Source organism: Lactuca saligna, chromosome 4, assembly GCF_052625555.1.
Source record: "Lactuca saligna cultivar CGN05327 chromosome 4, ASM5262555v1, whole genome shotgun sequence".
Taxonomy (NCBI): domain Eukaryota; kingdom Viridiplantae; phylum Streptophyta; class Magnoliopsida; order Asterales; family Asteraceae; genus Lactuca; species Lactuca saligna.
Window position 1 is genome coordinate 126,152,425 of NC_136420.1, and position 72,089 is coordinate 126,224,513.

General features: G+C 39.7%; 1 protein-coding gene across 1 annotated transcript; it reads left to right on the forward strand.

Moving 5' to 3' along the window:
- The first annotated feature begins 26,327 nt into the window (after positions 1–26,327).
- Positions 26,328–29,143, forward strand: LOC145042772 (pectinesterase-like). Its single transcript, XM_078991245.1, has 2 exons — positions 26,328–27,480; positions 28,238–29,143. Exons 1-2 carry the CDS (start codon positions 26,412–26,414, stop codon positions 28,927–28,929), a joined length of 1,761 nt encoding a protein of 586 aa, XP_078847371.1. The 5' UTR covers positions 26,328–26,411; the 3' UTR covers positions 28,930–29,143.
- Positions 29,144–72,089: the final 42,946 nt, after the last annotated feature.

Below are 72,089 nucleotides of genomic sequence, written 5' to 3' on the forward strand. Positions count from 1 at the left end.
CCAAACTAGACCACATCAAGATTTGGGGTTGCGAGGCTTTCGTGAGACGCGAAACTCATGATAAGCTCGAACCTCAAAGCGAGAGGTGTATTTTCATCGGCTACCCATAGCAATCCTTTGGTTACCTCTTCTACAGACCTAGTGATAATGTGGTCTTTGTAGCAAGAAGAGGAGTCTTTCGAGAAAGAGAGTTTATAAGCCATGGAGGTAGTGGGAGGCAAATTGATCTTGAAGAAGTTCAAGAGTCAAGTGGTGAAGGAACTTCAAACTCTAGCCCTCAACTTGAGGAGGAAACTCCTGTTGAGCCAATTGACGAATCTGTACCTCTGAGGCGTTCCATGAGAGTTAGGAGTGCACCTGAGCATTACTATGGATTCCATATTACTACAGAAGGTGAGACACTTATTAGTGATGGGACACTAGTAAGTCAAGATGACCCTAACAGCTACGAGGAAGCCATGGCAGGCCCCGAGTCTGCTAAATGGAAAGAGGCTATGGATAGCGAGATACAATCCACGTATGACAATCAAGTTTGGAACATGGTTAAGAATGTACCAGGTCGTAAGACTGTAGGGTGCAAATGGATCTTCTAGAATAAGACCAACATGGATGGTAATGTACACACTTATAAGGCTCGACTGGTCGCAAAGGGCTTCTCTCAAATTCCTGGAGTGGATTATGATGAGACCTTTTCTCCAGTAGCCAAGATTAAGTCTATTAGGGTTATGTTAGCCATAGCCGCATTTCATGACTATGAAATTTGGCAAATGGATGTAAAAACCACTTTCCTTAATGGAAAGTTGGCTGAAGATGTTTACATGAGTCAGCCAGAAGGTTTTGTCAGCAGTGAGTACCCTAATAGAGTGTGTAAGCTTGAGAAATCCATCTATGGATTAAAGCAAGCACCTCGCAGATGGAATCTTTGCTTTGATGAAAAGGTCAAGGAATTTGGCTTTTCTAGGTGTGAAGATGACTCTTGTGTGTATGTCAAGGCTAGTGGGAGTATAGTTAGCTTTTTGGTATTGTATGTGGATGACATACTACTCATAGGAAATGACATTCCAACTCTGCAGGAAGTAAAGTCCTGGCTTGGGAAGTGTTTCGCTATGAAGGACCTTGGTGAAGCTGCCTATATTTTAGGGATAAGGATCTTAAGAGATCGGAGTAAAAGGGTAATTGGACTTACTCAGAGTACTTACTTGGATAAGGTGCTGAAGAGATTCAGCATGCAGGACTCCAAGAAAGGAGAGTTACCCATCCAGAGTAACGCCAAATTGACTAAGACATAAAGACCTAGCAATAAGGCTGAGATAGCAGAAATGAGTCGAATACCTTATGCTTCGGCTGTAGGATCGAACATGTATGCTATGATGTGTACTCGACCTGATGTAGTCTTTGCCCTGAGCATGGTTAGCAGGTTTCAGGGGAACCCTGGCAAGGCACACTGGACTGCGATAAAGAATATTCTCAACTACCTACAAAGTACTAAGGACTGGGTCCTTACCCTCGGTGGGAGTGATGACTTGAGAGTTGTAGGGTATAGTGATGCTAGCTTCCAGACTGATAGGGATAATTTCCGCTCTCAGTCGGGCTGGGTCTTTACTCTAAACGAAGGAGCAATTTCTTGGAAGAGTTACAAGCAAGAGACAGTGGCTGATTCCACTTGCGAATCAGAGTATATTGCAGCGAGCGAGGCGGAAAAGGAGGCTATATGGCTAAAGAACTTCATCGGAGACCTTGGAGTTGTACCAGCTATTAAAGAGCCAATGGAAATTTTCTGAGATAGTGAAAGCATTGTTGCCTTAGCCAAGGAACCAAGGGATCACGGGAGATCTAGACACATCGACAGAAAATACCATTTTATTAGACATCGAATAGAAGAAGGACTCATCGTGGAAAAAAGGGTATCATCGGATGAGAACCCAGCATATCCCCTCACGAAGGGACTGACTCGGGTTAAGCATCTCCAGCATGCTCGGAGCGTAGGGCTGAAGGATGATATTAGATTTAGTAGTTAGATAACCTCGAAATTTGTAAAGTGTAATCGACATTAGATGATGAATAAAAGGTGTTTTATTTATGAGTCAAGTGTTGCTGTCTCTTGTCAATCGTTTACTATATTTCTTTTGCATGTTTTGACTTCCAGAATAATTTTGTTTGGTATAACATATTATTCAAACCTCCACAGTCGGTCATATCTCGGAAGTAGGTATGAATGAAGACTGTCATGATTGGTTGCAGAGGTCTAAGGTGTTAGACAAGGCTACAACAATCATGAGTGCTCATAAGCTCTGAGCATTGGACTCAACCCACGCTCACTGGAATCACTTCATGGAATTCTATCTCGAGTGATCGTGAGACGGTAATATCATATAAGTCTTCAAACCAAGAGATATGATTTGTTACTTACAAGTTGGTTATGCATTGATTGTACGAAAACGCATTGGTAACTTGATGTTATAAATTGTGCTCTTGTGTGTAATTCAATGAGTGGTAGAACAAACATATGAGTCGAAGTTTATTTGTTCCTTCTTGGATTAGAAGCTGATATCTGGCCCCTCGATGATTTTGTTTTGACCTATGTACCGGGCCCGGTCAGAACTAAGTTGATGTGTTCAATTAAGTTCTTTGTTAAAAAAATCGGGAATCGGGAAACAAACTGTTGGACAATAAGTAAGACATTGCTCCATGTATTTGTCCGACTAATATCTAGAACAGAGGATTATATGATCACTTATCTTAAATGGTGTACCATCATCTTCTCAGTTCCGAGAAACCTTGAAAATATCTCCGATTGCCGATCAGTTCCTGAAGTCATACTTGCAGTAATAGTTATTAGTCTTATCCAAGTGGGAGACTGTTTGATAAGGTGTCTAAGTCCATAACTATTTTTGGTATGTATTTGACCCGACCCGGCATGGTCCATTTGGGTTGCATGGCACCATGCAATTGGATAGACTAAATGAGAGAAATAACACTTGGAGATTATTAATATATTATAAGTTCTAATATATTAACAATATTATTTGATTAGTTTGATCAAGAATTAATTTAGAATTAATTAAGTGATCAAAAGAGAACTAATTAAATATATGGGTTGATTATGTAAATCATCCATATCTTGTATAGTGGGCTAAGAGGGTCCATGGATTATCAAGTTGGGTTCCACCCATAGGATGCTCCATGGGAGTTACAAACCCATGGGTCATGGAAATGAAGAGTCATGACACATTAGGGTTTACATGGTGTAACCCTAGATGTGTCAACACTATATAAGTATCATATTCTCCACGAAAATCGGCTACACTAAGGAAACAAGAGGGCTAGGCCGATTTCAAGAAGTGTGCATTCTCTCAAAAGTCTTTCCAAGAGAATTTGGTGTTGTATGAAGCATTTGAGGCATCACACTTGGGGCGCTAGGCTCATAATGTTTCAAGGAACATAAGCAACAACAAGGTAAGTTATTCTATCTATCATTCAAGTTAAAATTGTTCCCCATGTATGCTAGATAGGAATATAGCCTTGGAATTCAACTTTGCATGATAATTAGACAAACATAGATCCAAGGTTATTAGGGTTGCATGTACACTTAGGAAGTGTTAGAATGCTCAAAACCCAACAGTATCTTCGTTGATACTCCCAAATCCTTCATTTCAAAATCATTCTTCAGGGTGGCCTTCAAATCATTTATTCTAGACATGTCGTTGATTGCGATGAGCATATCATCAACATATAGCAACACATATTTATATGAATCTAGTGACAATTCCTTTAAGTAAACAAAAATTTCAAAATGGTTCCAAGTGTAGCCAATGCATTCAAGATCATGAATTAATCAAATCTCTTGTACCATTGTGTTGGAGAATGCTTCAAACCATGCAAGGATTTCTTCAGCAAACATATATGATCCCTCTTAGAATCAAGGAAGCCTTCTTGTTGGGATATATAAATCTTTTCTTCCAAATTTCCATAAAGAAATGCAATTTTCACATCAAGTTATTCAAGCTCCATATTGAATGCACTCACCATGGCTAAAAGAACCTGAATTGGATTGTGTTTCACGACCGGTGAGAACACCTCATGATAATCAACTCCTTATTTCTGAGAAAACCCTTTTCCTACAATTCTTGCCTTGAACCTAGCTGGTTCGACTCCTGGTATCCCTTCCTTCTTCTTAAAGGTTCATTTCCATCCCACTGACTTTGCTCCCTTTGGTAATGGAACAAGATCCCATGTATCATTCTTCTCTAAAGATTGCATTTCTTCATTCATGGCCATCAACCAGTCATTTGCTTCTTTACTCACCACAACCTCTTTATACGATTGAGGCTCCTCAGTGTGAATGTCTTCTCCAGTTGCTAAAGCAAAAGCAATGGAGTCAACTCATCTGAACTCACACATCCTATATATATATATATATATATATATCTATATATATATATATATATATATATATATATATATATATATATATATATATTAGATTGTTGAATGACCCTCCTTGATCTTCTCTTTGCTATTGATTCTGACACATCATCCTTCCTGGCATTAGCACCACTGGATGAAGATCCTATGGTTTGCTCTTGGGTTTCATCTTGTCTATGTTGGTCACTACCGCCATGCTCTTTGTCACTTATCACAACTCAGTCTGGAGTTTGAGTTGCAAACTCCAGCTTCTGGCTAGCAACCTAATCTTTGTTCCCTACTTGACTTGTATCACGTTCTCCCTGGTTACCCATGGAAGATTCATCAAAGGTCATATATCTACTCATGATAAATTTAGGAGTTCTTCCTTCTACTGTACACAAAATTCGATAACCTTTTACTCTTGTCACATATCCTAGAAATATCCACTTCATTGCCCTTGGCTCAAGTTTGGAGTCATTCACATGAGGATATGTGGGGCATCCAAATATATGTAAACTAGAATAGTCAGAGGGTTTCCCGGTCCATACCTCTTGAGGAGTCTTTAAGTCAATAACAGTTGATGGTGATCTATTCACCAGATAGCAAGTAGTATTCACTGCTTCCTCCTAAAATTTCTTGGATAAGTTAACAAATATTTTCATGCACCTTGCACACTGCATGAGTGTTTGGTTTATCTGTCCTGCCACTCCATTTTGCTATGGTGTGTGTCGTACATTGTGGTGCCTCAATATACGTTCTGCCTTGCAGAAATTGTCACATGGAGCATTGCAGAACTCCACATATTTTCACTCGTTAGAGTCTTGACCTGTTTTCCAATCCTTTTCTCAACCATGGTCTTCCACTCTATGAAATTCCAAAACACCTCATATTTGTGAACGGTTTTGAGCATTCTAACACTCCTAAAGTGTACATGCAACCCTAAATACCTTGGATCTATGTTTTCTCTATTATACATGCAAATATCAAATTTCCAAGGTATTGTTCTAACTAGCATAATCTGAAGTACATATAATATAAATTCTAGTAGAATTACATACCTCTATGTTGTAGCTTGATTCCATGGAGCTTAAGAGCCTAGTGCCTCAAATGTGACACCTAAAATGGTTCACATAACATCACCAACATCCTGGAATAACTTGAGAGAAAAGGTTCATATGCCTAAATCGGCTAGCCATGGGGTCCTTATATTTTGTGTAAACTAGTGCCCATTTCTTGAGCCATGGGGTCCTTATATTTTGTGTCTATTAGGGTTACAGCATATAACTCATGTCTTTCCGTATTCTTCATGCTCCATGGGTTAAAACCTCCATGGAGTATCCATGGGTTACTAGTGGGTTTTTAGCATTCTAACACTTCCTAAGTGTACATGAAACCCTAATAACCTTAGACCTATGTTTGTCCAATAATCATGCAAAGTTGAATTCCAAGGTTATATTCCTATCTAGCATACATGGGGAACAATTTTTTAACTTGAATGAGAGATAGAATAAAATACCTTGTTGTTGCTTATGATCCTTGAAACCTTGTGAGCCTAGCACCTAAAGTGTGATTCCTCAAATGCTTCACACAACACCAAATGCTTTTGGAATGACTTTTGAGAGAATAAACACTTTTAAAAATTGGCCTAGCCCTCTTGTTTCTTATGTGTAGCCGATTTTGGTGGAGAATATGTTCTTTATATAGTGTTGAAACATCTAGGGTTACACCATGTAAACCCTAATGTGTCATGACTCTTCATTTCCATGACTCATGGGTTTGTAACTCCCATAGAGCATCCATAAAGCATCCTGTGGGTGGAACCTAACTTGATTATCCATGGAGCCTCTTAGCCCACTATACAAGTTATGGATGATCTACATAATCAACCCATACATTTAATTAGTTATCTTTTGATCACTTCATTAATTCTAAATTAATTCTTGATCAAACTAATTAAATAATATTATTAATATATTAGAATTTATAATATATTAATAAACCACAAGTCTTATTTCTTTCATTTAGTCTATCCAATTGCTTGGTGCCATGCAACCCAAATGGACCATGCCGGGTCGGGTCAAGTACATACCAGAAATAGTTATGGACTTAGACACCTTATCCAACAGTCTCCCACTTGGATAAGTCTAATAACTATAATTGTAACACTTCAGGAACTGAACGACAATCGTAGATCTTTCAAGGTCTCTCAGAACTGAGAAGATGATGATACGTCATTTAAGATAAGTGATCATATAATCCACTGTTTGAGATATCAGCTGGATAAATACATGGAACAATGTCTTACTTATTGTCCAGCAGTTTGATTCCCAATTTCCGATTTGTTTGAAAAAGAACTTAACTGAACACATCAACTTAGTTATGACCGGGCCCGACACATGGGTCAAAACAAAAATCATCGAGGGGCCCAGATATCATCTTCTAATCCAAGAAGGAACAAATAAACTTCTACTCATATGTTTGTTCTACCACTCATTGAATTATACACAAGAGCACGTTTTATAACATCGAGTTACCAATGCGTTTTCGTACAATCAATGCATAACCAACTCATAAGTAACAAATCATATCTCTATGTTTGAAGACTTATATGATATTACCATCTCACAATCACTCGAGATAAATTCCGTGAAGTGATTCCAGTGAGCGTGGGTTGAGTCCAATGCTCAGATCTTATGAGCACTCATGATTGTTGTAGCCATGTCCAACACCTAAGACCTCTGCAACCGATCATGACAGTCTTGATTCATACCTACTTCCAACATATGACCGACTGTGGAGGTTCGAATAATATTATATACCAAACATAATTATTTTGGAAGTCAAAACATGCAAAAGAAATATAGTAAACGATCTACAAGAGATAGAAACACTTTACTCACAAATAAAACACCTTTTATTCATCGTCTAATGTCAATTACACTTTACAAATTTCAAGGTTATCTAACTACTAAATCTAATATCATCCTTCAGCCCTATGCTCCGAGCATGCTGGAGATGCTTAACCCGAGTCAGTCCCTTCGTGAGGGGATCTACTGGATTCTCATCCGATAATACCCTCTTTGCCACGAGGAGTCCTTCTTCTATTTGATGTCTGATGAAATGGTATTTTTTGTCATTGTGTCTGGATCTCCTGTGATCCCTTGGTTCCTTGGCTAAGGTAACAACACTTTCATTATCACAGAAATTTCCATTGGCTCCTTAATAGCGGGTACAACTCAATGGTTTCCAATGAAGTTCTTCATCCATATTGCCTCCTTTGCTACCTCGCTAGCTGCTATATACTCTAATTCGCAAGTTGAATCGGCCACTGTCTCTTGCTTGGAACTCTTCCAAGAAATTGCTCCTCCGTTTAGGGTAAAGACCCAGCTTGACTGAGATCAGAAATTATCCCTATCAGTCTGAAAGCTAGCATCATTATACCCTACAACTCTCAAGGCTTTACTCCCACCGAGGGTAAGGACAAAGTCCTTAGTCCTCCCTAGGTACTTGAGGATATTCTTTACTACAGTCCAGTGTGCCTTGCCAGGGTTCCCCTGATACCTACTAACCATGCTCAAGGCAAAGGCTACATCAGGTCGAGTACAATTCATAGCGTACATGATCGATCCTACAGCCAAAGCATAAGCTTTCGACTCATTTCTGCTATCTCAGCCTCAGTACTATGGCTTTGTATGTTACTCAATCTAGCATTACTCTGGATGGGTAACTCTATTTTCTTGGTGTCCTGTATGCTGAATCTCTTCAGCACCTTATCCAAGTAGGTACTCTAACGAAGTCGAATTAGTCTTTTACTCCGGTCTCTCAAGATCCTTATCCCTAGAATATAGGCAGCTTCTCTCAGGTTCTTCATAGAGAAACACTTCCCAAGCCAGAACATAACTTCCTGTAGAGTTGGAATGTCATTTCCTATAAGTAGTATGTCATCCACATACAATACCAAAAAGCTAACTATACTCCCACTAGCCTTGACATATATACAAGATTCATCTTCACTCCTAGAAAAGCCAAATTCCTTGACTTTCTCATCAAAGAAAAGATTCCATATGCAATGTGCTTGCTTTAACCCATAAATGGATTTCTCAAGCTTACACACTCTATTAGGGTACTCTGTATTGACAAAACCCTCTGGCTGACTCATGTAAACATCCTGAGCCAACTTTCCATAAAGGGAAGCGGTTTTGACATCCATTTGCCATATTTCATAGTCATGAAATGCGGCTATGGCTAACAGAACCCTAATAGACTTAATCTTGTACACTGGAGAAAAGGTCTCATCATAATCAACTCTCGAAGTTTGTGAGAAACCCTTTGCAACCAATCATGCCTTATAAGTGTGTACATTACCATCCATGTCGGTCTTCTTCTTGAATATCCATTTGCACCTTACAGTCTTACGACCTGGTACATTCTCAACCACATTCCAAACTTGATTGTCATACATGTACTATATCTCGCTGTCCATCGCCTCTTTCCACTTGCTGACTCAGGGCCTGCCATGGCTTCCGCGTAACTGTTAGGTTCATCCAGACCTATCAGTGTCTTATCACTGATAAGTGTATCACCTTCCGCAGTAATATGGAATCCATAATAATGCTCAGGTGCATTCCTAACCCTTGTGGAATGCCTCAGAGTTAAAGACTTGTCAATTGGCTCAACAAGAGTTTCCTCTTCAAGTTGAGTGCTAGGGTTTTAAGTTCCTTCACTGCTTGACTCTTGAATTTCTTCAAGGTCAACTTGCCTCCCACTATTTCCTTGGCTTATGAGCTCTCTCTCTCTCTCTTTCTCTCTCTCTCTCTCTCAAGAACGCCCTCATAGCTACAAAGACCACATTTTCACTAGGTCTGTAGAAGAGGTAACCAAAGGATTGCTGTGGGTAGCCAATGAAAATACACCTCTTGCTTCGAGGTTTCAGCTTATGATGAGTCTTGCATCTCACTAAAGCCTCGCACCCCCAAATTTTGATGTGGTCTAGTTTGGGTACTTTACCAGTCCACAACTCATGAGGAGTTTCGGCAACTTTCTTTGTAGGGACCAGATTAAGGATATGGGTGGTAGTCTCTAAGGCATACCCCCAAAATGAGATTGGTAAGAAAGCTCGATGATGTGTGTAAAACTCACTTAGTTTTAATCCTACTTTAATTATCAAATAACACACAAAAGGCAGTGAACCTATCAATTGTGGTATAGCTAAATAAGCAGGGTATCGAACACAGGGAATGGCAAATTAAATTAAAAACTAATTCTATCTAAGTTACTTTAGCAAATAGGGGTTTTTTCTCTAGTTTTACAAGACTAGAAACTTACTAACTAAAACTAATGCAAGACTAGAAAAGAACAAATTAACTAGATTCAATAATGGGAAAGAAACTTCAGTTTAGTTCAACTTGGTTAACTTTATGGTTGATTTTAAGGTAATAGTGCAATGGATTAATTCTTTCGTTGGTTACCGATTCAAGTGATTAAGTTTGTGTTCACTACCCTAATCCTTAGCAAATAAACTAATTCAAACAGTGGCCAATTTCTTAATTTAATTATATTTACTAGATTAATTATTCGGGTTAAGTTAGACTTGCAATAGCTAATTAATTCGTTACTCTTAATTAACCTCTTGTTCGATGGTCATCTTACAAGCTTGTACATGAATTTACTTAATTTCCTTATTAATCCTAGTTTCATATTCATTAATCCTAGACATATGATATAGTGGTCACATGTCACATGAGGTTGATAATCAATAGATGTTCATGCTAATCAATTATCTTCCTATTAACAGAAAATTAATTATCATTCATACACAAGGTTCTTTAGCAAGCTAAAATAACAATTAATCACTAACTTAGAATTAATCCTACCAATCAATCAAACCATATTGTCAACTCTGTATCCCCAAACAGAAGTCTAAAGAAATTAGTTCATAACTAAGGTAAATAACAGCAAACAAATAAGTTCAAGTTGCTTGATCATGTTGACAAAACAAAAGAATTAAGTAGAATGGTGAAATTACGCCTTAATTACTCCCGGAATTGGATTCTAGCTTCTTTGGTCGACTTCTAGGGTTCTTCTGGCTTCTTATTCGCAACTAAGCACTTCTGAAACTTCCCAGAATTCTCCCTTCTCGCATTCTAAAGTTATCTTTATATATGCGTTCCGACTCGTCGAGTCATATGGTGACTCGTCGAGTCCTTCTCACAATAGTCGTAATCCGATAACTATCTTGACTTCCGAATGCTTATCTTTCTAAATCCGCGACCAGACTCGTCGAGTCAAGGTCAGACTCGACGAGTAGAAGCCTTTTATGGGTGTTTTCTTTCTTCTTTCCACTCTTGAGCTCCTAACCGCTTCTCTTGCTTCCTTTCGCTTCCGAGCTTCATCTTTGGACTGAAAAACATAATTTAACACTTTTAAGTACCTTTTGTCCATAATATGCAACAATTTAGCTAATATATGAATAATAAACTACACTTAATACACACTAAATATGCACATATCAAAATACCCCACACTTATCTTTTGCTTGCCCTCAAGCAAAACTGAATTTTAACACATTAGAATCACATATAATAACTCCAATCCAACCCAGCCATTATGCCAAAACCGCAACACATGCATTTGTGTCTAAAATTCCTAAAAACCCCCCATACTTCAAATACTCACAATCCTCATAAACATTCGCCCACTCACCCCGAACTATGCTCATTTTATGCAACCCTCCGAATCCATCCTCAGAAAACCTCTTTACCCTCAAGGTATTTTTAATTGAGCAACCCAAGCATACATAATCTAGAATTACAACTTTTCGATACCACTATAGAGCTCTTTGGAATTCTTCACTTGCTTGATAATTTGATCTTGGATATCTTTGAATTCACCACCTTTGTTGTTCGATTTTTGGTATCTTCAACTTTTTGGATTTCTTCAGAATTTTCGATCTTCATATTTGATATTTAACTTTGATGCTCCAAAAATTCTTCAAACTTTTTCTTGTAATTCTCTCTTTTTTTTTATTACATGTATACCTCACTTTTTCACTCAAATCCCTACATGCTTAAGCAGGGGCGCTCAATCTCAACCTTTATTGGCTAATGATAAAAATCTTCCTGGATACATTTCAGGTTTAGGCTGCTAAACATATTACATCCCTCAGGCTGAGCAAGGTCGTGTTTTTGTCTCATGATTTCACTGAAATAAGGAAGCCACAAATGCACTAGAACGTATATAGGCTCAACTAAACATTTGGGTTGTCATGCAATTATTAACACAATTCTAACATGGAATCCTAATTTTTTTACCAAAATTTTCTAAATTAAATCCTAAATAATCCTTTTGGTATGCAAAATTTTTAAAATTTGACTATTATGTAACCAACCCCCTACCCCACACTTATGTGATGCAATGCCCTCATTGTATATTATGCATAAAAACAGAAAATAAAGAGGGAATTGGAACAAACTCCCCTGGGATAGCAGTGGATAGGTTGATCACTCTCATTTAAGCTCCATCTTCAATAAACTTCATACATGGGAAAATCTCATCCATGCCTCGTGTGGGTCGCTCTAATATGCGAAAATCGGCGTAAGATCTTCAAGAACGGATATGGAAGTAGAAGGATGCAAGTGGTATAAGTATTAGCATCAAATCAGCAGTCGTTCGGCTCAAAAAATGAATGACTCGTCGAGTCTGATGATGGACTCGCCGAGTAGCAGCGCGCCGTCTCAAAATATCTGGAAATACAAAGCGACTCGTCGAGTCAGCTTAGTGCACTCGACGAGTTGGACACTGAATGAAAAATCTTGGTATGTGGCAACTGTTTTAGCCTATCACAACTTCGTTAACCCTTCCTCACATGCGGACTCAATCGCTCATACCCCTAAGACTGGACTTGACACTTTGACGTTAAAAACTCGCTTCCTTGACTCGCTATCACACGCAAAAACATCCATGCTTTACCTCATCCTAAGCAAGCAATCAAAATGCAATCCTGAAAATAACTAAAGCAAACAACTATTAAACAAAATAATATCTCAAAGCATACACACCAAAAACAAAACAAAATAAAAATTGAAATTGTTTTAACACAAAAAAAACAAAAAAATCAATCCTCATCATCGTTGGCTCCACTTCCCCCAGCTCCGCTTTGGTGTGCACTAATCCTCTCGTCCCACGATGGAATGTATGGATAATTCCCACCCTCAATATGTGGAATATGGAAATGGTCAAAAAGTCGTATGTGGGATTGGTTGCTAAAATTTAGCCCCCTAGCCATTTGGTCTTGCATCCGCCTCATATCTATATTGTACCAATCCATTGGTACATCTTCAGTCTCTACCGGAATCACTGGCGGTTCATCCTCCACATCCCTTTCCCTTCGCGATCTCACCCTCCTTCCCGGTACTGCGGGACCTACAACTGGGTCATCATTTGGGATGGCATAATGGCCACCACCATAGTCTTCAATGATTCGTGCTCTGCGGAAAAGAATGGGATTAAATGGGGGTGTCGGGATCAATGTCAGGAGGTTCCAGGCACCACGGTTCATCAACCCGAATGAATTAGCCAATCGAGTGACAAACATGCCTCCATTGATACGCGATGTTTTGCGATCTTTGACCGCACCCGCTGAGAGGTATGAAGCAATGCACCACGGGATGTTGCAAAAGACGTCGGGCATGATAATGCTCCATAGGTAGAAAACATCAAGGTTGGAAACCTTGTCATCGTCCTTCCTTTGGTTGATGGTGGAGGAAATAAGGCGGTGAATGAGGCGGTGAGTCGGGGATCGGATACTCCCTTCTTGTGCTGACTTCGGGATGTAAACTTTATTCCCTATAGTATTCCACCAACCCGTGCTAGTAACCCCATCGGGAAACACCATGTGAGTGGTTGCCAAAAAGGCCCGAAAGAGGTTTGTTGAAACCAAAGGTTGATCATAAATCCCTAGTCGGCAAGCAAGATCCACCACCGAGCATTGACGATACTCGCCCCCAAGACAAAAAGTGTAACTCGCCGGATGATATACATCTACTCCACCGGTAAATGATACCGTGGAGAAAAACTCCAAGCAAAGCTCCAAATATACTGGCTCTTGTATGCGGAAGACCCGGCTCCACCCATCACATATCATTGACTCGCCGTTATGTTGAAACTCCTTTAAAAGGTACGGAGCTAATTCTTCTTCATATCGCACATTTTGCAACCACTCCCAATCAATTCTGTTCGGTACATAGACCTCCTTCTTTTTGATATCGGAAAGCTTCTTCTTCCACTTCCGCATTATTGAAGCGGATTCGATTTGTGGGAAATTTAACCATGGAAATTCCCCTTGGCTACCACTTGAAGATTGTCCTCTTCTAAACATGATTCCTGCAAAACATATAAACCATACCCAGAAAACATAAAATGTAAAAAAAAACAAACTGTTTCTGCAAATCGACTGGACTCGTCGAGTCCATGCCCGACTCGGCGAGTCGCGCGACCTGTACGAGTCGGTCGACGGGTCTCACAAAATTGAACCATGTAACCTTTAAATTCTTACAAGGGTTTTGTTCAGGGACTTCCTACTAAGTAATAAGGCCACAATAACCGTTCAAAACAACAATATTCATGACAAAATCGAAAACCTAGCATTTAGTCACTTTTTCAAAAACGGGTTTTTTCATGAAATTGCAAGTGTAGATGACCTTATAATCACATTCTATCTAGAAATCAAGAAGAAAGTTGTTACCTTTTGAGTTTAAATCTTGAGAATTTGGAAGAAAAGTTGAAGAACACTTGAATGTTTGAGAGAGAGTTGTACCCGGCGAGTGTGGTGTGGAAACTGAATTTTTAGGGTTAAAACCCTATTAGATGTAAAAGTAATTTCGAAAATGTTTATTTTTTTCTGTAAATAAAATCGACTCGTCGAGTCAGGGTCAGACTCGGCGAGTCCAATCGCGCAGTTACAATTTTTTCTGAAATCAGTATATACTCGTCGAGTAAGGGTCAGACTCGGCGAGTCTCTTGTAAAACATTACTAATTTTTAAAATTTTGTTATTTATTCAAAATCTTTTCACCCCACTCTTAAGCTAGGCGCTCCCTTAAGCAGACAAGTCCGATGATTTGGAAGATTAAAATTGAAACACAAAACAAAAAAAAAAATAATAAATAAAGAGTAAAAGGAAGCAAACTCTAACGACGGGTTGCCTCCCGCCAAGCGCTTCTTTTTGAGGAGTCATTAGCTAGACTCCTTCCCATTTACGTTTTTTCATCTTCAAGCATCGGGAATGTACGCCTCACTTTTTGTGGTTTATACTTAGTCTTGTAGGCGTGAATCTTTTTCTTGTAAGCCCTTTTTAATTCGTCTCTTCTCTTTTTCGCTGTATCATCCTCAGCTGTTTGGGCCTCTCTTTTCCTCTTCTTCTTTTTCAACCCATGCTTTTTCACCAACTTTTGAACCTCCTTTTCTTTAAATTTGATAACTTCATATTTCATAACGGTCCGTGCTCTAGGTTTAGTAGTGAATTGGTGATCAGCTTCCGCTCTGCTTCCATTTATGTCCTCATCCTCTTTTGTGCTCGACTCTTCTCCAATTGGCATTGTATCAAGGCATGCCACATCGGCGTATTGGACCTCCATTCCTTTTACTTCTTCTTGCTTGACCTTTGGATTAGCTTTAAACATCACCGACTCATCACCCACTCTTAATGTCAAAGTGGACTCACATATGTCAATTAGGGCACCTGCGGTGTTTAAGAATGTTCTTCCCAAAACAATTGGTATTTCGGGGTCTTCTTTCATCTCCACCACCACGAAGTCTACTGGGAAAATAAACTTGTCCACCTTGATAAGGAGATTTTCACATATGCCTTGTGGGTGAATTATTGTTTTATTAGCCAAATGGATTCTCATATTTACCGGCTTTGGTGCTGGTAAATTCAGCTTCTTAAAGAATGAATAGGGCATCAAATTAATGCTTGCCCCTGAATCAGCCAATGCTTGTGTAGAAACTTCATTACCAAATTGGCACGGAATTACTATGTTACCCGGATCACCCTTCTTCTCAGGCAGCTCACTCATTAATATCTCCGCGACTTCAGCAAGATCTTTCCTAGCAGCAAACAGGCCTTTAAGCAAGTTAAAGTATTTAGGAGTTTGGAGCATTGTGTCCACGAATGGCATATTGACTTGTAAAGCTTTAACATGCTCCATGAAGGTTCTATAGGCTTGAAATTTTTCTGAAAGTATGGCTCTGGATGGGTATGGCAAAGGAGGATTATATGGCTTCAGAAAACTGGCATTTTCTTCATTCCCGACTGGACTCGTCGAGTCCATTTTGGTGACTCGGCGAGTCGGATTGAGTTTTTCTTGTTCTGGTTTTTCTTCCTTTTCTGCCTTCTTCTTGGAAACTCTTAGTGTTTCTGCCAATTCTTCTTCACCGCTGGAGGTTATTACGCTCACGTTCTCGTTTCTTGGATTGGGTTGGGTGTCGCTCGGAAGTTGGCCTGGTCTTCTTTCGTTTACTTGATGTGCAAGTTGGCCCAGCTGTTTCTCAATGTTGAGAATAGAAGCTTGCTGATTCCTCAACATGTTTCTGGTTTCTTGCATTGCCACATCATGATCATTATGTCTTTTCTCGGACGCGGTTATGAATTTTGTAAGTATTTCTTCTAAATTCGTCTTCTTGTCCGTCACCGGTTCTTCCTTTTCATAATATCCCCTCTCCCTCTGTTTATATTTCTCTTCCTTAGCCTTTCTGTACTCTTCGTATGGGAGCCATTCCTTCTTCGGTTTCCTCCAGTCTTCATCGTACCTATCGCCGCTGGAGTAGAATACTTGAGCCTTTTTATTTCCATTCTCGTCTCGATCACATTCCTTGGTAAGATGGGGACCGCCACAGTTTTCACATCCAACTCTAATAGCATGGATCATTTGATCCATTTTTGTCATTCTTCGGTCTAGGCTATCGAGTTTAGCTATCATCGCCACCATCCCATCGTTTACCGAATTTACTACTCCTCGACTCACTTCATTCCTCGGGTTGTGGTATTCTCTTGAGTGCCTAGAGAATTCTTCAATTAACTCTTTTATTTCCGGAGGTGGCTTTCGGGTGAGTGGGCCTTGTGAATCGAGTAGTTGCCTCGTGGTGACATTCACTCCATCATAAAAGATAGAGACCTCTTGTTGGCTATTGAGATCGTGGTGGGGGCAATTTCGAAGTAGGCTCTTGTATCTTTCCCAAGCTTCATATAGGGATTCGCCGGGTTGTTGCTCGAAGTTGGCAATGGCTTTCTTTAGCTTGGCTATCTTGGAAGGTGGGCAGAAGTGATCTATGAATTCTTCTTTCATTTTGGCCCATGTGGTAACTGATCCGGGAGGGAGTGACTTCAACCAATCTTTTGCAGCTCCTTTAAATGTGACAGGAAGCATGCGTAATAGCTGGATCTCGCGGGGCACATTAGGTACATTGAAGTAATCCGCCACGTCATTTACTTCATCTAAGTGTTTATAGGCGTCTTCATGATCTCTCCCGTGAAACGGTATCTCCTTGAGTTGAGCGAGAATATGGCCCTTTAGTTCAAACGTAGCGGTAGCGGGGATTGCGGGTTGCACAAGTCCCGGGCCGGTGTCATCACGCATCCTTTTCTTCCACTCCCCCATGGGGATTTCGTCAATATTAGCCATAGCGGTGGCTAAGTTGTCTTCAAACTCGGATGTGTGCTCGCTTTCTTCTTCGGTCTCGTAATCGGTGTCTTTTGGGATTAGATCTTCGGTTGTCAACGATGCACTGGATGCTCCTGCTTTGCTGCTCCTTTTCTTGCTAAAAACGGATTTGAGGTTTTTGAGTGGTGAGTTCCTTGAAGAAGCGGTTTCTCCAACGGTTTTGCCCTTGTTTCTTCTTAATGCGGTTTCCGGATCTTCAAGAGGGGGAACTAGAGGCGTAGCAGATCCTCGGGTCATGAACCAACTGCAAACAAAAACAAAACAAAGCGCGTAAAAAAGAACAAAAATTAAACCTGATTTAGCGTCAGACTCGCCGAGTCGGGGCTAATGCACTCGGCGAGTTCAAGTTAAAATCAGCGATTAATAATAATAATTTTTTTTTTTAACTAAAACTTAAAAAAAATGAAACAGAAATTAACTTTGTGTAAGATGAATCTTACCCAAAGGATCGATTGAATTAGAATTTTAATGCTAATTTTAGAACCGTTCCCCGGCAACGGCGCCAAAAACTTGATGTGTGTAAAACTCACTTAGTTTTAATCCTACTTTAATTATCAAATAACACACAAAAGGCAGTGAACCTATCAATTGTGGTATAGCTAAATAAGCAGGGTATCGAACACAGGGAACGGCAAATTAAATTAAAAACTAATTCTATCTAAGTTACTTTAGCAAATAGGGGTTTTTTCTCTAGTTTTACAAGACTAGAAACTTACTAACTAAAACTAATGCAAGACTAGAAAAGGACAAATTAACTAGATTCAATAATGGGAAAGAAACTTCTGTTTAGTTCAACTTGGTTAACTTTATGGTTGATTTTAAGGTAATAGTGCAATGGATTAATTCTTTCGTTGGTTACCGATTCAAGTGATTAAGTTTGTGTTCACTACCCTAATCCTTAGCAAATAAACTAATTCAAACAGTGGCCAATTTCTTAATTTAATTATATTTACTAGATTAATTATTCGGGTTAAGTTAGACTTGCAATAGCTAATTAATTCGTTACTCTTAATTAACCTCTTGTTCGATGGTCATCTTACAAGCTTGTACATGAATTTACTTAATTTCCTTATTAATCCTAGTTTCATATTCATTAATCCTAGACATATGATATAGTGGTCACATGTCACATGAGGTTGATAATCAATAGATGTTCATGCTAATCAATTATCTTCCTATTAACAGAAAATTAATTATCATTCATACACAAGGTTCTTTAGCAAGCTAAAATAACAATTAATCACTAACTTAGAATTAATCCTACCAATCAATCAAACCATATTGTCAACTCTATATCCCCAAACAGAAGTCTAAAGAAATTAGTTCATAACTAAGGTAAATAACAGCAAACAAATAAGTTCAAGTTGCTTGATCATGTTGACAAAACAAAAGAATTAAGTAGAATGGTGAAATTACGCCTTAATTACTCCCGGAATTGGATTCTAGCTTCTTTGGTCGACTTCTAGGGTTCTTCTGGCTTCTTATTCGCAACTAAGCACTTCTAAAACTTCCCAGAATTCTCCCTTCTCGCATTCTAGAGTAATCTTTATATATGCGTTCCGACTCGTCGAGTCATATGGTGACTCGTCGAGTCCCTCTCACAATAGTCCTAATACGATAACTATCTTGACTTCCGAATGCTTATCTTTCTAAATCCGCGACCAGACTCGTCGAGTCAAGGTCAGACTCGACGAGTAGAAGCCTTTTATGGGTGTTTTCTTTCTTCTTTCCACTCTTGAGCTCCTAACCGCTTCTCTTGCTTCCTTTCGCTTCCGAGCTTCATCTGTGGACTGAAAAACATAATTTAACACTTTTAAGTACCTTTTGTCCATAATATGCAACAATTTAGCTAATATATGAATAATAAACTACACTTAATACACACTAAATATGCACATATCACTCGACTCATCATGGAATGAACCATATCCAACAAGGTTCGATTACGCCTCTCAGCCACACCATTCAACTGTGGTGTCCTGGGAGGTGTCAATTGTGAGACAATCCCACATTCCCTAAGATAGTCGAGGAACTCTGAACTAAGATACTCACCACCTTGATTGGATTGAAGCATCTTAATGTTCCTACCCAATTGATTCTTGACTTCCTGTCTAAACTCTTTAAACCTTTCGAATGTTTCTGACTTATTCTTGATTAAATAGACATATCCATATCTACTGTAATCATCTGTAAAAGTCAAATAATAACAATTAGCATCCCTTGTGGCATGTTTGAAGGGCCCACACACATCCGTGTGTACAAGATCCAACAAACCTTCACCCCTTTCACAAGAACCTATGTAGGGTGACTTTGTTATTTTTCCAAGTAAGCATGAATTGCACCTATCATCTGACCTTAGGTCAAATAACTCCAAGACTCCATCCTTTTGGAGTTGGCCTATCCGTTTCTAGCTTATATGTGCAAGACGACAATGCCATAATGACGCTTTATCTAAGTTATTATCATTATCAGAATCAATACACAATACATTATTTCCGAAGTTATCAACCACAGATACCGTTTCATACACACCATCACAAGGTAATGCTTTAAAATAAAGAACATTATTAAATAAAGCATTAATCGAACCAACTTCATTATCAAATGAAAAGGTAAAACTTTGTTTATACAATGCATGAAAGGAAATAATGTTTCTTGCCATTCCTGGCGAATAACAACATTTATTGAAATCTAAACTAAACCCACTACTTAGCGATAAATTATAAACTCTAATCTTGGTGACAGGTAGAGCTTTCCTATTCCCCATGGTTAACTTTATTCTTCCTTGCTCCACATTCTCACTTCTTCTTAGTCCCTGCAAATCAGAACAGATATGAATACCACAACCGGTATCAAGGACCCAAGAGTGAGAATGGGGTAAGTTATTAGATAAGATAGTGTAAATACCTGCATGGTTTGGTTTAACTTTCCCATCCTGCACATCTTGCTGGTACTTTGGGCAGTTCCGCTTCCAATGTGATTTTTCATGGCAATAGAATCATTCAACCTCTTTTGGGTCAGAAGAAGGAGTGATGCAACCATTCTTGTTTCCACTTGAATAAGAGCCATCAATGGTCCTAGCCTTGGTACCCTTCGAAGAGCTCTTCCTTTTCTTCCCTCGACTTTTCCCGATTGCCAAAACCGAGGCGGAGTTTGGAGTAGGAGTGTTAACAACCGAATTCCCTTTAAGACCTGTTTCCGCGGTCTTTAGAAGTCCCTGATGTTTGCTGAGTGTGACCTCTTCCTGATTCATATGATATGTCATGCGGAATTGATCATATCACGATGGTAAGGAGTGCAAAATGATATCTATTGCAAGCTCCTTAGGGAAGTTCACATTAAGCTTCAGCAATCGATCCACATATCTTTGCATTTTTTGCATGTGGGTTGTGATGAACTATCCGTCCTTCATCATGGTTGTTATCATGGAGCAAATGATTTCATACCTCTCTTGTCATGCACTTTGATGGTATCTTTTCATCAGATCTTGGTGCATTTCAAAAGGGTAGAAGTCCTCATAGGACTTTTGGAGTTCCGTTGTCATGGTGGCCATCATGATGCATGCTACTTTGGTAGCATGCCTTTCATGTGCCTGGAAGTCAGTGATCTCGTGTGGAGTTGCAGTGGTCTTATCAATTTCCTTAAGATCCTTATCAAGGACATATTCTTTGTCCTCGTAGCGGGTAATCATCCTGATGTTTCTGATCCATTCATTGAAGTTGGATCCAGCAAGAGTGACTTTTCCACATAAGTTCATAAGGGTAAAGGAGCCATTAGGATTAGAGGCAGAAGCAACATTATTTGAAGACATCTGAATGAAGAGAACAAGATTAGTTTAGATATTAAGAGATTCCTTAATAAAACACCCAAATGTAATATTAAGGCTAGGATCGAATCACAATATATTATAACTTAGAAGAGCTATGCTGTAATCCAAGCTATAACATATTTGAAATGTAGGTGAATGACGATTCACCACTTTCCACCATGAAAAATGAAATATAAATATTAGGTTTTTAATTGGTTCTTAAAAATTCCTAGATTCTTTTGAGATTCAATGAACTTTTTAAAGTCATGTTTCAATCTCGAGTGTGTCCTCCAAGTTTTGTGACTGGGATACCGAGGATCACAAAACGAGGTGTGAAGTAACCATGCAAATCACTTGGTACCCTTAAAGATTATCACTCAATCGATGTGTCGGTAAACCACACACACTCCACCGATAGTATGATAAACCTTAAGTGACCCTTTACCTACCTTGTTAAGTCCAAGTTAGTGTGCCGGTTAACCACACACACTCCACCAATGACTTAAACAAAGTGTAAAGTGTAATTTTATTGATTAGCACCTTATTCACATTTTTCCTAAAGTAACTAAGATTGGGAATTCAATAAAACATTTAGTTACTTTATAATATTCATCATACTTTTAATGAGAATTAATAAGTCCTTATCTTAATCGTTCGGCTAACAACCCTCCACCGATCAAGGAAGCGGTAAGTGACAGTGGACACCCATTCAGTTTCCTTTTTATAGGCAACAACCTTATACCCCCTTATAGACCGGTAAGACGACTTAATGTTATACATACATATATATATATATATATATATATATATACATATATATATATATATATATATATATGTGTGTGTGTGTATATATATATATATATATATATATATATATATATATATATATATATATATATATATATATATATATATTATTAACTTATAATATAAAGTATAAGGGTTGAATTTTAACTTTTAAAATTCTAAGGGTTGGAACTAAAGTTTTAATCAAGACTTTACTTGTTCCAAAACTTGAGGGCAAGTTTTGTAAACTTTCAAAACTTTTCATTTCTTATAACTTATGAATTTAATTGAGTAATAAAAATGAAGACTCTTCATTTTTATAACTCTAGTGTTCTTTTAATAGCTTTAATAAAATTGTGACTTTTGGTTTTCCATAACTTGAGGACAAGTTATGGACTCCATTAAAACACTTTACGATCATGAATTAAACTACCATGAAGGTTACAAGCAATTCCTATGATCATCTAATCTTTATAAGTTCAAGAACATGAATATGAACATTTCAAGAATAAAAAATTACACTTAAAAACTTGAAATTTTGATAATTGCCATTGCAAATGGATTAGCATAAACATTACACCATCTAAAACAAGTTTTGAAGTACCAAAACAGTTTAGGGTAATGTTTCTAGTCCATTTCCTGCAAAAAAAGTCGAATTTCTGAAAACTGCAGCCTCTACTCGTCGAGTGCAAGAACAAACTCGATGAGTAGCTTGCATTTGTTCATGGACTCGTCGAGTCCCCCCATGGACTCGGCGAGTTCATACAACCCTAATAACCCGAGATCTATGTTTGTCTAATAATCATGCAAAGTTGAATTCCAAGGTTATATTCCTATCTTGGATACATAGGGAACAATTGTTTAACTTGAATGAGAGATAGAATAACATACCTTGTTGTTGCTTATGATCCTTGAAACCTTGTGAGCCTAGCACCCCAAGTGTGATGCTTCAAATGCTTCACACAACACCAAATGCTTTTGGAATGACTTTAGAGAGAATAAAAACTTCTAAAAATCGGCCTAGCCCTCTTGTTTCTTATGCATAGCCGATTTTGGTGGAGAATATGTTCTTTATATAGTGTTGACACCTCTAGGGTTACACCATGTAAACCCTAATGTGTCTTGACTCTTCATTTCCATGACCCATGGGTTTGTAACTCCCATAGAGCATCCAAGGAGCATCCTATGGGTAGAACCGAACCTAATAATCCATGGAGCCTCTTAGTCCACTATACAAGTTATGGATGATTTACATAATCAACCCATATATTTAATTAGTTATCTTTTGATCACTTAATTAATTCTAAATTAATTCTTGATCAAACTAATCAAATAATATTATTAATATATTAGAACTTATAATATATTAATAAACTACAAGTGTTATTTCTCTCATTTAGTCTATCTAATTGCTTGGTGCCATGCAACCCAAATGGACCATGCCGGGTTGGGTCAAGTGCATACCAGAAATAGTTATGGACTTGGACACCTTATCCAATAGTTACTCCATGGGTTTAGCTTACCATGAAGAACTATGGATCATAAACCCACATATCTAAGAATGAATTATTTACACAATCAATCCTCATATATTTAATTAGTATCCTTTTGATCACAAAATTAATTCCAAATTAAGTCTTGATCAATACTATTTAAATAATATGATTCCATATTAATATATTAGAACTTATAATATATTAACAAATCATAAATATCCTTTTCTCACAAAAGTCTATCCAAATTGTTCTGATGTCATGCAACCCAATTGCACCATGCCAAGTCTGGTCGAATACATAGCAATAATAATTTGGGCTTAGATAACTAATCCATCAGTTTGGTCTTAAGAAAGTATAACCAAACCTTCCTTGAATAGTCATCAATGAACGTCACAAAGTATGATTATCCTCTTTGAGACTTCACTAGTGCAGGACCCCACAGATTTGAGTGAACATACTCCAGTATTTACTTGCTTGTGTGTTGACCTGTACTGAACTTCACTTTGTGATGCTTTCTTTTAAAGCTAGCTTTACAAAACTTTATCTTTCAAGTAGCCTCTCCACTAAGCATTCCTTGTTTATTTAGAACAAATATGCCCTTCTCACTCATGTGCCCTAGCCTACGATGCCACAACCTATATTGTTGTCACCTTCATTCAAGGATAGGGAGATAGCCATCGTTCCTATAACTGTACTACCTTCTAGGATACAGATCCCTCCTCGATTCATCTTCCCTTTCATTATAGCCATAAAGCCTTTGGTCGCTTTTACCTAGTCACCTTTACCAGCGTACCTCATCCCATTCTTAGTCAATATGCCAAGAGAAATAGATTCTTCTGAAGTTTTAGAACGTACCAGAAATCTAACTTCCTAACCATGTCATCGTGCATCTTGATCTGCACTGTGTCATTACCTTGATACTACTAACACAATCATCACCCATCTTGATAGTGCCATTCCACTCTTTGAAGGATTCGAACCAGTCACAATTATACGTTATGTGATAGGATGCTCTAGAATCTAAGACCCAAGCATCGAAAAAACTTAATGTACATACAGTCAGTACATCACCATCATCCCGTTCATGATAACTCACCTGAACTACAACAATAGTGTTAGTGTTGTTTGATTCACTCTTGGACTTCTAATTCTTTAGTTGTGGAAAATTTCACTTGAAGTGCTCCTTCTCCTTACAGTTATAACACTTGACATTCGACGGACCTTTAGACTTTGATTTAGAATGTGATCTCCTTCTGTTTCCCCTTTTTCTATCTTCTGTGCTTCATCTCCTTGCAAAGAAACCGAAATTAGACACCTCCTCTCCAGCTGAAACCTTTCTTTTTAAATCCGTGGAATTCAGGGAGCCATTCACATCATTCATAGTGATCGTTGTCGTACCATAAAGCATGGTATCAACAAAATTCTCATATGAGTATGGAAGAGAACATAAGAGAATGAGCGTCTGGTCTCGATCTTTAATATTCATGTCAACACCTTGTGGATCAAAGATAATGCGATTGAAGTTATCCAGATGATCTTTCACTTGGGTACTTTTAGACATTCTGAGAGTGTCCAACCTTTTCTTCTAATACAACGTGTGCGTCAGTGAGTTGTTCTGGTGTCAAGCAATCACAATTTTCCATGCAGCATCTTCTAAAACATTATTCAGCATCATCATCTTCTACGGATACTTGGATCAACATGACACAACAAAGGAATCATTATGGCGCATAATGTACCAAAATGGTCCATGATGGGGAAACAACTTCTCTAGATGGCACACCAAGGATATGAATGGTACAATAGGAATCAAGTGTGGCACAATAACATCAAGCTTGGAGTAACAACATCACCATGGAGCAACAGGCACATGCATGGGAGAATAAGGCCATGCATGGCGAAACAAGGCCATGCATGGCACAACAACAAGTCTCTTGGCACACGAGTGAACAAGATGGGGTAACAGGAGTGCCATGATGGTGCAAGAAGGATTGTCATGGCTCAAGAGCATCCTTCTTGGCCCATCCATTTGTCATATGGCGCAACAAAGTCCCTTTGTTGCTCCATATCCCTCCCAAGTGTTCCAAACTTCTTCTAGGTCCTCCAAACCCCCTTGTACATGATCCGGTCCTTTGACAATTGATATGTTCCTTTATCAGATGATCCATTCATTTCTTAGAAGATCCGTTCATTTGTTATATGCTTTGTAAACCTCAAGTGCTTCATAGAGTTCCAAGTGCTCCAAATGCTCCATGAGCATGAGCCAAATGATCGAGTCACATTTAACAAAACTTAAATTCAAAAATTCAAAAATCTGAAATTTGTTTTTTTTTTTTTTCATCCTATAACCTAATAATCTAAATGATTCAACCCAATAAAACCTTAAAACCATCGCCATAAAAAACATCAGCACCATGACGGAGAACTTCCCATCTAAGAAACCCCAAAACCCAAAATTAGTAACTAACATCAATTTTGTAGACCAAGAAGTCAAAAAAGAATGAAACAAATGATATGATGGTAGAGCATGAAGCACGTTTTGTATTCCAAACTATTTTTAGCTTCTTCAGTTAACGTCTGAAAAAGACAAAGACCAGAGACAAGAAGGGAGAAACAACAGGATATCAGTCGATGAAAGGAAAAAAAAAAGGAGGAAACTGACAATGAATGAAAAAAAGATACCTGACGATGTTCTTCGTTTGATATATATATCATAAAGAAGATGAGAGGAATAAGATTATGGTGAGAGGGAATGGGGTGGGATAGTGGGGTTAGTTTTATTTTATTTTATTTTTCTTTAATTTAAAAAGATTTTAAAATGTCAAAGAAAATCTAAAATAAAATAAAAAGGGTGCGAAAACATTTTACCAAGGACCAAGCATGCACTAAATTCAAAAAATAGGGGCGATCAGTGTAACTTAAATCAATTAGAGATCAAATATGAGAAACCACATTGACCTATGTAATTTTGTCTAAAGCTTTTGTTTACTACTTATTATTTTCATTTTTGTCGATCTCCGAAAAAAATAATCATTGTTTAAGTAGTGACTTCAACTTTTTAATTAATTTACTTTGCAATCACATGTACGCAAATGTTTTATAAAAGCATACATGCAGCATTCGACTCTCTCCGTCAACCTCTACAACAATTATTTCTTCCTTCTTCGGGTCATTCCCAATCCACTTCAAAATCATGTCGCGGACCAAAGATTTCTTCTCCGAAGGCTTAGAGTCCGGCATGCAAATTAACCTGTCCAACAGAAGCAAAAAGCTGTTCTTAACTGCTTTTACTTTAATAATCCTATTAGCCTCTGCTTTAATAGGCATTATCGTCGGAGTCAAATCTCGAAACTCAGGCTTCGACAACTCCAGCCCAGAAAGCATCACAGATTCTGAAGCTCACGCAATCGTAAAATCAGCATGCAGCAGCACATTTTACCCTGAACTATGCTATTCCACAGTCACAAGCCACCCCGATGTCACCACAAAGGTCAAAAATCTTAAGAACGTGATCGAACTTGCTGTTAATATCACAGTAACCGCCGTCGAACAGACTTACTTCCAGATAAAGAAGCTCACCACTCGCAAAGGTCTGACGAAACGAGAGATAACGGCGCTTCACGACTGTCATCAGATGATATCGGAGACGTTGCACGAACTCCTCGATGTTATCAAAGGCCTCGAGAAGTATCAAACCAAGGAATCACTACGGCATCATGCCAATGATCTCAAGACGCTAATGAGCTCCGCCATCACTAACCAGGAAACTTGTTATGACGGATTTTCCCACGATGAAGTGGATAAGAATGTACGGAAAGAACTGGAGCAAGGCGAGAGAAGGGTGGAAAAGATGTGCAGCAATGCATTAGCAATGATTTGTAACATGACGAATACGGATTTGGCCGAAGAGATGAAGCTGAACGCGAGGAAATTGAAGGAGGAAGTGAACACGGAATGGCCAGGGTGGTTATCTGCCGGAGACAGGAGGTTGTTGCAGTCAGGGACGGTGAAACCCAACGTGGTGGTTGCTACGGATTGTAGTGGAAACTACAGGACGGTGGCTGACGCCGTGGCAGCTGCACCATCACATAGCAGAACAATTTACGTGATTAAGATAAAGGCTGGTGTGTACCACGAAAACTTTGAAGTCCCGTCGACCAAAACTAACATAATGTTTGTCGGAGATGGAAGAAAAACTACAATCATCACCGGTAGCCGAAGCGTTAAAGGAGGTAGCACCACCTTCAACTCCGCCACAGTTGGTGAGTTCTCTCCTCTTTCATCTTTTATTATTATTATTATTATTATTATTATTATTATTATTATTATTATTATTATTTTAAATCGTAACAAGACTATATCGCGTTAAGTATCGGTCTTTATATCATACTCTTCCGTATTTTTAATATAATCGTTTATTATTGTTAATTAATGCAAGTAAAGTAGTAAACACTATTAATAACTATTAATAACTTTACGTACATACAATGAATTTAAACATAGAAATATCATATACAAAACATGTGTTTTCAACAAACATTACTTAGTCATCGTGAAATTCCAAGTTGCAATGATCATATATATCTAGACCTAGCTACTCTTTCATTTAAAACGAGATCTCCTTTTTTCTAAATATATCATAAATATTGATATATTAACTAGTACTTTAAGTATTATATTAATTGTTCAAAGACTCTAACTCGTTAACTAATTAATTAATTAATTTCTAATCAAAAGAAAGGAAACATGTGTTTAGTATGATCGAGGATGTTCGTACTTTTCTTTTGCTACGTCTTTTTTGCACTTTATTATCACCTACTTGTGAATTGTGATCGTATTCAAATTCATTCCCACTCACAAATGTGTTACATACCTCATTTTTATTTACCAAACATGATAACGTTTTAATCGATATAACGGACACGAATTACTTGCTTAAATTTAATCGATGTAATACATTCTTCCAATAAGAACAAAATAAATGATAAAATTTTTATTTCTTTTGTGGTGGTGATGCAGCGGTTGTGGGTGATCGGTTCTTGGCACGGGACATAACATTTGAAAACACAGCCGGACCTTCAAATCACCAAGCAGTCGCACTTCGTGTGAGTTCAGATTTATCAGCATTCTATCAATGTGACATGTTGGGCTACCAAGACACCCTTTACGTCCACCGTGGTCGTCAATTTTTCATCAACTGCTACATCGCCGGCACTGTGGATTTCATATTCGGCAACGCAGAGGTGGTGTTCCAAGGCTGCGACATCCATGCACGCCGCCCTGGGCCTGCTCAAATGAACATGATCACGGCACAAGGTCGCACCGATGCTAACCAAAACACAGGGATTGTGATCCAAAAGTGCAGAATAGGTGCGACTTCAGGTCTCCAACCAGTTCAAAGTAGATTCCCAACGTATCTTGGACGACCATGGAAAGAGTATTCAAGGACGGTGGTAATGCAGTCCGTCATAAGCGATGTGATTCACCCCGCCGGATGGTATGAATGGAATGGGAACTTTGCGCTCAACACATTATTCTATGGTGAGTATCAGAATACAGGGCCCGGAGCTGAAACTTCAGGTAGAGTAAAATGGGGAGGGTTCAAGGTAATCACGAACTACGCAGATGTTCAACGGTTCACCCCAGAAAGCTTCATTGGTGGGGGACGGTGGTTACACGCCACCGGTTTTCCTTACTCTCTAGGTTTATGATTATGCACGTAATTAAAGTATTGCAATTGTTTGTGTGTGTATCGAATAACGATGGCATTAAATTAAGTAGCGTCTACTACATCTATGAGTTAATTAAATATGAGCGATCTCAATGTAAATTTTCATATAACGTACTTTAGTCTCATCTAATGTTAATGTTAATGACTATTTAAATTGTCATGGCCAATGAAACTACTTTACATTTTTTTTTCCATGTTTATTGTGAAACTAGATTATAATTTCAACTATCTTTATAAAATTAATTAAACTTTCATATTAAAAACTCACAATTAAACTTTGATATCAATGTTAGTATACTTTTAATAAAATACTTAGATTTTAAAAGTATACTTGTAGTTAGAGCTTCAGCCCCATAGCATTTATAGTTTATATATTTTTTATAGATTGGTATACTGAGTTTACTATAGACAATACTCTGATACCAATCTGTCACACCCCCAAACTGGAACGTCGGAAATGTTCGGGGGCAGAGGATGTCATTTACAGTATCACAACAATACATAATAGTAATCAAAGTACAACAACAACCATTTTATTTACAAAGTTATAAGTTTTACATCTGTATTCAAAACATAGTATACATAACACCAAAAGTACAAGTTTAAAAGACATGAGTTTATAGATCTCCATCTTCTCAAAAGCTGTACTGTATTACTGCTTCCCTAAGAATACAAGTAGTTTTGAAAAGGTGTCAACAATTAAGTTGGCGAGTTCATAAGTATGTTTGTAATTGAAATCTATTTTCTTGTTTCTTGATGTTTTTCCCAGAAAATTTTATATTTCCTGTTGTAGTATCTTGTAAGCAAAATGTGTGAAAGTTATTGTAATCTGAAGTAGTAAAATGTAGTTTAGTTCTCATAAAAACCATGAAAACTATGTTTTCTCTGTACTAAAATAGTATCATGTTCTTGTACTAGTATGCAACTCATATATTTGTAATTGGCTAGTATAACCAACTGTACTTGTAAAATACTTTGTTTATAGTCTTATAATTAAATAAAACTATGTGAAGTTTACTTATTCATACACTAATCATTTTGTTCAATACCAAATTGTGAGTTATCATAAACATGCTAGATGACCTAAGATGGCCTGAACACGACGTTCTTCAGGCGTCGCAATTGATACGATATTTGTCACCACAGGTCTACCGACCTAGCTGTTGCAAGCAGCTCTGGTGCGGGATTGTCAGTCCCGTATACATCTATACACAAGTGTCACACTTTCCCTCCAGGAGACTCTGGTTATAATTTCAGGACTTGGTTGGTACTTAGTAAAGCTGATGAAGGTTGTCTCACAAATGCCATATTGATGATTACACGTAGAATAACGAAAAGATAATTTAAAATAAATACATTGTAGTAAATTTCATAAACTATATAGAATATAGTTTATATGTTTGTTTTCAGTAAAGTATTTAGTTTGTTTTCTGAAAAATGTTATTTGCTTGTTTTTCCATTATGTACTCTGTTTGTTTTCTGTTATGTACTCTGAACCTTGAAACCAATGAATAAGTCCTCTAAACTATACCTATTATAATTTAACTGTTTCTTTTACTAAAATGAAAAACCTATGTTAACTTTTGTAAGAATCTATAATACTGTTGTTCTATGAAATCCATTGTTTGTACTTACATAGTACTAAACAGTTGAAAAATCATTTTATATTTATATAATTGTGATTAACTAGACCTTCAAATAAATAAATTTACCCCAAGCCCACAACCAAATAAGAAATAAGAAATGTGGTCAAATTACATATTGTTAATCTTCTGAATCCAAATTATATAATTTACACATATATAAATATGTAATTTTGATAATTATAACAATTTAAAAACATTTTTGATATTAACACAATTTTTATTGTGTTTCACTTGTATTCCCCCTTAAAACAATTAAAAATCATCAAAATATAGGGATATAAACTCACCTTTTTGTGAGTGATTCGATTGAAGGTTTGATTTAGGATGTTTTTCGACAAGTTAGATCCCAAGTCAAAACGAATACTTTAAACATTTCATGTAATATATATGTATACTTTTAGTGTATATAATCACAAATATGATAAGGAAATGGACTAATTTGTAAGTTTAACTTACAAATAAGAGTGTTAGAAGCAAAATAGATGGCTGATTGGAGTTTCCGGCCAGAAGAGATTGAAGTTCTTGGGTTTTCAGCCACCTTCATGTATGTGCTCTTGGTGTTCTTGGTGAAACCAAGAAGATTCAAGGGTTTTTGGCCCAAATTATGGAGATTGGAAGTGTTTGTAAGTTGATTAGAAGATCAAGGTATGAGCCTTGCAAGATTCTAAGTTCAATTCAAGAGAATTTTACATGAAATTCAAGAAAGGAAGAAGTTTCTTATGTTCTTAAGAAGAGAGGAGGATTTTCGGTTGATGATACTTGAAAGAGAATCTTGAGTTTTCGGATAAAAGGTGCAGAATGAAGGAAAAATCAATCAAACATATATATATATATATATATATATATATATATATATATATATATATACACACACACACACACACATATACATACATAGGAGTTTTCAGCTGTAAGCACTTCTTGAGGGGATTAGATCCTCGGGTTTGCGGCTGCGAGGGTAGTTCATGGCTGTGAGGGGAGTTGACGGTTGCGAACTGTTTGTGACTCCCTTCATTTGCGGCTCTGTTCGTTTGCGGTCCGAAGAGAAGAAAAGAAAGAGGAAGAACTAACGATGGTTTGCAGCTACAAAGGTATACGGTTTTTAGATGTTTCTACTTCTTAATTTTTACAACACTTTTATCAAGTGTTTTAAGTGCATCAAATATAATTAATTTAACTTTGTTAAAATAATAAATCACTAAGTTTGACTTTTACTTGACCGAGTTGACTTGAGTTGACTTTTACAATATTGAAAATAACGGGATGTTACATTATCCCCCGTTAAAGGGAATTTTGTCCCGAAATTAAGTATATATAGATACAGTAAGACTAGGGAAAGAGATGTAGATACTTTTGTTTCATTTGATCCTCCACTCCCAAGTGAATCCAGGTCCTCGTTTTGCATTCCAACGAACCTTCACTATTGGGATACGGGTTTGTTTAGTTCTCTTTACTTCCCTGTCTAGGATTTCTACTGCTTCTTCTACGAAATTGAGGCTCTCGTTTATCTTGATTTCATTGAGTGGGATAGCAAGAGTCTCATCGGAAAAACACTTCTTGAGATCTGAGACATGAAAAACTGGATGAGACCTTCAATAGAACACGGTCCCCAACCTAGAATTCCAAGGGTTTTCGTCGTTTATCCGCATAACTCTTCTGTTTATCTCGTGAAGCTTTCAACTGTTCCCGGATTTGGACAATTTTTTCTATGGTTTCATGAATGATCTCAGGGCCGGTTGGAGTACTATCAAGTATTTGGTTATTGGCTAGTTGCGTATTGCACACTTCAGCCCAGCACAGAGGGGATCTGCACTTACGGCCATAAAGGGCTTCAAAGGATGCAACTTTGATTCAAGTGTGATAGCTGTTGTTATAGGAGAATTCAACAAGTGGTAAATGGATATCCCATACTTTACCGAAATCTATCACACAGGCCATTAACATGTCTTCCAACGTTTGAATTGTTCTCTCTTTTCCCATCAGTCTTAGGATGGTACGATGTACTCATGTCAAGATTTGTTCCCAAGGATTTTTGCAATGATTGACAAAGCCGCAAGGTAAATCTACTATCTCGGTCAGAGATAATAGATATTGGCACAACATGCAATCATACTATCTATTTAATGTACATCCTTGTTAATTTATTCATTTTATCATTTTATTTTATTGGCAGGAAGTGTGCGGATTTAGTTAACCTATCGAAAATAACCCAAATGGTATCATGACCACTCGTTGTCCTAGGTAACTTGGTTATGAAATGTATTGTAATCCGCTCCCATTTCCACTCAGGTATATCTGGTTGTTGAAGTAAACCTGAGGGCTTTTGATATTCTACTTTGACTTTGGCATAAGTTACACGTTTGCCTACAAAAGTAGCTATTTCGCCTTTCATGTTTGGCCACCAATAGGGTTTCTTTAGGTCCAGATACATCTTGAACAAACTCGGGTGAACAGAGTATTGAATTTTATGGGCTTCGTTCATAACAACATCTATGTAGCCACCAAACTTCAGTGTCCAGAGTCGATTCATGAAAATAATGTACCCCATCACCCCTTGATTTCTAAGTTCTTTTCCAATCCCATGAAGGCTTCACCTATCATGTTCTTAGGTTTCAAGGCTTTTAGGTGAGCCTCGTTGATATATGTGGATAAGTGGGAAAGGATAGTCAAGGTCAGAGGCTGTACACGGCGGCCTGAGTACTCTTTCCAACTAAGCGCATCTGCTACTACATTGGCCTTGCTATGGTGATAACGAATCTCACATTCGTAATCATTTAGTAGCGCTAACCATCTTTGTTGTATCATGTTGAGTTCTTATCAAAGATGTGCTAAATGATTTTATGATCAATAAAGACTGTGCACTTTGTACCATACAGGTAACGCCTCCATATCTTCAAGGGGAAAACCACTACTCTCAGTTCGAGATCGTGTGTAGTATAATTCACTTCGTGGTTCTTAAGCTGTCTCGAGGCATAGGATATAAACTTTCCTCTCTGCATAAGAACACAACCTAGCCCTTGTTCGGACATATTGCAGTAGACTACAAAATCTTCCGTCCTTTCTGGAAGGGATAAGATCGGTGCGCTGCAAAGGGCTTCTTTTAGTTTCTGGAAATCAGTTTCTTGTTTCTCCTCCCATTCGAATATCACACCTTTTTGGGTCAAGGTGGTGAGTGGCTTCGTAATCTTTGAAAAGTTCTGAATGAATCTCATGTAGTAGCCAGCGAGAACTAGAAACGGATGAATTTAAGTTGGGGTTCGTGGGGTCGCCCAACTTTCGATAGCCTTGATCTTGGAGGGGTCATCATGTATCCCATCCTTGCTGACTACATGATCTAGGAACTCCACCTTTCGAATCCAAAATTCAAATTTCGAGAACTTCGCGTACAATTCCTCTGCCCTTAAGGTTTCCAAAACTTTTCACAAATGTTGGATGTATTCTTCCTTACTTTGAGAATACATTATTATATTATCAATGAAGACTATGACAAACTTGCCTAAGTAAGGCTGACACACTCGGTTCATCAGGTCCATGAATATTGTCGATGCATTCGTTAGACCAAAGGGCATCACTACGAATTCGTAGTGACCGTAGCGAGTTCCAAAAGCAGTGTTTGGAATGTCGGCCTACTAGACTCGTAGCTGATGGTCTCCTGATCTCAAATCAAACTTGGAGAAGAAACTAGATCCTTGGATTTTATTCAAGAGGTCATCTATCCGTGGTAAAGGTATCGGTTTTTAACAGTAAGTTTGTTTAATTCCCGGTAATCTATATACATGCGAAACGATCCATCCTTCTTTTTCATGAACAACACTGGTGCTCCTCAGGGTGAGAAGCTTTGTCTAATGAAGCCTTTACTAAGATGTTTGTTCAACTGGCTGGATATTTCTTGCATTTCTGAAGGTGCATGATGATACAAGGCTTTAGCTATAGTGGTAGCTCCAGGAATCAAGTCGATTCGGAATTTGACTTGGCGTTGAGGAGGGACTCCTGAGATATCTTCTAGGAACACATCAGGGAAATCACAGACTTCAGGGATATCTTTGATGCTTTTCACTTCTTGTGTCTTATCAACAACATGAGCTAAGAAGGCGTAGTACTTTGTGTGAAGATACTTCTAAGCCTTGATGCAAGAAATGATTTGGAGATTTGCACCAGATGTGTCACTATAAATAACGAGAGATATTCATTACCTGATAGATTATGATGGATAACTTTCTCGTAACACATGATATCAACATGGTGAAGACTTAACCAATGCATGCCGATTATCATGTCAAAACTTTTAATTGAGACAAACATAAGGTCAATTTGGAACAAATTGTTATTTAGAGTAAGTGTGAATTCTGTGTATATGTCATTGGTATTCTCAGTTTTTCTGTTGGCCATCTCAATGGTGAATGTATCTTTTAGTGCTTTGGGGTTTTCTTTTAGAAGATGTTTGAATTTATGGCTTACAAAACTTTCCTTTACACTGGTATCGAAAAGAATGCATGCGTAAGAATTGTTGAGAAGAAATGTACCGGTTACCACATTAGGATCAACTACCACTTCTTCGTAGCCAATTGTCAAAACTCATCGTGTACCACTAGCATTCTTTATGTTGGGACAATTCTCTTGAAATTCCCTACTTCCCCACATTCATAGCATGCTTGGCTCACTCCCGCGATAGGGACTTGAGAAATAGGATGTGCTGGTGCTTTACAAAAATGGGCGATGTGCCCCTTTCTGTTATAGTTCTTGTAGTGCATTTCTCTGCACGCTCTTGTATGATGGAAGTCGCATTTGTTTCACTTTGGCAAAGTTCCAGCGTATCTACATGGGGTTGCTGGAGTAGCATACACAGTGGTAGGAACAAGAATTGGAATAGTAGCAGGAACAATATCACCGTGTGCTACCACTATTTGTTGCTTTTTCAAGGGCTCTTGAGACGATTGACCCTTTTGCTTTTTCCAGAATTTCTTCTTACTACCCCCTTCCATGGGTTTCTCTAGGATGGGTGCCATAAAGCCCTGACGAACTCCGTGGTCTACTAGTGTATGTGCCAAACGCTTGGCACTGCCAAAAGTGAGAGGGTTAGCGGCTATTACATTTCCTTGTATCTGGGGAGAGAGTCCCCAAATATATCTCTCAGCTTTCTTACTCTAAGTGTGAATCATTCCTGGAAACAGAATAGCTAGATCACTAAACTTAGCAGTATTTGCAACAATATCGAAGTCTTTCATTATAAGACTCTATATTTCCTCCACTAGCTTTTGAATTTCGCCTCAGGGACAATATTATGCTAGCATCAGAATTTTAAATCATCCCAGCCCATAACATTGGCTACTGGATGGGATAAGGATTTTACATAGCCATTCCACCAGGAAAGGGCTTTATCTAGGAACGTACAAGCTGCAAACTTTACTTTCCTTGCTTTAGGAAAAGCACAAATTTCAAACACCGATTCTGTTTTCTCGAACCAGCATGTCAGAGTAATAACACCTCCTGTGCGATCAAAAGTTTTAGGATTTACATTTGTAAAGTCTTTATATGAACACTCGTGAGTGTGTCCAATACTTTCACCATGATTGAAATTGTGAACACCACTTCCAGCTCTACTAGTAGCACTGGCATTGATTTGCGTCATGGCAACAGCCACATCGGCAGTTACTACTGCTTGGAAGACAGCAGCATCAAATTGTGGAGGTGGTGGTGGAGGTGGTTTTAGTGCTTCATTGACAATGACATGTCTCATGTTCTTTCTTGGAGGCATCTTTTGCTTCAAGATGTAAAAATAGAAAGGTAGTAAGACATCAATGGTGATAATAAATCAGATGTCTTTGAACTAATTACATTAGTTCTACATGTATTCAGAAAAACATTTACATATTAGTCCATTACAAGGAATATCTTGTAAAATGATAATGTGAAATTGGATAGTGATTTTTCAAAAGAAATAAGATGCCTGTCATGTATTGATATATCAGATACATAGAATTCGAAAAGTTTCACCTTGTAATAGGTCTACAATATACCAATTTAACTGAAAACTCGACAACATATTGACCTGTTGAAAGATGAAATTTCAAGGTCGTACTATGTACATGGAAACATCACTAGTGTATATACATAGATTTAGACTACATCCCAAAAGAGTGAGTAGAGTATGCTCTACTTGCGAGGTGTGTTGTTCAGATTCCTACTAGATTCAGCCCTGAGTTTATCCAACTAACATTCTGTGGCAAACATATGATTTTATAGTGTCGCTTGGTTTTCTCGAAGTTCTCTAACTTCAGTTCGACTTGTAGCTAGTTCCCTTCATAAGGTTTCAGTAATATTCCTGTCTGTCTCATGGTTTCCAATCAGGTGGTGAAGAAAAACTGTATTGACTCTAATGGTAACACTAAATTGTACGACTCCGTCAATGGCAATTCTTTCTTGTTCATTGTTACGCGCAATCCGACGAACTAACACTGGAAGGGTTGTATCAACTGAGTCTCCATCGTCAAGATTGCAGAAGCTTTGGTCTCCATTGTAAGGACGGTCATGATCCTGTTCATGACTCCACCTATCTTAGTTTACTGCCCACTGAGGTGTCGGACCATGAAAATTTGGTCGAGTATTGGGATTTTTGGAAACTTGAGGTGGGTTATAAGCTCCTGATTCTGAGTCAGAATCATTAGAAAAATCCTCTTCTATTGGATCTATAGGATTATTTTATGGTTCTACATTGTGCCATCCCCCATTCCCTTGATTGGGAAAGTACGGATCTCCTGATAGATGAAATTCATCCATGTTATCTATGCGGGAATAGCGATATAAGAGACATCTAATAGATTTCATAAATAAAATAGACAATTTCAAGTTTCCATATAAGAAACTTATAGTTAACAGTTAATGTATTCTATATAGTATGAATCATATTGGGTCCTTCTATAAACACGAAGTGTATAGTAATTATATATAACTCGGGTAGAATAGACCTTCGAATAAGTGATCCTACTCTACATCCACATCCAAACAAGGAAAAGGAAGTAAAGATAAACCACTAATTCTGAGTCTATAAAACCTTAATTATATATAGGTATAATATATACACTTAATACTTATAGTGTGGTAAAATACTCCTATAGTATTTTATATTTATGTTTGATTCTAGAGTTCTTCTAGTACTTAGGTAAGTTTTAGACTTGTTGCAACAACACTATCACTCCCAAACACATGTTCATCATATCTCAAATAAATATAGTTGTTCATGCTATATTGATCCCAGATATGATTACATAACTGTCCAGGTTTAACTGTAGTGTCCAACATCCAAATACTTTTGTATAGTTGTTATTGTGACACTATGTCTTGTATATATGCATGTTAGTATACTTCTTATAAAATACTTAGATTTTAAAAGTATACTTGTAGTCAGAGCGCTTCAGCCCCATAACATTTATAGTTTGTATATATCTTTTATGGATTTATATACCAAGTTCACTATAAACAATGCTATGATACCAACCTATCACACCCCCAAACCGAAACAGCAGAAACATTCGGGGGTGGAGGACGTCAAGTATAGTATCACAACAATGTATAATAGTAATCAAAGTACAACAACCATTGTATTTACAAAGTTATAAATTTTACATTTATGTTAAAAACATAGTATACATGACACCAAAAGTACAAGTTTAAAAGACATGAGTTTATAGATCTCCGTCTTCTCAAAAGTTGTGTACTTGTATTACAGTTTACCTGACAAAACGAGTAGTTTTGAAAAAGTATCAACAAATAAGTTGGTGAGTTCATAAGTATGCTTGAAACTGAAATCTATTTTCTTGTTCCTTGATGTATTTCCCAAAAAATCCTATATATTTCAGTTGTAGTATCTTGTAAACAAAATGTGTGAAAGTTATCGTAATCTGAAGTAGTAAAATGTAGTTTAGTTCTCATAAAAACCATAAAAAGTATGTTTTCTCTGTACTAAAATAGTATCATGTTCTTGTACTAGTATGCAACTCATATATTTGTAATTGGCTAGTATAATCCACTATACTTGTTAAATATTGTGTTTATAGACTTATAATTAAATAAAACTATGTGAAGTTTACTTATTCATACACTAATCATTTTGTTCAATACCAAATTGTGAATTATCATAAACATGCTAGATGACCTAATATGGCCTGAACAAGACGTTCTTCAAGTGTCACAATCGGTACGATATTTGTCACCAAAGGTTTGCCGACCTAGCTATTGCAAGCAACTCTGGTGCGGTATTGTCAGTCCCGTATAGGTCTATACACAAGTGTCACACTCTCCCTCCAGGGGACCCTATTTATAATTTTAGGACTTGGTTGGTACTTAGTAAAGTTGATGAAGGTTGTCTCACATATGCCATATTGATGATTACACGTAGTATAACGAAAACATAATTTGAAATAAATACATTGTAGTAAATTTGATAAACTATATAGAATATAGTTTATATGTTTGTTTTCAGTGAAGTATTCAGTTTGTTTTCTGAAAAATGTTATTTGCTTGTTTTTCTGTTATGTACTCTGTTTGTTTTGTGTTATGTACTCTGACCCTTGAAACTAATGAATAAGCCCTCTAAACTATACCTATTATAGTTTAACTGTTTGTTTTACTGAAATGAAAAACCTACATTAACTTTTGTAAGAATTTGTAATACTGTTGTTCTATGAAATCCACTGTTTGTACTTACATAGTACTAAACAGTTGAAAAATCATTTTATATTTATATAATTGTGATTAACTAGACCTTCAAATAAATAAATTTACCCAAAGCCGACAACCAAACAAGGAACAAGAAATTGGGTCAAATTACATATTCCAAATCTTCTGAATCCAAATTATATAATTTACACATATATAAATACGTAATTTTGAAAATTATAACAATTTAAAAATATTTTAGATATTAACACAATTTTTATTGTGTTTCACTTGTATTCCCCCTAAAATAGTTAAAAATCATAAAAATGTAGGGGGTATAAACTCACCTTTTGTGAGTGATTCGATTTAAGGTTCGATTTAGGATGTTTTTCCACAAATTAGATCAAGATTCAAAACGAATCATGTATGCATTTCATGTAATATATATGTATTCTTTTATTGTATAGTATCACAAATATGACAAGGAAATAGACTAATTTATAAGTTTAACTTACAAATAAGAGTGTTAGAAGCAAAATGGATGGCTAATTGGAGTTTATGACCAGAAGAGTTTGCAGTTCTTGGGTTTTCGGCCACCTTCAAGTATGTGTTCTTGGTATTCTTGGTGAAACCAAGAAGATTCAAGGGTTTTCGGCCCAAATTATGGAGATTGGAAGTGTTTGTAAGTTGATTACAAGTTCAAGGTATGATCCTTGCAAGATTCTAAGTTGAATTCAAGAGAATTTCACATGAAATTCAAGAAAGGAATAAGTTTCTCATGTTCTTAAGGAGAGTGGAGGATTTTCAGTTGATGATATTTGAGAGAGAATCGTGAGTTTAGGCTAAGAGCTATAGAATGAAGGAAAAATCAGTCAAACACACACACACACACACACACACACACATATATATATATATATATATATATATATATATATACACACACATATACATACATAGGCATTTTCAGTTATAAACACTTCCAGAGGAGATAAGATCCTCGAGTGCGCGGCTGCGAGGGTAGTTCACGGCTGTAAGGGGAATTCATGGGTGCGAACTGTTTGCGGCTCCCTTCGTTTGCGGTTCAAAGAGAAGAAAAGAAAGAAGAAGTAATGAGGGTTTGCGGCTACGAAGATCTTCGGTTTTTAGATGTTTCTACTTATTAATTTTTACAACAATTTTATCAAGTGTTTTAAGTGTATCAAATATAAGTATTTTAACTTTATTAAAATAATAAATCACTAAGTTTGACTTTTATTTGGTGGAGTTGACTTGAGTTGACTTTTTATAATATTGAAAATAATGGGATGTTACAGAGTTTCTAAACAATTCCCTTCTTCTTATGAGTGACATACACTGAGTACTCTCTATGTAGACCAAATACACGCTACTCGTTAGCCCGTAACTTAAGAACATTTATTAAGTTTGACAATATTGACTAGTTATAACATTTAAGTATAGTCAAGGTTCTAAAAAGCTGTGCGCCACGATTCTAAGGCTTGCACCTGCCGCTAAGCTTATCCAAAACGCTACCTTAACTCATATATGTGTATAAAAATGAATAATAGTTGAAAATACATATAAAAATATTAATTGTATAGAAAATTGTCGCCTTATGTCACGCCTTACAAACGTCATGACTTGTCAAGGCTCGGAAAAGCTTGAGGCTTGACATTGTCACCAAGACACGCCTTACGTTATTTAGAACCTTGAATATAGTTCATAAAAATACAATCAAAATAAATTTATATAAAACGACATTTATAATTAATTATAGAATAGTATGATATGATAATTCAACTAAATATTATGGAAGAAAAATATTTCGTTTATAGTATAGTATGATATGATTATATCATATGATGACATGATTATCTCATTTGGTTTCCTAGCTTATTTCAATAAAAATAATTGCTTTTGAAATAGTTTTAACAAATAAGACAAAATTGCAAAAATGGTCCCTATAGTATGAATAATTGGGATTTCGGTCCAACCTGACTTTTTTGGCTTTGTGGTCATTTTGGCCATGTTTGTACATTGATTTGATCCCTCGTAAAATTGAAATGAATAAATTGCCCTCATTAGTGGAGTATCCTAAAAATACGATCTAAAAAGTTCGTTTTTAAATTATTATTAAAACCATAAATATCATCACCATAGTATAAAATCATAAACCATGTATCTCAAAATATCATAATATCTATCAAAATATTAAATTCGTATAGAAAATATCAGAGTAAATCTCCCAGGCTGAAAAAACTGTGGTGTGTGCCATGTGATCATCCCGAGCCCTTCCCTTAGCTAGCTGAAGTACCTGAAACCAAACTAAAAATTGTAAGCACGAAGCTTAGAGAGCTCCCCCGAACTACCATATACCATAAACAAGATAACACAATTATGGGACACCGCCCAACTGCATCGGGACGAACTCGACATCAGACTCCTGCCTGAAAATGGGCTCACCCCGACATCAGACCACGTTTGGGATCAGGCTCACCCTGGCATCGGGTTTGTCTCGACATCAGGCTTACCCCGACACATACACATCATAACATATATCATAAACACATAACGTAAGCATATAACATACATTAGGTTTGCCGCGATATTGGGCTTAACGCATAATATGTAACATATAACATATATACTAACATACATTGGGCTTACCCTAGAACACATAACACATAACATGTATGAATCACAATGATATCAAGCATACATAAAATCTTCTTGGGACCGCCCCGACATCGGACTGTAATCCGGGACCACTAACATCTAAACGGGCCGATATTGTGGCCTTAGACCCGTTCCTACTGGAAGAGGACTCACCTCTCAAACTAGATGCTAAACTCGTATGTGAGGAATCTCTGTTGGCTGCTCCCACGACTCCCTGACTAACTCTATTCAACAATACTTAGTCAGAAAATTCTAAAAATCCTTCTAAGGGTAAAATGACCCATTTACCCCTGCTATGATTTGGACCATGACCAAGGCCCAAATATCTTTAATCGTTCTAAGTCCACTAATGGACCATTAAAGGCCCTCTAATAACCCAATTTTATAAATTGGGCCCAACTTCTCAAATGGGCCTTCCCTTTTGCCCAACAATGTCCATAGTCCAAAATCAGTCATCTAATGGCCCACTAAGGCCGAATAGCTGATAAGTCCAATAGTTGGCCCAAACCGAGGCCCAAAAAGGTAGAACCCAATATTATTTAGTATTCGGGGTGTACCTCTCTATACGCAGCGTGTACCTGCCGCATGGCTTGTACGCTGCGCGTAGTAGCTGGTACGCCTAATGTACTACCTTGTTAAGCTACTTTTCCCATTAAGCACTTAATACTCAACTCCAGAGGCTATAACTATAGATCCAAGTCCATTTCAATGTCCTAATCCATGAAGTCGATCACTTTGTGGTTTGCAATCCACCAAATGATCCCAAACATAGATTAATAGGAAGTAACTCCATAGAAATGGCTAGATCTCATGCATGGTTCCATAAAATCCCAAAAGATTGAAACTTTACTACAAAAGGGATGCTTTAAGATCCAAGGGTGGCAACCCTAAGCTCAAAAACGTAGTTGCATGCTAAAGGTCCATCCTTTGGACCTAAAAAGGTCCAAAGCACCAAAATCTTATATCTAAGCTTCTAAGAGGGAAGTTAGAAGCTTTATACTTCCTTTGAGTGCCAAAAGAAGAAATAGTTCTAGATCCTTGAGCTCAAGATACTCAAGTTCTATTCCTCCAACTTCTCTTCACTTCTTCCAAGATTTTCTTCACCAAAAATAAGCTCAAGAGGTCAAATACACACAACAATGGAGTATGAGGGTGTATTAGGGTTTTCTGAGGGTGAGGGGCTGGTAAAGAGGCTATGGGGCTATAATGGGGGTATTTATATATCTTAAACCCTAAAAAATTAGGGTTTTGGCATCTGTTCACATACGATGTGCGTAGCTGTGCGCGCATCCCTCATCGGATGCACGCCTGTACGCCCCATGTACACCAAGGCTACGCTTATCGTATGTCTTATGGGTGGCCCAGATCCTTGGCCCATTTACTTAAGTCCAAACCAAAAGTTCTGTTATCCACATTTGGCCCAACAATAATTTAAGAAATAATTAATAATTAATACCTCAATTTTTAGTCGTTACAATTCACCCCCACATGAATTAGACTTCATCCTTGAAGTCTGCTGCATCCATAAACAACTCCGGGTAGTGCTCCCTCGTCTCCTCCCCGGGCTCCCAGGTCCACTCCGAGCCCTTGCGGTGCTGCCACTACACCTTCACCAGCTCCAATCTCTTTTTCCACAGTTTTTTCGTCTTCTTATCGAGGATGGCCATTGGTTTCTCAATGTCGTTCAGGATATCATCAACCTGAATGTACTCCAAAGGTACAACTGGTGACTCATCCACTAAGCACTTTCGTAGCTAAGAAACGTGGAAAGTGCTATTGATTTAGCTGAGCTCTACCGGAAGATCTAACCGATATGCCACCTTGCCCAGCTGGGCTATAACCCTGAATGGACCGATGAACCTTGGGCCTAGCTTGCCCCGTTTCCGAAACCTGATAACACCCTTGTAGGGTGACACCTTCAAAAGGACCATGTCACCCACCTGGAACTCTAAGTATGAACGTCTCTTGTCGGCCTAGCTCTTCTGCCGACTCTAAGTAGTCTGGAGCCTGCTCCGAACCTGCTGGATCTTCTCAGTAGTCTTGAGTACTACCTTAGTACTCCCTATAACTCTATGACCGACCTCACCCCAACAAATTAGGATACTACACTTCCTCCCATAGAGCATCTCAAAGGGATTTCGGTTTATGATGGCATGGTAGTTGTTGTTATACGAAAATTCCGCTAACGGAAGATACGTATCCCAACTGCCACTAGAATCTAACACGGGTGCGCGTAGCATATACTTGAGAGTCTATATCATCCTCACGCTCTGTCTGTCTAAGGGTAGAAAGCGGTGCTGAAATGGAGACGAGTACCCACCTACTCCTGAAACTGCTTCCAAAACATGGAAGTGAAACAAACATCTCGGTCTGACACCACCGAGACAGGCACACCATACCGTGCCACTATATCTCGCACATAAATATTGGCCAGCTTCTCGGCTGATATGCTCTCTTAGATCGAGATAAAATGAGCACTCTTGGTCAACCGATCCATGATGACCCATATCGAATCCACCCCTCGTGCAGTCCTGGGGAGCTTAGTGATAAAATCCATAATCATGTTCTCCCATTTCCACACGGGGATATCCAACGACTGTATCTTACCATGAGGCCTCTAGTGCTCTACTTTGGCCTTCCTATAGGTCAATGTCACAACCCCAAAACCAAAGGCGGAAACATTCTGGGGCGGAGGACATCATGAATATTGCAACCAATGTACATAGTAAGCAAAGTAAACAACCATTACATTACATTACATATTGAGATTCACATATGTTCAAAAGTAAAGTTGTATAGTGTTATACATATGTATATATAAACAAAAGCAGATGTATCTTCGATGCACTCTGTCTTTGTCAAAAGGATCGTCGAGTACCTGTCTAATGCGGACCTGAGAATACAAGCAGTTTGAAAATCAGCATATAGTTGGTGAGTTCATAAGCGGTTTTGTTTTCTGAAAATGTACGAGTTTCCTTTTAGTTTCTGAAAATATTACGACCCAAGAAAATCCCATATTTTCTTAAAAGTAATGTTTGGTTAACTATTATGTTGTACGGTTCAGATTATGTTCAATTGTTATCCCAGGAAAATCCTATATTTTCCTAAAGTGTTTGTGAAGTCATTTCGAAGTTGAAAGTAACATACAAGTATTTACCATACTTAAAGTGTGTTTGTGTGCGAAGTTTCCTGAAAGTTTGATTACCTTTAAGTGTACATTAGTTTTGCGACGTATATAAAACTAATAACTAAGTATAAAGTTTTCATAATCTTGATTACGAGTTCCATAACCATACTACAGACTAGATATGACTCGAGACATGGCCAATATCTTCTATGACTTTTGGTACCCTTGAACCTTTCGGTTCGGCTGTAGCTAGCAGCCAGGTGCGGGATAGTCAGTCCGGTATAGATCTATACACTCAAGTCACGCTCTCCCCTTTTCGGAGATTCTGGTTATGGGGGCGGTCCTCCACTTTCGTGCCTAGGAAGTGTTGCAAAGGACTTGTCTCCAATCTTTAAGATTCATGAATTTAAAACTGAATTTATTAATACAGAAATCCTGTTCTATTGGTGCTATACTCTCGTGTCTAGGGGGAGTACTAACTAGGACCTGACTAAGTTCCAATGATATCTATCCTTCACACTCGTGTCTAGGGGTATTTTATTAAGGACAATACAGAAGTTCTATTTACTATCCTCCACTCGCGCATCTCTGTGGGGTGTTACCAAGGACAAAACAATATATTAAGTTTCCTGTTCAAAGTTCAAAGATTATGTTTTTAACTATTTAATATGGAAATCCATTTGTGAAAATATAAAGTATAACAATTTATAACATTTTTCACAAACACTATGATAATGAAATCTACAAGTTCAAACGGTTATCTGATACGATTAACAGTGTTAAAAATATAAAGTATAACAATTTATAACATTTTTCATTTACTAGTGAAGGGATAAGATTAAGAGGAGGAGTATACCTGATGCGACGGTGGGATCAGCGACTATCTCCTCTCCTCCTATTACTATAACTCTTTCGGTGTTGCCAGTCGTTGCTATCTTGGGGAAGTTTTGCTTGTAATGCCCTACTTCTCCGCAACCATAGCAGGCGTGACCAATGCCTGCTTCGGAAGTCTGATTGATTGATTGAGTTGGTGTCTTGCAATTCTTTGCAGTGTGACCCTTTATGCCACAACTGTTGCAAAACACCTCTATACATGGGCTGGAAGTGAGGTGATGATAGTTGCAATTGTCACAACTAGGGACGGTTCCAACATACTTACTGGTAGGTTTTCGAGCTGAGGATCCAGCAACAGATACAGTTGCAGGGGTAGTAGCAGCGTGAACTACCACAGTTTGTTGCCTCTTCGAAGACTCCTGCGATATCTGACTTTCCTTCTTCTTCCTAATTTTTCTTTTCTCGCCACTCCTCTCTGTCGGTTCAGGAGTGGTAGCTGCTTCTTCAAAGTCATCACTATTGTCTATTAGGATTCGTGCTAAACATTTGGCGCTATCGTATGTGTCTGGTCTCGCAGCTATGACGTTCCCTTTTGTTGGCTGGGTCAGCCCCGAGATGAATCTCTCTATCTTCTTACTCTCCGGGGTAACCATTCCCGGACAGAGTAGCACCAAGTCATCGAACCTAGAAGTGTAAGCGACAATATCGGAACCCTTCATCTTCAAGTTCCGGAGTTCGTGCTTTAATATCTGCATTTCGCCCCGAAGGCAGTACTCAGCCATCAGAAGTTCCTTCATAGCCTCCCAACCCATGGCATTGGCTACGGGTAAAGTTAGGGATTTGTGTCGGCCGTTCCACCAGTCAGAGCTTTGTCGATGAAGGTACAGGCGGCGAACTTCACCTTATCAGATTCTAAGCAGGCACAAATTTCAAAGATTGATTCGATTTTCTCAAACCATCGGGTGAGGGAAATGACACCTCCAGTGCCATCAAAGGACGTGGGTTTTGCGTTCATGAAGTCTTTATAGGAACCCCCTTTTCAGTGTCCCTAGCTATCTTCTGGTTTCTGGGGTTGGGGACCACCTCCTGAACTACCGGGGTTTCTTTGTGACATGGTGGATGTCACCGCTGCAGTAATGGCTATTTGAAACGTTATGAGGTCAATCTGAGGAGGAGGGGGTGGCGTAGGGTCGTTAATCTTTGAGCTGGGTCTATTTCTTAGAGGCATCTTGATCTAATAAGATCAGGAAAGAGAGGATGATAAGTCCTCCGAATTGAATCGAGAGATATGACAGTTATATATTCCGAATAAGCGATAAAGCAGGAAAGGGTTATCAAAACAGTTAATTTATCGCTAAGGAATGATCAGGGAACATCGCGTGAATGAGGATTTCTAAAAACGATTTGCTCGAGAAATACTCCCATAGTATTTCATGGTTCGCTACGACACTGGTTCGATGTTGGTGGTATTTGGGTAAGTTAAGCATGCTGCACACCACAGTCACTCTCAAGCACATGTTGGCCTTGTCTCGAATGAATATAGTTGGCCAGGCTATATTGATCCTAGACACGACTACATAACTGCCCAGGTTTAACTGCAGCATACAACACCCATTTACTTATGTTTTGTTCTACTTGTCGTTACGGATCTCGACGGTTAGGTATACTTGTATACTTTTGAAAATACTTATACTTTTGAAAATACGTATACTTTGAAGGATACTTTTAGTTCAGAGCACATAGGCCCCTTAGTGTTTATAGTTTTATACCATGTAAGGTTTGGTATACTCCATTAACTATAAACAAGGTCTCTGATACCAATCTGTCACACCCCGAAACCGAAGGCGGAAACATTCCAGGGTGGAGGACATCATGAATATCGCAACCAATGTACATAGTAAGAAAAGTAAACAACCATTACATTACATTACATATTGAGATTTTCATTTGTTCAAAAGTAAAGTTGTACAGTGTCATACATATGTATATATAAACAAAAGTAGACGTGTCTTCGATGCACTCTATCTATAGCAAATGGATCGTCGGTTACCTGTCTAATGCGGACCTGAGAATACAAGCAGTTTGAAAATCAGCATAAAGCTGGTGAGTTCATAAGCGGTTTTGTTTTCTGAAAATGTACGAGTTTCCTTTTAGTTTCTGAAAATGTTACGACCCAAGAAAATCCCATATTTTCTTAAAAGTAATGTTTGGTTAACTGTTATATTGTACGACTCTGATTATGTTCAATTGTTATCCCAGGAAAATCCTATATTTTCCTAAAGTGTTTGTGAAGTCTTTTCGAACCTGAAAGTAACATACAAGTATTTACCATACTTAAAGTCTGTGTGTGCGAAGTTTCCTGAAAGTTTGATTACCTTTAAGTGTACATTAGTTTTAGGACGTATATAAAACTAATAACTAAGTATAAATTTTTCATAATCTTGATTGCGAGTTCCATAACCATACTACATACTAGATATGACTCGAGACGTGGCCAATATCTTCTATGACTTTTGTCACCCTTGAACCTTTCGGTTCAGCTGTAGCTAGCAGCCACGTGCGAGATAGTCAGTCCCGTATAGATCTATACACTCAAGTCACGCTCTCCCCTTTTCGGAGATTCTGGTTACGGGGGCGGTCCTCCACTTTCGTGCCTAGGAAGTGTTGCAAAGGACGTGTCTCCAATCTTTAAGATTCGTGAATTTAAAACAAAATTTATTAATATGGGAATCCTGTTCTATTGGTGCTATACTCTCGTGTCTAGGGGGAGTACTAACTAGGACCTGACTAAGTTCCAATGATACCTGTCCTACACACTCGTGTCTAGGGGTGTTTTGTTAAGGACAATTCAAAATTTCTAATTACTTTCCTCCACTCGCGCATCTCTGTGGGGTGTTACCGAGGACAAAACAATATATTAAGTTTCCTGTTCAAAGTTCAAAGATTATGTTTTTAACTATTTAATATGGAAATCCATTTGTGAAAATATAAAGTATAACAATTTATAACATTTTTCATAAATACTATGATAATGAAATCTGCAAGTTCAAACGGTTATCTGATACGATTAACAGTGTTAAAAACATATATAGTATGAAACACAACTGTAACATCCGAAAAATACAACCAATTTAAATTTTTCAAAAGAACCCGATTTTCATTAAAATGCTTACGAAAAGGTTTTCAATACAATTTATTAGAATATTCCCAGAATCACATTGCTACAAATCATGAGGAACGGTACGATCGCACCTTCGCCTTGCCACGGTCTCCTGAAGAACCTGAAAGACATTAAACCACAACTGTAAGCCCGAAAGCTTAGTGAGATACCCCCAAAATACCAACCACGCATACGCCCTTTCAGGCGGCGACCTTCCGGTCCAAAATATACAAAACACACATAACATAACAGGACAGAGAACAACCATACATATCGAGGCAACTGTGTGACTGGTCCGCCGTATCGGGCCTTCAGTCCACCGGATCCATCCTCCAGGTCTAGTGATGTCCTTCGAGTCTACAGTGGGGTTGGTCCGCCCGCATCGGGCCTTCAACCGGCCTGGTCCACTCTCCGAGCCTCGGCACGTCTGGTCCGCCCTCGTGGGGCCTACAGCCTATCCGGACCGCTCGCTGGGCCATCGGAACAACCGGTCCGCCCTGGGTATCTTGGCCTACAGCACAAAGCAGGACCCGCCTCAACCCATCTCCAGTCCAAACAACCATGTGCACAAAACATTCATCCATATAACAGTCATAGACAGCAAACCGAGCAAGCAGGTCACATAGCATATAATTACCCTAACCGGGTTACCGACCTAACCGGTCACTAGCATAGCATCACTCTGCATATCGGGAAACTGACCTTAGCACGGCCTCCTAGCATGTACCATCCTAGCTACCAGGATGCAGACACATCACGCAATAACATAATAACCATATCCGAATCTCAATCTAATAAAGGGCCGACCTTGGTGCCTTAGACCCTGTTGATATAGTGAAGATAACTCACCTCGAAACTGTCGGCTGAAAAGATAAGATCCTGCTGCTCCGAACTCTGACACGAACTCCTCCACTGAACATCAAAACATACAACTCAATAAATACCCTTAATTAACAAAATACCCCTGGAAGACAACTGGTCAACCTTAGACAAGTCAAAGTTAACCCCTGACTGACCCTACTCGCCGAGTCAACCCGATGACTCGCCGAGTCCATACGCTCAGAACTTCCTTCAATCAGCGACCCAACTCGCCGAGTCATCCCTTGACTCGTCGAGTCTAACAACTATGAGTCCACTCGCACCCAACTCACCGAGTCATCCCTTGACTCACCGATTCCTCGACTCAACCAGAAATATTGGGACTTCCTCGACAAGACTCGCCGAGTCCAAATAGACTTGTCGAGTCCAAGGCTATCTTCAACCTACTCGCCGAGTTGTTCTTCCAACTCGTCGAGTTCCAGGCCATCTTCAAGCAACTCGTCGAGTCGCCCCATGTGACTCGACGAGTACCACCGGTATGAATCCATACAGAAGCATCTCAGGCCATGCAATTGATCCAAAATATAGATCCAACCTCCTACAATCCATCCATCACGTAAAGTGGCAAACTTTACGTGAATCTAAAGAGATCTAGGCCATATTCACCTTAGAACCAAGGTTTGGGACATGGTGGCTTCACTAAGCACTCAAACACAGGAACTTTAATGCACTCTAGGCCTTCAATATTCCATATCTGAGGTAGCAACCTCAGATCTGACCTCCAAACTCCAAAACATTCCAAGATATACTCCCCCACAAACCCCAAAATGAGAAACTAGGAAGATACAGCCCAAGAACGAAGGTTTTACCTCCAAAAGATGCCTCAATAGCAGCCAAACTCGAATCCACACAAAGCCCTTTGATCCAAGCCACTTCTCCTTCAAGATCTCTTCAAACAACACCTCTCCAAGCTCTAGTTAGCTCAATAATGGGACTCTCCACGAATTTAGGGTTTCTAGAACTCAAGGGGGGATAAGGGAGGCTGTGGAGGGGTATAATGCTCTTTATATAGGGCTAAATCCCAAAAATTAGGGTTTTATCCATACAACACCTACTCCCCGAGTCCATCTTTGGACTCGCCGAGTAGGCCACTTGACACGCGACCATAGCCGCGACCTGACTCGCCGAGTCTACCCATGGACTCGCCGATTCACCCTCCGAAACTAACGCTTTTAGCCCTTCAACCCTACTCTTGCGATTCCGGGATGTTACAATTCTCCCCCACTTACATTAGGCTTCGCCCTCGAAGCCTACGTCATCTCATCTTCAAATTACTTCCCACGACGCGCCACCTAACCTTGACCGAACCAAGTCCCTCAAGGTACAATCATAGAAACTAGAAGCTCACTTTCTCCTTCCATACGGTGTCCCCACCACCTACTCAAACCGGGCACCAGCTGTACCCTCCGTTAACCACACTCATCAACCGAGAATTACCCACGATGCCTTACTGCTCCAATCCTCATCTTTCACTTGACTCATATGGCTATAAAGCCACGAACCATCGGATCCCCTATCCGAATTCCACTCTACCCATCCCATGATGACCGAAAGACCCATTCTTCCATTCCGGAGCAACTCCCCCGAGTTCTCCTCTCACAGTTACACACACATGCTGATCTCGTTCTAGCACCCTCGGGTTTGGATAACCTGATACACTGATGATATCCTCCAAACATCCTTCCAGGATGAACCGCTGATACATACCCAAAACCCTGATCAGAATCTCACTGAGAGTCCAAGACTCTTTCTCTGTATCCTTTCCGAACCCCTCTCCCTGGTTCTACGCCTGCGGTACTCCCTCCGCGCCCTAAGCAACATATCAAGTCGAATGAGCTTTTATTCTACCGCCGCAACACACTACTCAAAGACCATCGACGAACCACTCCAAACGTAACTCTACACTGCTGCTTTCACTTCCGTGAATTCGCACTCCCTTTTCGGAATTTCATTCCTCCCTCTTTCCTTACCAAGGAAACCACTCATCCGCCCAGTCACCATGACAGGCACTATGGTGCTCATCCCACGCTACACTACCTCTTTAAAGCGTTCCCGTCATCCATGCATCACCACTACTCTGATTCTCATCGCAGGGACTTTCAAGCCCATGCACTACCTTCACTACTTAAAATTATTACCCGGGGCCAGACCTCCCAATGTAATCCCACTGCAACATACGCAACCCATAACCTCGAACCGATCCAACAATACTCACAGAGTCTTCAGCATGACTGGACCGCCTCCCCAGGCCTTCAGCCATTCTAGACCACTCTCAGAACCTTCAGCCAATCTGACTGGACCGTCCTCCGAGCCTTCGGCCTGATTGGTACGCCTACCGACCTTCAGTCTATCCGGACCGCTCAACTAACATTCATCATTCCGAACAATCCTTTCGGGAAATCCTCCCGTGCATACCGTACTAGCCCTCTAGGGGTTCCGAACTCTATCTCCGTCATACATACTCGGTCCCGGCCCGCTCCCATGCCTTCCACAATCAACTGCTCTAGGTCTGTATTCCGCCCTGCACGCCTGTTACTCACCCATACGAGCCTGCTCCCGACTAATAGAAATATCGCTGAATTTCCCCAAGCAGCTAAACAACCTCTCAGACCCAACGATCATCCGGAGAATCTCCAATTCTCCCCCACTTAAGATACTGACAATACATCACCGGTCGCCATCGCCGATCTCCCAAGGTAACCTTGCAGAAAATCAACACTTACACGCAAAATGTTTCTCACCCGCGCCAATAATTTTTCATACAAATCATGTTTCCACACTGAACAACCCGCTCGAAAGGAACCCAATCTTCAAATGTCCATTCCTCAGACTGCAGAATCTACCCAGCCTTCAAACCAACGCCGCATCCGCCACCAATCCTCACAAGGATAATCAATGATAGCTCGAAGTACAAATCCATAACCATAACGATCCTTCAGGGAACAAAGGATACCAAAACGAAATCTCGATCACAACTCGCCAAACCCTCAAGGAACAACGGATACCACACGAAAACCCGAAACGCAATTCCATAACCAACCAACGAAACCAACAGATAACAATACTCCACAACAATCATAAATAATCAAAAACAGCATAAAGAACATACCCGTAGCAGCAAGCTGTAAAACACAACCCTAAGCCCTTGGGGGCTCCGCTCCACCCTGATCTCCACCTGTGATCCTCAACGTAGCCGTTGATGGAGCCTGCACCGGTCAAGCAGCAAGCCGTGTACAGTTGACCTTCAAATGTCCAACCTGATGACAATGATAGCATATCCTCAAATCCCGAACCGGCACTGACTGCCGACAATCCCTCGCATAGTGTCCCTCCTTTCCGCACTTGCAGCATGCTCCACCGGACCGACAAACCCCAGCGTGACCCCTTCCACACTTTCCGCAGATGTGGCTACCCTGATCTCCCATCCTAGAATCAACAGTCTTAGACCGTTTCGTCGCCGACTGCGACTGAACCGGAGCTTGCCTCAGCTCACGCATCTGTAACTCAATCTCTAAGTCACGCCGCCTGGCGGCCTCCTGCAACTCCAACAAAGTCTCGCACCTCTGCGCAGACACAAACTGGCTGATGTCCCTCTTTAGCATACTTAGATATCGGGACATCTGAGCCTGCTCCGAAGCGAACTCAGGGCAAAACATCGCGCTCTCAGTAAACATCCTAGTGATTTCCGTCACCGACTCCGAATCATGTTTCAGCTCCAAGAACTCCTGAGCCAACCTCTCCCTCTCGACCTGCGGAACATAACGAGTGCTGAACATCTCTCTGAACCGATCCCATGAAATCGCAGCCCTCTGCGCATCCGAGTACGACCCCGTGGTCAATCTCCACCAATCCTTTGCTCCGAGCCTCAACATGTTCAGAGCGCACCTCACCCTATGATCAGCAGGGCATGAACACGTGAAGAAACATCCCTCCACATCTGATAACCACCTCATAGCAACGATCAGATCCTGAACTCCATCGAAAGTGGGAGGCTTCGTATTATCGAAGTCCCGATACTGAAAACCTCTACTGGCTCCCCCCTGCCGCTGCTACTGCTGTGGTAGCCGCCGCGGCAGCCGTCTCCGTGAGAGCCGCATAGCGCTCATCAAAATACTCCACCATGGCGGTATTGATCAACCCAAAAAACTCCGGCAGCTCAGCCCGAAACAATGTAGCAACCTCATCATGCAGGATCTCACGAATACTCGCATCCAACTCGTGCGTACTCATCTGGCTGACAACCTCGGGTTGTACAGACCCACCCGGAACTCCCGCTCTTGCTCCTGATCCTGACCCGGATCCACTCCCAGCGTGCCCTGAAATCTCCATACTAAAAATAAAACACCAAATCTCAGACATATTCCACTATCCCGGGAACCAGCTCTCATCCCAACCCTAGAGGTCATGGTTTCCCTGATACGCATATGAGTCTGTGCTTTCAGTAGTACGGGCCTATACTACCTTCCACACCTACCCATATTTGTATGAAGTACTCCCACAACACCCTAGCGACATACATAACAACGCTCTATCCTCACAACTAGAGGAACACTAGAAATCTCTCACAAGGAACCCTAGGCTAGCAGGCATCATAAATCAGGCAACTCATCAAGAAATCCTGAAGATCCCTAGCCTATCTCTAGCATGCTGTTCTATCAAAGCTCAAGAAAACAATTGTCATGTATGGTATTTTAGGGTTACTTACTGGCTCCGGCTGATCGTACCTCCGCATCCTCCTTTACTTATTTTGAAAACCATTTTTAAATTCTCTTTTTGAAAACCCTCCTCGATTTGAGACTGGAGTCACACAAGTGTTCCTCCAATTCACTCAAACCAAGGCTTTGATACCAACTTGTAACATCCGAAAAATACAACCAATTTAAAATTTTCAAAACAGCCCGATTTTCATTAAAATGTTTACGAAAAGGTTTTCAATACAATTTATTAGAATATTCCCAGAATCACATTGCTACAAATCAGGAGGAACGGTACGATCGCGCCTTCGCCTTGCCACCGTCTCCTGAAGAACCTGAAAGACATTAAACCACAACTGTAAGCCCGAAAGCTTAGTGAGATACCCCCAAAATACCAACCACGCATACGCCCTTCCAGGCTGCAACCTTCCGGTCCAAAATATACAAAACACACATAACATAACAGGACATAGAACAACCATACATATTGGGGCAACTTTGTGACTGGTCCGGCGTATCGGGCCTTCAGTCCACCGGATCCATCCTCCAGGTCTAGTCATGTCCTTCGAGTCTACAGTGGGGTTGGTCCGCCCGCATCGGGCCTTCAACCGGCCTGGTCCACTCTCCGAGCCTCGGCACGTCTGGTCCGCCTTCGTGGGGCCTACAGCCTATCCGGACCGCTCGCTGGGCCTTCGGAACAACCGGTCCGCCCTGGGTATCTTGGCCTACAGCACAAAGCAGGACCCGCCTCAACCCATCTCCAGTCCAAACAACCATGTGCACAAAACATACATTCATATAACAGTCATAGACAGCAAACCGAGCAAGCAGGTCACATAGCATATCATTACCCTAACCGGGTTATCGACCTAACCGGTCACTAGCATAGCATCACTCTGCATATCGGGAAACTGACCTTAGCACGGCCTCCTAGCATGTACCATCCTAGCTACCAGGATGCAGACACATCACGCAATAACATAATAACAATATCCGAATCTCAATCTAATAAAGGGCCGGCCTTGGTGCCTTAGACCCTGTTGATATAGTGAGGATAACTCACCTCGAAACTGTCGGCTGAAAAGATAAGATCCCGCTGCTCCAAACTCTGACACGAACTCCTCCACTGAACATCAAAACATACAACTCAATAAATATACTTAATTACCAAAATACCCCTGGAAGACAGCTGGTCAACCTTGGACAAGTCAAAGTTAACCCATGACTGACCCTACTCGCCGAGTCAACCCGATGACTTACCGAGTCCATACGCTCAGAACTTCCTTCAATCAGCGACCCAACTCGCCGAGTCATCCCTTGACTCGTCGAGTCCAACAACTCTGAGTCCACTCGCACCCAACTCACCGAGTCATCCCTTGACTCACCGATTCCTCGACTCAACCATAAATATTGGGACTTCCTCGACAAGACTCGCCGAGTCCAAATAGACTCGTCGAGTCCAAGGCTATCTTCAACCTACTCTCCGAGTTGTTCTTCCAACTCGTCGAGTTCCAGGCCATCTTCAAGCAACTCGTCGAGTCGCCCCATGTGACTCGACGAGTACCACCGGTCTGAATCCATACAGAAGCATCTCAGGTCATGCAATTGATCCAAAATATAGATCCAACCTCCTACAATCCATCCATCACGTAAAGTGGCAAACTTTACGTGAATCTAAAGAGATCTAGGCCATATTCACCTTAGAACCAAGGTTTGGGACATGGTGGCTTCACTAAGCACTCAAACACAGGAACTTTAATGCACTCTAGGCCTTCAATATTCCAGATCTGAGGTAGAAACCTCAGATCTAACCTCTAAACTCCAAAACATTCAAAGATATACTCCCCCACAAACCCCAAAATGAGAAACTAGGAAGATACAACCCAAGAACGAAGGTTTTACCTCCAAAAGATGCCTCAATAGCAGACAAACTCGAATCCACACAAAGCGCTTTGATCCAAGCCACTTCTCCTTCAAGATCTCTTCAAACAACACCTCTCCAAGCTCTAGTTTGCTCAATAATGGGACTCTCCATGAATTTAGGGTTTCTGGAACTCAAGGGGGGATAAGGGAGGCTGTGGAGGGGTATAATGCTCTTTATATAGGGGTAAATCCCGAAAATTTGGGTTTTCTCCATACAGCACCTACTCGCCAAGTCCATCTTTGGACTCGCCGAGTAGGCCACTTGACACGCGACCATAGCCGTGACCTGACTCGCCGAGTCTACCCATGGACTCGCTGAGTCACCCTCCGAAACTTACGCTTTTAGCCCTTCAACCCTACTCTTGCGATTCCGGGATGTTACAACAACACATATAAAATAAGTTTTGAGTACAAGTATTACTTGTACTTTGCTTGTATTCCCCCTGAAAACAGTGAAAAACATTTGAAAAAGGGTAGGGGTATGAACTCACCAGGCGAGAAAACGTGACGGATTTGGACGCTATGTGTCGGTTCGGTGCTTGATAACGCGCGAGGTTCCTATGAAATGGTATACAAATGTATCTAATTAGACTTTAATTCACTAATTAGATATGATTACACGCTCCAAGATGCGGAAACACTTCAAATCAAGTGTTTGGAGCGACCCGGGTGACATCTACGGACGTATATGGCTTGGATAATGAGTTTGGACTCCAAGAGTAAACTCGTTAGGGAGTTTACGGCCCTAAACACCACACCCACATGAGTTCATGGCCATGAACTCATAAGTGGTGTTTTTGGATGCCAAATGGCCTTGAAACACTTGGGGGCTAAATCTAGGTTTGGTTTTAAGGCATTGGAAAGTATTTTAAACATTTTAAGGACCCTAAGAGGAGTTTACGGCAGTAAACTATGTGTTTACAGCCGTAAACTCTTGTGTGTCCATTCAGAAAATGTTTTGGTGGTCCTAATTCAATCACATGTGATTCCAAGTCATTTTACAAGTCTAGGGGTGAAGTTTGGGCATCATTTGACTTAGGTTTATGAGTTTACGGCCCAGGAACCCTTTATAGGGGGGTTTACGGCCGTGAACACTCCAAGGGGATGTCTTCATCAAGTTTAAGGCCCCTAAATCGATTGTGGTTCGTTCTAGGATTTATTCCATCGTTATTGGTGTTTTTAAGTGGCTTTTAAACACTCAAATGTGAGTTTACTCCCCATGAATATGAGTTTATGGCTCAAGCATGTTCTTGGGCAGTAAACTCGTGTTTACTCCTAAAAAATGATGATTAGGGTGTTCTAAGTCCGAATTGGTTAGCCATGAAGTCGTATCAAAATCCCAAAATTGGTTTGGAGGGGTTTTAAGGCAGAAAAACCCACTCAATATGTGTTTATGGCCCAAGAATGCTTGATGTGTGTAAAACTCACTTAGTTTTAAACCTACTTTAATTATCAAATAACACACAAAAGGAAGTGAACCTATCAATTGTGGTATAGCTAAATAAGCAGGGTATCGAACACAGGGAACGACAAATTAACTTAAAAAGTAATTCTATCTAAGTTAATTAAGAAATAGGGGTTTTTCTCTAGTTTTGCAAGACTAGAAACTTACTAACTATAACTAATTTAAGACTAGAAAATAACGACTTAACTAGATTCAATAATTGGAAAGGAACTTCTGTTTAGTTCAACTTGGTTAACTCTATGGTTGATTTTAAGGTAATAGTGCAATGGATTAATTCTTTCGTTGGTTACCGATTCAAGTGATTAGGTTCATGTTCACTACCCTAATCCTTAGCTAATAAACTAACTCAAACAGTGGCCAATTGTTTAATTTAATTATATTTACTAGATTAATTATTCGGGTTAAGTTAGACTTGCAATAGCTAATTAATTTATTGTTTTTAATTAACCTCTTGTTTGATGGTCATCGTACAAGCTTGCACATGAATTTACTCAATTTTCTTATTAATTCTAGTTTCATATTCATTAATCCTAGACATATAGTATAGTGGTCACATATCATATGAGGTCAATAATCAATAGATGTTCATGCTAATCAATTATCTTCCTATTAACAGAAAATTAATTATTATTCATACACAAGGTTCTTTAGCAAGCTAAAATAACAAAAATTCACCAACTTGGAATTAATCCTACCAATCAATCAAACCATATTGTCAACTTTGTATCCCCAAACAGAAGTCTAAAGATTTTAGTTCATAATTAAAGTAAATAACAGCAAACAAACAAAGTCAAGTTGCTTAATCATATTGATAAAACAAAAGAATAAGTAGAATGATGAAATTGTGCCTTAATTACTCCCGGAATTGAATTCTAGCTTTCTTTGTCGACTTCTAGGGTTCTTCTGGTTTCTTAATCGCAGCAAAACACTTCTGAATCATCCCAGAACTCCACCTAATCGATCTGTGGAGTTATCTTTAAATAAGAGAACCGACTCGTCGAGTCAAGTTGTGACTCGTCGAGCCCCTCTCACATTCCCCGTATTGCGATAACTATCTGGAATTCCGAGTCATAATCTTTCTGATTCCTCGACCAGACTCGTCGAGTAGGCTATCTGACTCGACGAGTAGGTGGCATTTTTAGTGTTTTTCTTCTTCATTCCATTCTCAAGCTCCTAACCGCTTCTCCTGCTTCCTTTTGCTTCCGAGCTTCATCTTTGGACTGAAAAACATAATTTAAGACTTTTAAGTACCTTTTGTCCATAATATGCGATAATTTAGCTCATATATGAATAAAAAACTATACTTAATACACACTAAATATGCACATATCAAAATACCCCAAACTTGACTTTTGCTTGCCCCCAAGCAAAACTGAATTTTAACACATTAGAATTATGTATGACAACTCCAATCTAACCCAGCCATTATGCCAAGACCGCAACACATAGATTTGTGTCTAACATTTTTCCTAAAGAACCCCCCATACTCCAAATACTCACAATCCTCATAAACATTCGCCCACTCACCCCGAACTATGCTCATTTTATGCAACCCTCCGAATCCATCCTCAAAAAACCTCTTTACCCTCAAGGTATTTTTAATTGAGCAACCCAAGCATACATTTTCTAGAATTACAACTTTTCAATACCACTATGGAGCTCTTTGAATTCTTCACTTCCTTGATAATTTGATCTTTGATATCTTTGAATTCACCAACTTGTATTGATTTATTCTTGGTATCTTCAACTTTTTTGGATTTCTTGGAATTTTGATCTTTAGATCTTCACTTCATTTGCTCCAAAATTCTTACAACTTTTCTAGTAATTCTCTCCTTTTTTTTTTACATGTATACCTCACTTTTGTCACTCAAATCCCTACATGCTTAAGCATGGGCGCTCAATCTCAACCTTTATTGGCTAACGATAAAAATTTTCCTGTATACATTCCAGGTTTAGGCTGCTAAACATATTGCATCCCTCAGGCTGAGCAAGGTCGTGTTTTTGTCTCATGATTTCACTGGAATAAGGAAGCCACAAATGCACTAGAACGTATAATGGCTCAACTAAACATTTGGGTTTTCATGCAATTATCAAATACAATTCTAACATGGAATCCTAAATTTTTACCAAAATTTTCTAATTAAGTCCTAAGTAATACTTTTGGTATGCAAAATTTTTTAAAATTGACTATTATGTAACCAACCCCCTACCCCACACTTATGTGATGCAATGCCCTCATTGCATATTATGCATAAAAACATAAAAAGAAACTAAAGAGGGAATTGGAACAAACTCCCCTGGGATAGCAGTGGATAGGTTGATCAATTCCATATTAGCTCCAACTTCAACTGACTTTAGACATGGTCATCTCATCCATGCCTTGGGTGTCTCGTCTCGTGTGGGTCGCTCCAAATACGCGGAAATCAGTGTAAGATCTTCAGGAATTGATATTGAAAAATAAGTGAGCAAGTGGTACACTTAGCAGCATCAAATCAGCAGTCCTTTGGTATAAAAATGACTGACTCGTCGAGTCATATGGTGGACTCGTCGAGTACTAGTGTGGCCATCTCAGAATATGTGGAAATACAAGGCGACTCGTCGAGTCAGTTAAGTGCACTCGATGAGTAGGCCACTGAACGAAAAAATTGGCATTTTGCAACTATGTCAGCCTCTAAAAACTTCTCTAACTCTTCCTCACGTTTAGACTCAATTGCTCATACCCCTAGGGACCGGACTCGACACTTTGACGTTAACGTTCCGCTTCCTTGACTCGCTTTCACTCGTTATAACACCCATTCGCTATGACTTTAAACCATTCCTAAGCAAGCAATCCTAACCCAATCCTGAAAAATAACTAATGCATACAATCATTAAACAAAATAAAATCTTGAACAAGTCATACACACCAAATAATAAAAAAATAGAAAATAAAAATTGTTTGATTAAAACACAAATCAATCTTCTTCCTCATCATCATCCGCGGCTGCTCCACTTCCTCCGGCATCACTTCTTCTCGCACCAATCACCTCATCCCATGACGGAATAAATGGATAATTGTCACCATCAATATGTGGGACATTGAAGTGGTCAAAAAGTCAGATATGAGATTGGTTGCTAAAATTCAACCCCCGCGCCATTTGATCCTGTAGCCGCCTCATCTCCACATTGTACCAATCCATTGGTACGTCTTCATTCTCAACCGGAATCACCGGCGGCTCGTCGTCCACATCTCGCTCTCTTCTTGATCTTACCTGTTGAGATAAAAATCTTTAAGATCGATTAGATCTTTGAAACAGGTATATAAAGAATGTAAAGCAATACTCAAGAATGGTTTTGAATATGTCGAATGATTAAAACTTTCAATCCTCAACAGAGCTCGATGAAGAACTTCCACTGTAGAGGATCCTAGGGTTACAAAAAGATAACTTGTATAATTACACTGTAAAACCTTGATCTATCGGTTACGTAAAAGATGCATGCAAGCATCTATAAATACACAAACCCTAAAAAGTAAGATACGGATGGACAGGCCCATACCGCATAAAGGATGGGCTAGGAAGCGAGCCCAAGACGCAACACCAATAACCCAACAATCTCCCCCTTTGCGTCAATAGAGGCGAGACTTCACTCCAGCTTGCTTGCCCCCGTAGCACTGGCTTTCTTGACTGTCTTGAACAGGTAGGGATGATGGCAAGAAGTGTTTGACGGAAGTGAATGTACCAGTTTATCATATCATTGAAGTACTTTTTATCACTATCCGTGTTCTGCTTGCAACGATTGATTATACCCAGAACATGCTCTAGGAAAGTAGTGGTGTAGAGATGTTTGTCAGCCAAAGCAAACAGGCATTCCTGGCCTTCTGCTCTAGTGAACATGACTGAGTTCTGTTTCGGGTCAATATTTCCCATCTTCATTCGGTTTATATCACTAGTAGAACCGACTGGAGTGATGATGGGCTTCTTCCTCAGGATATTAGCAATCTCTTGATCAAGCTTAGCCATCTCCAAAATATAGCAAACTAACATTCTCTTGAAATGGTCTATGACCGGACCATATTCAGCTTCATTGACAAGAAGAATGTTGTGCAGAACGATCGAATCGTGAGGGTTGAGGTTGGGAAGATCAGCCAAAGAGATAGAGAGCTCAGATTTTTCAGATCCCCTCAAGACCTTGAATCTGACATTAACAAAGTTACCTTCATGAACAGGCTTGAGTACCCGAACGTTGGTTATCTTCTGTGCGCTCCAAGTTTGGTACTGAGGTTTAGCAGTCCTCAGGTAATAGTCTATAACCTCCCTATCCATCTTCGGGTGAGGATGGGGAACTTCAGCTATATGAGCGAACGCATGGAAGATGAAGGCCTTTCGGGTCAGGGGTATGTCGAACTGGGAATCGATTGAGTTGACACGGTCTAGTGAGATGACCGGTTCTAGCCATAGAGTGCAAAGGGACTCAATGGCTTCTTTGATGAGCACTTCGAGGGTCCAAGGAGGAAACAGAGTTTTCTTGCTTTCAAGGAGATCATGAGCCTCCTTCATCTTCCTCTCCTTGGCCTCGGCTTCCCTGACAATTCGAGCATTTTCATCCAGTTCTCTCTCTCTGGTCTCCTTCCTGACCAAGCTGACAATAAGCTCTTGATCATCACTTTCATCACTGTCGTCGGCAATTTGTTTGGCTTTGGCTTGAGCACTCAAACCTGATGAAGGACCAGATGTTGGTTTGGGTGCTTTTGGAGGGACAAGTGATGAAAGTGGAATTGATTGAGGTAGGGAACTTGGAGGGGGTTTCTGTTGAGCTGTGGACTTCTTCTTTTCTCCCCCTTGTTTCGGATGGTCCTCCTGCTCAGGAATGCCTTCAATACGGCTAAGAAGGGCAAGAGCAGGAGCGAGATTCTCTGCAAGACTTCGCCTCACCGAATAGTTGAGAATCGGATCATGGGCATCAAGGATATTAGACAAAGCTCCGTGGACATATGAAACACAACTTCTGACCACAGCTTTCTCGGACCGAAGAGAATCGATCTCCTTCTCGGCCTGGGAGAGCTGATGAGTTGCCAAGGTAAGCTCGGAAGACTTTCGGGCAAGCTCTTCCTTTGTGTTAGATTCAGCGGCTAGAGTGGCTTGGAATGAGAGAAGACGATCTGCAAGCGAAGACTAAAATGATTGGTTGTATTCTTTGAGCTTTTGGCAGAAGCTGGCAAATTGATCTTTTTCCGTCTCGAAGGAATGGACCTGCTTCTCCACAACGGTGCGGATCTTCTTAGTGTTTAACTCTGAAGCCGCCTGTAAAGACTCCAGCCAGATCTGGGCGTCTTGAAATAGTTTTTCGACTTTTTCGGTCGTAACAACACTAGCCTGCGTGGATTTATCAATGGCAGCAGCAGCTGTGCTGATAGAGGCTTCATGTGCTTTTGTAAGTGACTCCACCATACTTTGAATAGCAACCTCTGAAAAGTGAGATGTGGAGGAGGAGGAAGAAGCCACAAGATTGTCAATCTTCTCGTGAAGCTCCGTGATGTGCTTTTTGGTGACCGGAGCATCATCATCATCGTCACTCTGAAGTTGATAGGGGCTGTAGTAGATGGAGTGAAAAACTGTATCCTCCACTCCCAAAAAGGTTTCGGTTTCAGCAGATGGAGTGGGAGATAAGGGTGCAATGGGTGGTTCGGTAGTGAGAGTGGGTTCGGGTGCAGATGTAGGTTCGGGTTGTGAAGTAGAAACCCCCGTATCAGATACGTTGGTCAGAACCTCACGGGTGGTAGTGGTGGTGGCTTCTGTAAAAAGTGGTGGGGGAAGGGTGGTTGATGTGGTTTGAAGAGGAGTAGTTATGGGGGGAATGAAAATAGGGTCAGATATGGAGGGAATGGAAATGGAGGAGGTTATGATGAGAATGGAAGAGGTGGGTATAGGAGAAGGTGAAGGAGGTTTTGATGAAATATGTACCTCATGATCAGGAGAGTGAGGCGGGGTATCGCCTCTAGCTGACTCATCGGAGTCAGAGTGGTTCTCTTCCGAGTCGCTGGAAGAAGAGGAGAGAATAAGTTTTCTCTTGGGTTGGACTCTCTTCTTCTTTGCTGGTGGGGAAAGATCTGGTTTTGAGGGTTTTCGCTTCTTAGGAGAAGGACCCTTTGCCCCCTTTGCTGCTTTCTTTATCTTCCCTTGCTCGGGTTTCTTTCCGCGAGCAACAAGTTTATCTGCATCATTAATGGACTGAACCATTTCAGCAGAAAGTTCCCTTGGGCCCGAAGGACGAAAGTCCTTGTAGGCTTTCATGATGATGCTCTCCTTTGACACCCCAGCGAACATAGAGTCCGGAATGGATCCGACGAAAGAAAATTTTGTCGGATCGGTGACAATAATTTTGGTGGTGTGGAAGACGCTGATGTTCGAGAGAAGGGAACCTGCAACAGTAGGAACATGGAGTTTATCCATGGCCCACTTGGTGATGAGCATCCAGAACCTGGCGTAGGATACCTCAGTGTGGCGAGAGGAGGAGGCAAGGCTCTGAATGAGTTGCTGCCATAGAACCGAGCCATAGTCTAGGTTAAGGCCGTGATAAAGACCATAGAGAATGGTCATAAACAGTTTGCTGGCCCCATCAGAACCAGAACTACACTCGGAGAGCCCTTTGAAGAGAATGGTGAAGAAGCCATTCCATGGAGGAGGAAGACACGATTTCTTGAATTTTGTGACCGTTGTGAGAATCTCCGTGTACCCCATATTGTAGAACATCGAAAATAATTGCCCGACGGTAATGGTGTCGGGATTAACCCTAGATTCATCGGCTTCAAAGCCTAGGAGCCAACAAAATCGTTGCTTAGAGATGGAGGTCTTGTGAGAAAGAAGATCAAAGTAGATGCGATCCACTGATCTGTCATAATGGGCTGTGGGGAAGACCTGGGAGAGGCATTCCATTGGTACAAGCTCAACTTTGGAAAGAGCGAGCACCAATGGAGAGTATTTGAGGCACTCCACCATGGGATACATGTAATTTTCGTAAGCCTTAGGGTTGAGATCAATCACCAGACTTTGTTGGGCACGGATTGGAAGAATGATTGTGCGGGAGGAGGTTTCCTGTACTGATGAAGAATCCGCCATGGTTGAATGAAGAAGATGATGAACAGTAGATGAGAAATCGTCCGATTTTGCTCGTTTGAGTTTTGAATGTGGTAAATTGGGAATGAAGCAGATGATTTCCTTTTATACTGTGGGTAGAGGAGAGAGAAAGATTATCCCCAAATCTTCTTGATACAATAAAACGGTTTCGGATTTGACTGAAGTGCGATGGTTGGCACCCTCGATGATTACGCAGGAGAGAGAAGAACTGTTCCGTTTTGCACGCGTGCTCGTCACCTCACTATTGAGGCCATTACTCTGTCGGCTGAGTCAGCATCTTATCTGTTTAATAGCTGTCATCCAAACATAAGATTATAAAGTAACCGAACGAGAAGTTTGGAAAATCAAAGATTTTCGTGCATAGAGTGTGAAAGATAAGGAAATAAAGCGAGATTTATAGGGGAAGAGTGATGTCAAAATAGACACAAAACAGTTGATCCCGGGCACGAATCACTTTCTTCAAGGTCAAGAGAGACCTTAAAGTGTTTGTATGGATTCCCGTTGAATTACGATCAATCACTTTCTAAGAAGTGTTGAAAGGCATCTTTTTGTTAGGCATAAAAGGGTGGCTTTCTCTTCAAATTAGAAACCCGGACCTTGACATAAGACCGAGACTAAATGAAGTACTTGTAAGACCGATGTGGTCTGTTGAACAAGTAGGCTGGATAACAGATATAGTGACTTGGAAAAATATATGATGGTGAAATCTCAAAAAAAAAATTTAAACTGGATTCTAAGGGAAGAAATGTTATGGTAAATAACAAATTCATAAGAATCGCACAAACAAAGAGAGATTTCATGTTGACCGTCAATTCATGATAGGTATTGAATGTTGGGTTTCACTAAGCACGTAGTGACACGTGGGTTAGATCATAAACACAGATATTTTGCAACCATAAACCTCAGTGGTTAATTCTAAGAGTCTCAAGGGTTACGATATGGGATCGAAATATGATGGAGAAGAGTAAGGTGGTGAAGAAAAGCGATAGTACCTCTGCTAAAAATAGTGACCAAGCAGTAAACTCTCAACTCATATGAGAAAAGAGTAAGGTAGCTCAGGATTAGAATAAATGGAGTAGCCTTATTGGGAAGACAAGGTTTGTATATACCTAGTCATTAAGGCTATTATTCAAAATCAGTTGAGGCTTTGGAGAACATGCAGCAACATGCTTCTAGGGACGCTTAACTAGGTAAAATAAAGAATGAGAAGCAAACCTATTCCAAGTGATTTTTAAACAAGAATGAGACAAAAATATTTTTGGAGATTTTAAGATTGTGAAAAGAGAAAAACCAAACACAATAAAAAAAATTGAACCGAACCCGAAATGGACTGAACGTTCGGTTCATTTCGGTTTCTAAAAAAATTTTTGGATTTTTGGAAAACAGTTTTACAAAAGGGAAAAACTAATACAGAATAAGAAAGAATGATAAATAATAAATAATAAAAAATTTTGAACCGAACCCGAAATGGACCGAACGCTCGGTTCATTTCGGTTCAAATTTTTTTTTTTTTTTTTTTTTTTTTGGATTTTTAGAAAAATAACTTTCCAAAAAGTGTACAATCATAGACAACACCTTTTTAAGATTTGAGAGAAAATATGTGTTATGGGACCGAACCCGAAATAGACCGAACGTTCGGTTCCCATGTGAACCGAGCCCGAAATGGACCGAATGTTCGGTTCATTTCGGTTCATTTTGCTCCTTACTTTTTAACTTTGGGATGAAGTCTTTGGTACTGATTCAGATTCCATCATTCCTAGACCATGAAGAATTTTATTGAAACTGGCTTCAGGTAGAGCTTTGGTGAAGATATCTGCCAGTTGATCGGTGGTCCGAACAAAGTGAATTTCGACACTACCATCCTCCACATGGTCCTTAATGAAGTGATACCTCAGTGCTATATGCTTGGTCTTAGAGTGTTGCACTGGGTTGTGACAGATCCTAATTGCACTTTCTGAGTCGCAATATAGTGGGATCTTTTTCATGTTAAGTCCATAATCCCAGAGCTGGCTTTGGATCCATATTACTTGAGATGTGCAGGAGGCGGCTGCGATGTACTCTGCTTCGGTTGTAGAAAGGGAAACGCATGTTTGCTTCTTTGACTGCCAGCTGACCAATTTCCCATCAAGGAATTGGCAACCCCCTGTGGTGCTTTTCCTGTCTAAACCACATCCTCCAAGGTCTGCATCAGAGAAGGCTTGAACGAAGAAGCCTGAGTTGGATGGATACCAAAGACCGAGAGAGGTAGTTCGCTTCAGATACCTAAGTATGTTCTTCACTGCAAGCATATGAGGTTCTCGTGGGTTTGCCTGAAACCTAGCACAATAACATACAGAAAACATGATGTCAGGCCTGCTAGCAGTAAGATACATTAAAGACCCAATCATCTGGCGGTATAGCGTAATGTCAACTACTGGTTTCTCCAGTGAAGGGGTGAGTTTGGTTCCGAAAGCCATTGGAACCTTGACCTTTGAATCTCCCATCATACCAAATTTGGCAAGAAGAGTTTTGGTGTATGCTTCCTGGTTGATAAAGATTCCTTCGGGTCCCTGTCTAATATTTAATCCAAGAAAAAAGTTAATCGGACCCATGGAGCTCATTTCAAATTTAGTCTCCATCAACTTTCTGAATTCAGCTGTTAAGTTGGGATTCGTTGAGCCAAAGATGATATCATCGACGTAAATTTGTACAATCATAAGGTGGTTACCTTCCTTTTTACGAAAGAAGGTTGGGTCAACCGAACCTTGTTTGAATTTAGACATCCTTAAGAACTTTGTTAGCGTTTCATACCAGGCCCTAGGAGCTTGTTTCAGACCATAAACCGCCTTGCCTAGAATATAGCAGTGATTTGGGAACTTCTCATTGACGAAGCCGGGAGGTTGCTCCACGTAGATTGTTTCTTCGAGTTCTCCATTCAGAAAAGCGCATTTGACATTCATTTGTTAGACCTCGAAATTTTTGTGTGCTGCATAGGCCAGAAAAATGCGAACAGATTCCAGCCTTGCAACTGGAGCGAAAGTGTCTTCGTAGTCAATTCCTTCCTCCTGACAGTATCCTTTCACTACCAGACGTGCTTTGTTTCGAATCACATTCCCTTCCTTGTCCATTCTGTTCCTGAAAACCCATTTGAGACCTACAACTGATGCATTTTGAGGAGTCGGAATGAGGCGCCAAACTTTGTTCCTTTCGAATTCGTTCAGTTCATCTTGCATAGCTTGAACCCAATCAGAGTGATCGAGAGCAATGTTAACTGTCTTGGGTTCAACTTTTGAAACGAAGGAATTAAACATACAGAATTCTACTTTTGAGAATAGAGAAGTTTGTTTTTCCTTAAGCTGTGATCGTGTCAGAACCTTTTCAGAAACATCACCTACAACTTGAGAGACCGGATGATTTCTGGTCCATTTGATGAGAGGAGGGTAATTTGGATCATAGGAAGGATCCAACTCAGCGTTTACCATCTCTTCTGGTTCGGATTGACTTTCATCGTCAAAGAGCATATTGGCATTCTCCCCCTCGAATGAAGAGCTTTCTGAAATAGTTGTACCTTCGGGTATGTTGAAGAGTTTGGGTGCTCCTGTGCCTTCAGATGCTGTGGAGTGATCAGATGCTACAGTACCTTCGGGTGATACAATACCTTCGGGTGCTGTTGTGTTTTCTGGTGTTGTGGAGCGTTCGGGTGCTACAGTACCTTCGGGTGCTGTTGTGCCTTCTGGTGCTACAGTACCTTCAGGTGCTGCAATATCGGCGTGCTCCCCCTCGACTGATGCGTTGGAACTGGGCACTCCTTCATTCATTCGCCTTGTAGCATCTTCTACTAGTTGCTTCCGATGATCCACCTTGTTGTCTGCTGCGCTGGCTTCCGAATTAATAGCTTTCTCTGGTTCATCAAATAACTCGACAAACTTCTCAAAGAGATTTGCAATTGATGCTGTGACTTGACCTGTTTGAGGAAAGATTTCACCAGTTGAGCTTATGTTTGCTATTAACCTTTTGACATAGCTATCATCAAAGGTCACATAATACGTCTCTTCTATTTTCCTTGAACGTTTGTTTAATACCCTGTATGCTTTAGAAGTGAGAGAATAGCCTAGAAAAATCCCTTCATCGGCTTTGACATCAAATTTGTTGCGATGCTCTTTAGAATTGAAGATGAAGCACCGGGAACCAAACACATGGAAGAATTTGACATTCGGCTTCCTGTTGTTTATTATCTCATAAGGAGTGAGCGTGAATCGCTTATTGAGATATGACATGTTCTGTGTAAAGCAAGCTGCATATATAGCATCAGCCCAGAAATATAAAGGTAAAGAAGCAAAGCTTAGCATGGTTCGAGCTGCTTCACACAAGGATCGGTTCCGCCTCTCAACTATACCGTTTTGCTGAGGTGTGTAGGGAGCTGAGAAGTTGTGGGTAGTTCCTCTTTCCGCTAGGAATTCTTCGAATTCTTTATTTTTGAACTCCAGACCATTGTCACTCCTGATGTTCCGAACGACTTTCTTCAGTTGTACTTCCACTTGATTGGTGAACATCTTTAGCTTGTGAGTCGCTTCAGATTTAAGCTTTAGAAAGAACACCCATGTAAAACGTGAAAAGTCATCAACAATAACAAGAATGTACTTGCTACCGTCGATACTTTCAATTGATGAAGGACCACACAAATCAATGTGAAGTAACTCTAGTGGTTCAACAACTTTTGTGTTTATAATTGATGGATGACTTTGACGACTCTGCTTCCCCATTTCACATGCCGCACACAAATGTTCTCTATCGTACTCAAGCAAAGGAAGACAACGAACATGACCTCCGGCGACAAGTTTGTTGATGTCCTTGAAGTTGAGATGAGAAAGCCTTCGGTGCCACAACCAGCTTTCATCAGATTGTGATTTTGATAACAAGCAGATTACTGGATTCCCTTTGATTGGTTTGAGATTTAGGGGAAACATTTCACCTTTGCGCTCTGATTTGAGAATAACTTTGTTCGTTTGCTTTTCAATAATTTCCGAACCCTCATCATCGAACGAGACCATGAGACCGGCACCTCCAACAAGCTGAGATACACTGATGAGATTATGTTGTAGTCCTTCTACATATGCAACCTTCCTGATTGTGAAGTCACCGTTTGTAATCATCCCATAGCCTTTTATGGTTCCGAAGGAGTTGTTCCTGAACTTGACATTTCCACCGTTTGAAAGAGAACTGAATTCCCTAAGCTCTTCCTTCCTCCCTGTCATGTGACGTGAGCAGCCACTGTCAATATACCATTCTTCATCGAACTGCTCGTCACTGATAACCTGCACAAATTAAAAAGATTTAGGAACCCAAAGTTTCTTGGGTCCACGTGAGCCTTTCACAGGAACAGGAGCAGAAAAAAAGATGTCAACAAAAAATGTTCTTTTTATCAAAGTTGTTTCATCTTTCTTTTTGATGGTGTAAACCTTAATCTTTGTGGGATCTAGTGCTTTTTGTTTGGTCTCGGATTTAACTGACAAAACCTTTGATTTCCCTTTCAGGTCAGTTGGAGATTTAGAATGAGATTGAGAAGAAGAATGATTGGAAGTATTAGAATGAGAAAATTTAGACTGAGATGATTTCTTGACTTGATATTCTAGGTGACTCTTTCCGTTTTGATTATCAGTGGAACCGAACCTAGAATTTTGGTCTCTTTTGCTCTCAGAACCGAACTCCTGCTTTCGGTTGATACTGTGCTCTGAACCGAACTTCGGATTTCGGTTGATACTGTCTTCTGAGCCGAACTTCTGCTTTCGGTTGTTATTTCTCTCTTGAGATCCAACAGTATTTTTCTCTGACTTTAAATTTTTGTTACGATATGAGAAATAGGCATTTTGAGATTGCCAAAACTGTTTTCTTTCAGAAAGATTCTTCTTGTATCTCTGATTCCTTTGTCGTTTTTGATTTCTCATCTGTTTCGGTTGATGATGGATGTTTGCCTTTTGATTTTGACTGGTGTGAACAGGTCCACTTTGAACCGATGATGATTCACTTGAATTTGCCTTATCTTTAGGAACATCTTTTGTACCACTAGAACTCGGCACGTCAAAGTTATCAGGTTTGTTAAGTGGCTCAGGAATGTATCTTCCTTTTGCTTTCCATGATGTTTGCTCTGATAGACCAACAGTTTCATCAGCATTGTCAATAGGAGCCGACCAGAAGAAGTCATCTCAACCATCAGCATTGTCTTCGTTTACAATGGTTGTGAGTTCGGCTGTCTGATGTTCAGTTACACCTGTGACCTTATATACCTGATTTGGTGTTGCCCTTACCTTTTGGTAAACAACAACTTTTTCTTCAAGTTTTGGGGACTTTTGTTGGGACAAGCGAGCGAACTCCACAGAATTTTCTGAGATGAGATTTTTGTGGATTTCAGGTTCACTTTTGACAAATTCAGAGCAGTCAGCTTCGTCCTCTACAGAAATTTCACTCATATCATTATCCTCATTAAGCTCAGATGCATTTTCAACATCAATTTTATTTTCTGAGCTCAAATTGGCATTCAATGAGTCAAATTTTTGTATGGTTTCGGTCCTTAGATTCAGTTTGTCATTTTCATCCAAAAGGTTTTTCAGCATGTCCTTATGGTCTTTGGACTTAATGAAAGATTCAATTTTGTCTAGACCATACATATACATTGGATTAACATCCTCAGACGAAACCACACTTTCACAATTGTATGCTTCAGCGCCGATTTCATCCTCCTTAAACTCAAGAAAAGGGAAGATCATACGATGAATTTTCTGCCCTATTTCACAGTTCAAATGAAGTTGAGTGATATTATTGTAAAGATGCTTAGCAATCAAACAAAAAACATTTCGCTGTTTCAAAAGCTTTAAATTGTCTCTTTGCAAATAAATGTTTTCGTCCTTGGTTTTGACTAACTCCGACTCTTTCAGTTCGATCCACATCCTCCGTTCCTCATTCTTCGACGACACCTTGCTTATTTGGTCA

What these genes read in the sequence shown, in the direction of transcription:
- LOC145042772 (XM_078991245.1), top strand. Translation starts at nt 26,412, where the DNA reads ATGTCGCGGACCAAAGATTTCTTCTCCGAAGGCTTAGAGTCCGGCATG. An exon ending in CTTCAACTCCGCCACAGTTG is followed by an intron (nt 27,481 to 28,237) that starts GTGAGTTCTCTC and finishes GTGGTGATGCAG; the next exon opens with CGGTTGTGGGTGATCGGTTC.